Source organism: Miscanthus floridulus, chromosome 1, assembly GCF_019320115.1.
Source record: "Miscanthus floridulus cultivar M001 chromosome 1, ASM1932011v1, whole genome shotgun sequence".
NCBI classification, from domain to species: domain Eukaryota; kingdom Viridiplantae; phylum Streptophyta; class Magnoliopsida; order Poales; family Poaceae; genus Miscanthus; species Miscanthus floridulus.
This window is the reverse complement of record NC_089580.1, coordinates 14,500,922-14,572,327: the sequence shown is the minus strand read 5'-3', so window position 1 is coordinate 14,572,327 and position 71,406 is coordinate 14,500,922. Positions and strand designations below refer to the sequence as shown.

The following is a 71,406-nucleotide window of genomic DNA, read 5'->3' as shown; positions in this document are numbered from 1 at the left end:
TCGTGGATCCGGCTCTTTCCGGACCGACTGTTAGGGTTTGTTTTTGGTGGAGGAGGTCCTTGCACCGCACTGAGTCCGGGACTCAGGGGCGGGGGCTAGGAGTCCCAGTTTGGACGGGGACCTAAACACCCGGGACAGGAGAGTGATGGGTTGGTCCTGCTTGTGCCCGGGGTACAAGCGGGGCGTGTGTTTTCGGGGTACCTAGCTGGGGGCATTGATTCGCGAATCGCCGGACTATCCGGTACGGCTTGTCTACGGTTTAGCATCGTAGTAAGAACTAGAAGATGGAAGGTGGACAAAGGAAATCTGATTGCTTACCACCTGCTTGAAAGTAGCACATGTGCTTACATAGAATAGTTAGTTAATGAACCAATGCGGCTTTTAATAAAAAATCGAATATAAGGACGCACATTTAGTAATGCTTCCTGCAAATGCAATGAACCCACAAGCCAAATAGCTTTGCTAGAGCTGACCTTTGTGTGTGGATTCCTCCTGGTGGGCTCAGCGAGGATTTCCTTTACGCTGCGATCGTAGTTGTTATTTATAACTCTCACCAAATGCTTTTATAAATGGAAGTTTAATAATCTGTTGTCGTAGTTTATATATCAACACTTCATCATGTCATTAATAGAGGTTTATTTCTGCTGTAACTCTAATCACATGTTTATATTCCGCTGTTCAATTAAATTGTTTATAACTCTGATAATATGATTTCATTCCGCTGTCATATTAATAAATATTATACTCTGATGTTGTATTAAAAGTGATGTAAGAAATGGTTTAGAATGATGTAAGCTTTATTATCTCATTTGTGATCCTGATGGCAAAAATGTGGATTTTCGGGTTCTCCCCTGGGGTGTGCCCAACGGAACCGAGTAATTTAGTGTTCCCCCTTGAGTGCTTAGTGTCTAATGGAAGACAAGCACTCCTGTGAGGCATTCGATTAGGCGGTTCTACCACACTATCCCTCTCTCAACCGTTTATACCCCTTACTACGAACCTTTCAGTGCTAATAATACAAGCAGCAGCAAACTAGACGTAGGGACATTTTGCCTGAACCAGTATAACCCTTGTGTCTTTTAGCACACCATCCGAGTCCAACGCGCAACAAATATAAATTTACTAGTTGGTGTTTTTATTCGAAACACCGATAGTTGATGCGCCAGGTAGGGGACCTTTACGCGTTCCAATGTTAAACATCAGGCCACGGATGGCTAGCCACGGCATTAGCTGGGTCCTAGGAGATCACGTGCGTTTCGGGAACCTAGACTTTATCATCACGGTGGGAGGAGAGTTGGCATTAGCTCACGCCACCATCCAATCTCTCCTCTCCATCGGCCTCAACTACGAGAGGCTTGAGCGCCAGCTCAGTGTCTCCCTTGGACCCTAGCAGTCCAGGGAGGACCAGCGCCGCCTCACCCTTTTCGATGACAACGACATGGCGCGGTTCCCAGAGGAGTGTGGCAGAACCGCCCGAAATAGCATACTTACGGAGGAGCTCGTCTTCCACCAGACAATAAGCACCCCGAAAGCAATCTACAGCGAGCGGTGTCCGTCGAGCACACCCCAAGGGAGAACCCGAAAGATCCACATTTTTCCTAAGGATCCAATAATGAGAACGAGTTACAACACAAGTACATTTCATACATTATAGTTTCTTAAAAGGTACATTGTTACAATACCAAATACCAGAGTGCGGAATGATAAACAGTGGAATTTAAAAATAACATCTAGCGGTAGGGGCGAGGATTCCATCTGAGCCCACCAGAAGGATCCTCCACACAATGGTACTCTTTAAGCATTATCTGCAACAGGGGTAAATAAACTCTGAGTACACAATGTACTCGCAAGACTTACCCGACTAGTGGGAATACTTTACCAACTCCAAAGGATATGATAGGCTTTATGGGTTGCTGGTTTTTTTAGCAGAAAGCAATACTAATAGTGAGTCCTTATTTATGTATTATTATTATCAGCCGCATTAAGTTTTCATCTAGCCAATCTATATAAGCACATGTTCTACTTTCAAGCAAGGGTTGAGCAATCAGTTTTTGTTTCTTCTCCTTTTCCACTTTCAGTTCTTACTACGGTGCTAAACTGCAGACAAGCCGTACCGGATCGCCTGGTGATTCACGAATCAATGTGTCTAGCTGGGTGCCCAAAAACACACGCCCTGCTTGTACCCTAGGCATAAGCAGGACTAACCCACCACTCTCCTGTCCCGGGTGTCTAGGTCCCCATCCAAACTTGGACTTCAAGGCCCCACTCCTGAGTCCCGGACTCAGTGTGGTGCAAGGACCTCCACCACCTCATCTCCCCATCAGTCGATCTGGAAATAGTCGGATCCGTGACAAGATAGCAGCAAGCCTTCCCTGCGTCCATATCCAAGTATGCGCTCGAGATAATAATCTGTGACTTGTCTAGAGTCATATGCAACAACCGGTCCTTAATCGACATGGACAGGGAAAAAAGTGTAACCAAGTCATGTCCTATTGGTCGTAGGACACAACCCCTTACACCCACCAGTACCTAATCCATATCCCTGCCCGGTCACCATTTTCCTTTCCACCATTATATCATGATTGTTCATATTTTATTACCTATTTACGAGTAATGTCAGGTTACTCACGCTACCGATATCCTGAGCATAGCAGCTACTCGACCTGTACTAGTAGGACTCATGGGTAGGTATATTTATGCAGGTAGTTTTTATAAAATGCATATAACTTAAATGCACATCATATATATATATATATATTTAGAGATCATAAAAATATGGGTTATGCACCGGGGATTGCCTTGGGCAGGCGCCGGGTCAGCAGGGTCAGCACCAACAGGCTCCTGGGCTTCCTCCTGTGTGAAGATCTCCTCCCCGTACTCCTCGATCACCTCGTCGTACTCTGGCTTGCTGACGGGCATGAAGTCTACCAGTTCGTGATCTACATGAAATGATGATGCAATGTTTAATAATATAACAACAGCAGCTCTTAAAATAGAAGTACATCGATTTAACTACTAAGCTAGTGCTATCGACCATGGTGCTAAATTATCTATTGCTATCGACAACAAGTATAAAGTACGGCATTCATAATTATTATAGCCACTACCAGCATTTTTACTCCTAGCGCTGATTTACGCTATATACAAATAAACAAGGGTAATATCTACTCTATTTAACAACCCATTCTAAGACTACAAAATTTACAGCAAGTACGCAATAACCTAACGAGTCTACTGTAAAACTTTTGGGTCTATAGCTATCACCAATTACCCCCAAATATTTCTATAATTATTCACCTACCTAATATTCATTCTCTAGTTTTGAATTTATCACCCAATACTCGCCACAGCTAACTGTAACCCAACTGAACTATCCAGTAGATGGTATTTTTGTGAACCTAACAAAACTAGTCTCACTATTTTTGGACAACTACTCAATTTACTACGATTTATCGAAGTTCAATCCATAACTAAAACATTTCTTATTTACTGGAAATTGAAGAAACCAAACTCCAACTCGTGGCCCACACGGTTCGGCTCAGCCCAGCAAGCGGCGGCGCAGGCGCAGGCGCCAGCGTGGCCCGGCGCGGCAGTGCGGCCCAGCAGCGGGCGGACGCGAGCGCGTGGCGCGCGGGCACGGCCCAACGCGGTGCGGGCAGGCCGGCCCACGACGAGGCATGGCGCTGGCCCAGGCGGTAGCCCTGCAAGCGCGTGGTGCGGGTAGGCCATGGGTGCAAGCGGCGAGCGCGGGAAGCTAGCCCAGGCGGCTGCTGCGCGGACACAAGCTGAGCAGGCGTATTCCTAAGGTATTCGGGATTGTTTTCCTACACGAAAATGGCCATAAAACGGGTGTGACGTAGGGGTGACATCATGGTGATGTCAACAAGCTAATAACAGCAGTAACGCACCACCGGTCGCTTGCTTGCTCTGCTCAGGCGAGGTTCCACCGGCCGCGGAGAAGATGCAAAACAGCGGTGGAGCTTTGAATGAGGTGGGCAGTGCAATGAGCAGCTGGAGGATAGGCTAGCAGTGCGGCGAACTGAAATGGCAAGCTGTGGTTCAGTGGCTGGACGACGGCACGGGTCACCTCATTCTTATGGAGCAGGCGGAGCTGCGATTCCAAAATTGAAACACAGTGAGGCGCTACAATCGGCGAGGTGGTGTCAATCGAGCTGCTGGCTATCTAGGGAGCCGAGGATGCGACGAATTTGATTATAGCGCTACGGTCACGGCGAATTGAAAGCAAGAGGTCCCACCGGTCATGGCTATAGCGAGGATAGGGGTTCTGGCGTGGCATGGCTCAACGCAGCCGTGGTCGTCAACGCAATGTACTCGCGCACATGATGACGGGAATAGCGAGGCGTGCTCCAGGCGGCTGTCCGCACGGCAGAACTCGCAAGTCGACGAAGCTCGGACCTGCGTCCACAGATGGTGTTGGACAAGGAAAACCAAAACGCAACGCGACACTGAAGTGATGGTGGAGCAGGCGGCCGTCTAATGCGTGCAGCTGAGGATGGTCAACGGGAGCAGTGCCGTGTGGTGGCGATGGACGACGCGCAACGCGACCAAGTACCACACAACGTGACGATGAGGTAGAGCTGATAGGACCCATCCGTAGTGCGCATGCGTGTGGTGGTAGGCAGCCGAGGCAACAGTGGTTACCACGGCCAACCCAGCATAGTTTGAAACAGGTGACGTGCACGGTTTTTAAAACGGTCGCAAAACTCTCTCCGAAGATCCAAACGCCAAACAAATTCTTTTAAACACAAGATGGTACATAAGACTACCAACCCATGCCACGACACCATGTTACTTCTTAACCCGATTTCTCTACAAAAACTGCCAAACGTGGCTTCGTCGACCTGTTTTTAACTTACGCGAACGACGTCGATTCGAACAATTTCGCGTCGAATTCCAAATCCGACCTACGAGATGTACTAGCTAGTTATCCTTGTCCTCAACCGCACATGTTTTATCGCCGTTCACAAAATGTTCTATAGCCTTTTTGTTTTAACAAGAATTCGATTAGGATAATAAATAATGCTATGTGACACGAAACGTAACATTCGCTTTCTTGTTTCATATAAATGTTTCAAGGACCGAACATTGCTTTATAATGCGGGTAGTACACATATGCACACAGTTATGATGCTCATGCGATGTTTTGGCAAAACAGTACAATGTAACACCGATGGTGTTACAAGGAGGGTCCCTCTCTCTAGAACACCACATATGGAGCGCCCCGACAGCGCTTCCATTCAGTCTCCGCAATGCTGTGGCGACTGTTAGCCACCTTGTGGCACGACACATGGTCCTGCCATCCGTGAACAATGAGTTTGTGGGGTGATCGAACACGTCATGGAATCTCTCCACAACCTCCTCACAGAGGAGCCGGGGTCGTCCTCTGGCTCTGACTCTAGCAGGGGAGCCATCACCCCTCCCGGGAATGCTTCATGACGGGTACCCCTGAGAGACACATCGAAAGCATCCCCATGGAGGAGGCTACCCCGGCGGGCAACCTCAGCGATGAAATCGAAGGGGAGACAGTGGCCCCACCTCGCATGGGGGTGGAGCAGCTAAAAACCGGATAGCAGGAGACCGAGGAAGCATGACTCTAGCTTGTGCAGGAATGCACGGTGCTCGATCAGGAGATCGAGCGCCGTGGAGACGGTGACCGCGCATGCGCCATGGCCCGTGATGTAAACCGAAGGATCATCGCCGATGATGAAACCCTTCCTCACTTCGCCTAGGCAAGCCAGAACATCGCCACCACGACGGCCTTGCTCCATGGCCTTCTAGAGGCCATGACGCTCGAGTATCATTAGGCCCACAGTGAGATTCGCATGCTGCTCGAGCATGCAGTAGCGCAACAGGCAGAGAGCTCGCTGTCTCGATGACGCGAGCTCGAGGCCAGCCAGCGCACACCCTTGGCGCACCCCGCCAGGGACGCGTCAGTCCACCAGGCACCACAAGGCGGTAGGCAGCGCGTGCGTGGTCCCGATACATCAGCATCTTGGTCGCAACCGCAATGCCCGCAGCACCCTCGATGTCCGTAGATGTACCTGCGGTGATCCGAGAGAAGGAGCCCACCGCGGCTATCAACCTCATCGCGTTGGACGCTACGACAGCGACGAGGACCGGAGCCCAAGCCCCGACCTCTCGGGCCCTCAGGCCTTCGGCCGGTACATCCTCAACGCTGCCTTCCCGCCAAGGTACTAGCCACCAACCAATATCTCGAAGTACTCTGGGGAAACAAACCTTGGATTATGGCTTGAAGACTATCGGCTTGCCTGCCAAGCCAGGGGTACGGATAATGATGACTTCATTATCCACAATCTTCCACTGTTCTTAGCTGACTTGGTACGAGTGTGGTTGGAACACCTGCCGTCCAACGTGATCCAGAGTTGGGCGGATCTAATGGAGATATTTGTGGGGAACTTTCAAGGCACATACAAGCACCCTAGGAACCCATGGGACATCAAGAACTGCCATTAGAAGACCGGTGAGACCCTCTGTGGGTACATCCGGTGCTTCTCCCGGCAGTGTAATGAGCTCCCTAACATTACCGACACCGACATTATAGGAGCCTTCCTGTTTAGGACTACCTGCGAGTCTTTGGTTCATAAGCTGGGACACAAGGGTCCACAAACCACCAAGGAACTCTTGGATATCGCCACCAGCCATGCCTTAGGAGAAGAGGCGGTCGGAGTGATCTTCGATCGTCTCGAGGGAAAGGCAAGGCAGGACAAGGGTGCCAGCGAAGGTGCCTCCAATCGTTCTGCCAAAAGGAAAAACCAGAAGCAACGATGCGAGGACTCGCTCATGGCCGCTGCTGACCGCAAGGGTGGTCAAAAGCCCATAGAGGGCACTCCGAACCACTTCAAAAAAACTACTCGAGGGGCCATGCCCAAACCATGCCTTCTCGGTTAGGCATCTGCTCAAGTACTGTAGCCTCATGCGGCGGTTCTTGTCCAGAGGCTCCAACAAAGGGGAGCACAGAAAAGACCCTGCCCCCACCGCAGACGACGGCAAGGAGAAGGACGATGGCTTTCTGACACCGGACGACTGCCTTATGATCTTCGGAGGATCAGCGGCCTATGACTCCAAGCGTCGTCAGAAGGTCGTGCGCCGCAAGGTCTATACGGCCAAACCGGCCACACCTCCCGACCTCTAGTGGTTAGAGTCTGTCATAACCTTCAATCAGACCGACCATCCGAAGAGCATCCCACATCCGGGGAGATATCTGCTCGTGGTCGACCCGATCGTCAGCCCAAAGCGGCTCACCAAAGTACTGATGGATGGAGGCAACGGCCTCAACATCATGTATGCCAAGATGCTCAAAGAAATGGGCGTCGATTGGACATGTCTCCGCCTGCCGTCTGATACGAGGAACCCTTTGGTTTTATAGGGGCGACGGATACGAGGAACGCAACTGTCTGCCTAGATCTCTATGCCTGCTTTGATTCACCACCATGTCACCATGCGGGATATGCGCCCCCAATCCCTATCCTTTCCTGCCAAAGTCACACCGGACGTTTCACATTCTCGAACAGACTAGGACTCTTTTCCTGCAGAAGGGATACGGGTTAAAAAGCATTTTCTCCGGCCCGTCTAGGCCTAGGAGTTCGAGGGCTAGCCCAAAGATTTCAACGGCCGTCCCAATGAGGGATGGGCCCGCGAACAGCCAAAACTTAGGCACACGAGCCTCAAGGGAGTCTCGATCTGCGATAGAGTCTCAACCGGGCTGACCCGGCATGAATACCCGCGAACCGAGATACCGGGGTTCCCTTTAAACTATCCAGTTGTCAAAACACCAAAACTCACAGACATACCCGCGAAGGGTCCAAATTACCACTCGGGCGATTCTATCCAAATCACCCGGGGGCTCGGGGGCTACACCCGACGGGTGCGCTCGCGCGCACCCTCTGACGAATCGAAATACCCTCGGACGATTCTATCCGAATTATCCGAGGGCTTGGGGGCTACACCCATTAGGTGCGCTCGCGCGTACCCTCTAGCAAGTCAAAACACCCCCGGGCGATTCTATCCGAATCACCCGGGGCTCGAGGGCTATTGTCGGGGACCAAATACTAGAGTACCCAAAGACGTGGAGCTAATAACCATCAAACGTTGATGCTTCTAAACAGACAAGAATGCGACTACACTTCTTGCTCATACGACCGAAGGTTGGCTACGCCTCGCTCGGCCCCTAAGGGTTGGCTCCGCCTCGCTCGACCCCCGAGGGTTGGGCTCCGTCTCGCCCGATGTCTAGGTGCAGACTTCGCCTCGCCCAACGACTAAGGGCTGGCTCCGCCTCGCCTGATGTTTGAGGGTTGGCTCCTCCTCACCCGATGACCAAGGACTAGCTCCGCCTCGCCCGACCCCAGAGGGTTGGACTCCACCTCACCCGACGACCGGGGGCAGGCTCCGCCTCGCCCGATGACCAAGTGCTGGCTTCGCCTTGCCCGACGTCTAGGGGCAGGCTCCGCCTTGCTCAATGTCCAAGGGCTGGCTTCGCCCCGCCCGATGTCCTGGGGCTGGCTTCGCCTCGCTTTACGTCTACACCCTGCTCCTTCATAATGACGAGCACAGGGTAATACAGGACACTCAAGTCAACTATAGTACCGAGGACCATACCCTACACGTCTGTGGGTAAGTACCGTTAAGATATGACGGGACGGGCGCTTTAAACTCTTTCAGGCATGACAGAGCTCGAACTGTGTTGTAGGCGCCGACTTTTATCTAACAGTGTTGTGGGCGCCGCCATCAGCCCTCGAACGCGGATCCTGACACAAGCATACGACAACCACTACAATCCAGAAGGGAACTCACATCATATACTGTAACGGACGCATGATCACTTCCCCGTAGGGTCATGGCTCGGCACCCTGGCACATCACACCGTCAGCCGGAGTAGGATAGGACGTGACCACTTGCTGAACGAAGCCAGAGCACGGCCCTATTAGGATCAGCGAACGTGTTATCCCTGTCATCGTCTGCCATGTCAGTAGAACAGGCTCAAGGAAAAAGAAAGACCCGGCAACTTCGAAGGACCTTCTCTACCTAAGGCTAGATAACGAGCTGGCTCAGGCTCAGCTCGTTTTAGCTCGTTAAGATAACGAGCTAGCTCGTCTTGGCTCGTTATCCTAACGAGCTAGAAAGCCAGCTTGGCTCGGCTCGTTAAAAGCTCGAGCTGGCTCGTTAAACTCGCGAGCCAGGTATAAAAAATACATAAAATATAATATTTGCATTTATTTAAAGTTTGAGAATAATAATAATATAAAAGAAATACATCTAGATTAGTTATCAGTCAATTTATAGGGTCTAGACCAGTTACCAGTCAATTGTAAAGTGCAAGACATGAAGTAATACAAAAATTAATATAAGTTTTGATACTTTTTTTTTCTGAAAGCTTGGCTTGTTTAGCTCGCGAGCTGGCTCGAGTTGGCTCGTTATAGCTAACGAGCTAAAATCTTGGCTCGGCTTGGCTCGTTATCGTAACGAGCCGAGCCGAGCCGAGCTAGCCACGAGCCGAGCGAGCTAACAAGCTTCGAATTTTTCGTCCAGCCTTATCTCTACCTCAAGTTTTTCCTCTTTCTTCCATCTGTAATCCTTGCTCTCCCATGATCTATAAAAGGGAGGGCAGGGCACCCCACTAAAAAGGAGGATCGATTCCACACACATTACACACAGTTGAGCAGCAACCGAGCTCTCAGTACTCGTTCGACCTTTCTATCATAGACTCGGGACATGTCCCTCTCTCGACCGTTTGTACCCTCTACTATGAACCTTTCAGTGCTAATAATATAAGCAACATCAAACTGGACGTAGGGACATTATGCCCGAATCAGTATAGCCCTTGTGTCTTTTAGCACACCATCCGGACCCAACGCACAATAAATATAAATTTACTAGTTGGTGTTTATTCGAAACACCGACAGATATATTGCTGCAGTTGTTGCTTGTCGAAGTCTCATAGCAGAGACTGTGTCAATGTCCTAATAATGGGTTTATGTTTCCGTCTGCAGGAAGTAACTATAAAAAAAAACTTGCTAATTAACCACTTCTACTAGTAATGATTGCGTTGTACAGAGCTTCAGGCCACCGACTCCTAGTTGAAGCTTTCAGTTCCAAGTTGGGCAGTCAGACTTCAGACACTCACTGATGTGTGGATGCGTGGTTCATCCATGCTACCGAACCTTCAAATCAGGCGGCTCTCCTCCTCACATCACATATGCCAGTGTTGCAGGACAGAGCTTTCGTTCAGTTGCCGGGCCTGCATCCTCCCACATCTTGTCTTCGCAAGGCATAGCAGATTAGCAGCTTGTTTTCGCCTTTTGTTCTGCAACAAGATTCTCTGTGTATATATCCGTGGAACGATGCAGGGACATGGATGAGCTGGTCACTCAGGAACTTGCTCTAATCCAGGAAACATCGTCCATTATTGATCATGGAGCAACTTGCCGGTTAATCAAGTGGTGAACAAGAATTAGTTGTAGGAGTACATGTTATTCTGAGCTAGTAGGCCACAAAATAAAGAAAAACATTTTGTACCCACAGCCTGCAAGCAAAGTACTCCAAGTGCTATACCAGCAGGAGTCCACATCCACATCCAGCCCCCTCAGACAGAGAGACAGGGAAAGGAGCCCCATTTCCACATAGTTTGACCAAGGACACCTGAACAGCCCCATTTCCCCATATATATGCCTACAACATGCACAAAGAGAGCAATACTACAAGTAAGGACTACTGAATATATGTAGTGGGACACATAATCTATAGCAAGGAACTGTATATATCGTTCGTGGATCCTTCCATGGACCTCAACGAACCCATAAATTTGTGTATCTCGGATCGGTTGATGAGCAAATCAGGCAAAGCACTAGGCAAAGGCGCACTCAAGGAGGACGGATCATCGGCGCATCTTTAATGTGGTGTCCAATCCCTGGTCCAACCTGTTTCTACTATGCTATGCACACTGATGCACCCACACACACGCGCACCCCAAAAGGCGTCATCACTAAGTACATATACATATAGATAGATACATATATGCATATATGATATATATACGTACATCTTTTGTTGTAGACCCGGGCCCCAGCTGAATCTATCCATTCCATGCCATATTGCTATCCCGCGTCCTCGTCGTCGCGGTGCAGAACTGCAGATACACATGAACGAGTCTCCCTCTCATTCTCAATGGTGGCCCGGGTCCCCTTCCCTCGGTCGGTCCCCTTGTTTGGGGCGCTGGGCTGCCGCTTTACCAGCAGCTTGCAGCTAGCTCATCCTGATGCGGCGGCCCCCACGCCCACGCCCACGCCGCGGCGCCCGCTCGAAAGCGGCGATCATTGTTCGCGGTGGCGCCCCAGCAAAGCCGCGCGCAATCATGCCCTGCACCAAACCGAGCGTCCGAGCTGGTTGGGGAAACACAAAAGAAAAGAGACCGACGGGCCTCTCGCTCGCTCGGCGCGCGCGGCTCGGCGGGGGGCGGGGGAGTTCGGCGGTCGCCGTCCTTGCCGGCGCGCGCGGCGAATCAACTCCACGGGACCGGGACCGCGCGGAAGGTGTGGGTGGCCGCGGCGCGGTCCGCGCGCACCGCACTCATCGAACTCTCCTAGAGTCCCAGTCGCAGTCCGTCCCAGCTGCATGCATCTGGATGCACAGCGAGGAAGGAGGCCATGATGTGCATGCAACGACAACAATGCGGTGCGGCACGCACAAGCACAAGCACGACTGCACGAGCACGCCACCTAAATAAAAGCGCCATCAACTGATTTTTTTTTTCAAGCACCGTGCGTGCCGCGCGATGCGACTGTGCCGTGAGCCCGTGCTCGTACAGGCGGCGTACAGCTACTGAAATGACCGTCCGTTCCCAGCAGGGGATGCTTGCGGGCGTAGTAGGCCTGGGGCCTGGCGGCAGGGCCGGCCAGATGACCCGAAAGGCTGGGGCAGTGATGTAACGGCTTGCGACCCTTTTTGCTCGGCCTGTCCAGGGAGCGCTCGGCATGCCACCGGGCGTGGCCGGGCAGTGCATCGACACGGTGTGTGCCGGGAGGGAACACGGGCTACGCCGTAGGGGCCAGGTTACTTGGAGGATAGGGCGCATCTCAACACATTCCCCAGCCGGGGATCGACAGCCACAGGTGCCAGGAGCACGAGGCGTGTACGCTCGCTCTGTACACCCCTCTCGTCTCGCAGATTCTCTACAGCCTCGCTCGTAGGCCACTTCTGTATTTGGGTACGGACTCGCAGAGATTGGTCTGTTGCGAATTTGCTATCCCGACAACATGCCACTGTTGCTCCAGTCCAACCGCGACAGAGACACGGCCACGTCGATCTCTTTTCTCGATCGTCTACAGTCTACTACGTGAATGAATCTCCCGAAAAGCAGAGCCGTGCGCGAATCTCAAAGAGGGCAAAGATTTACTCCTACTTGTTGTTGCGCATCGAGTTTCGGTGAGAGCGCATTTGGGAGATCCGGAAAGCGGTAAAGCGCGCAAAAGAGGATCCTTCGGTTCTTTTTCATCCAAAACTCGACTATAATATTCATGAATCTTGATAGTATACTACTAGTAGTGAGGTCTATGACAACTAAAGCAGCAAATGGAAGTGGCGCCATGGTACTTGTGCACTCGTGCGCCCATGCAATTCACTACACCACCTAGTTTACATTTTGCAAAGAGAATATATTGCTCCATTGCTCGAGGTTTCTTTTTTGGCGGATTGTATGAAATTAAAAAAAAAGAGACCAGAAACCGTACCAAGGGGAAACAATACATTTTTTTTCATATACATATTCAATTCAAAGCTCCAAGTCATACAAGAAAACGCATATATTTGGCTGGTTCGGCTTCTTTTTTAGCTGAAACAGTGTTTTTTTCTCACAATAATTTAGTTAGAACAGTGTTTTCAGCCAGTTTCAGCTAAAATTATGCCGGCCGAACGGAGCATAACAGCTTGAAAAGTGCAAGGCTCCCTGTAATTTAGGGGACTGTGGGAGAAAAAAATAGAGGGGGTAGTAGTAGTAGCACTAAAATACTTAGCCCTTGTTTAGTTCCACCCCAATATCCCCAAAAGTGCTATAGTACCTGTCACATCGAATGTTTGCGGCCCATGCATGGAGCATTAAATGTAGACGAAAAAAAACTAATTGCACAGTTTGGTGGGAAATTACGAGACGAACGTTTTGAGCCTAATTAATCTATGTTTGAACACTATTTGCCAAATAAAAACGAACATGCTACAATGCCCCAAATTCCAACTTGCTGAAACTAAACACAGCCTTATAAGCAAGTAGTTAGTCGTACTATCCATGTTTTCAGAATCCATTGCTTGCTTTATGCGGACATGGATTCTTCTCCGTCGTTTTGCTTTCGTATGGTAGCACGGCGCACGGATTTTGATGCTGCCAAACCACATAGTACGAGTCAGTCTTGTGGTCAGAGACCCTCCAATATAATTAAACAAATAAACGGTGGTCTCGTCTTAGCACATAATTTCCCAATCATACAGGATTTTTGAAAGAAGAATTTGGAAACAACAAAAAAAATGTAGTAGGAAGCAAATGAACGAGGTTTTTGACGTCAAGTTTAGTCCTCCAAAATTCCTTTGGGATAAGCCCAATCCATATAAAATTTTGAAGGAATTTTCAAGAAGCATTTCTTTGTACACAAAATGCCTATGTTTTTTGCTTGGTTCCGAAGAGCCCCCTAAGAAAGGCATAAAAATAGTGATATTTTTCAAGAAAACAAGCCCATGTATAGAATAACATGAGCTGCTCTATGAATAACGTGATACTATTGAAAACATAATTAATAAGTACCAGCGATGCGGACCGGGCCTAGCTCGGGTGGCAGGCTTGCTTGGTTGGAGGCTGCCGGCCGGAATTCGGGAAGCGAATTCCCGGTCTCGCACCAAAAAAAAAAAATCTCTTCACTGTGCACGCGTTGGCTACGTTCGGCGAGAGGGCGGTTCTTCCCTCACTGGTCGAGTTTTTTTTATAAGTACCAGCGATTGGACAGAAAACTACATATCCTTAGGCCTTGTTTAGTTCCTCCGTTAAAGTTTAGTCCCTATCCCATCAGATGTTTGGACATATACATGGAGTATTAAATATAGACTAAAAAATAACTAATTACATCGATTACGACTAATTTGCGAGACGATTTTTTAAGCCTAATTAGTCCAGGATTTAGCAAGACGGTGCTACAGTAAATCTGCAGTAACCATGTGCTAATGACGGACTAATTAGGCTTAATAAATTCGTCTTGTGGAGTACTAATGGTTTTTGTAATTTATTTTATTGTTACTATCCGAACACTACAATGTGACGTCCCTATACTTTAGCTCGTGAATTTAAACAAAGGCTTAGTGGCATTTACTACTCCACTCGTGCAAACGTGACGGGGACAAGAGGATTACGAAGACATGCTGTTGATATAGCACCAGACGGATGGGACTACACTACACAGTGCCCCGTGTGGGTGGTGGTCAGCATGGCGCCGTTTGTAGGTTTGGAAAAAGGCGTTGCATGGACCATCGAAGAAATTGGAGAGATTCTAGTGATAATTATCGTGACGGTTGCGAGAAAAAGATTTATTTGACATGAAACCACATACATTGACAGATTAGACGCTTGCAAGAGAGGCATCTGAACCACTTTGTTTTTAGTATCTTGTAAGGCAAAGGCTTTCACCGCCATTTTCATCCATAATACAGAGTTACAGACAGTGCACTGCTGCTTCGACGAACTTCCGTCACAACGGATTCGCGTAAAGAATCCTTCGTCCCTTGTTAACCGCACTCAGGATTGGCCGCAGGTGGAGTGCTGAAAGGAAGGGAAACACAAACAAAGCTGAGCTGGTTCGGGTTGCATTGCGACGCTGGCCGGGACGCACAGATACGGACAGCGACGGTGGCATGGGTCTCCCTACACTTGTACTACTAGTCTAGCACACACACCTGCCCTACACCGATACTAGTACACGCGCGCACACACGTAGCGACACTATCCCAGATACTGCCTGTCCTTTCTTGGTTCTTGCAAGGCAGGGGGCAGGCAGACCGGCGCCAACACCGCGGCTGCGGCTGGCCCTGGCGCTGCCCGTTGCAGCAAGGCAGCACGGGAGGCGAACAGGAACAGTGCGAGTGCCATACAAGTCTGCCGTGGCACTGGCTCTCTGGGCTCTGGCTGCCCTGCCGGCGGCGGGCGGCCATCTGCTCCCGAGAAGAGGGCGGCCAGCGCTGCCAAGTGGGCTTACGCAGGACCCACATGCCATGGAGCAGTTCCTCGTGGCTATGGGCGACTGCGAGCTCCTGGGATTTTTACGAGGCCCAAGGATCCCAGTAGCAGTAGATGCCTGCCTCTGAGGACTGATCACTGATGAGTGCGCTCAAGTCTCGTTTGGCCACGTGCCCTTAAATCTGGGCCCAGTTTAGTTCCCAAAAATTTTGCAAAATTTTTCACATTCCCCGTCACATCGAATCTTTGGACGCATGCATGAAGCATTAAATATAAATAAAAAATAAAATTAATTACACAGTTTAGACGAAATCCACGAGACGAATCTTTTAAGCCTAATTAGACTATGATTGGACACTAATTGCCAAATAACAACGAAAATGCTACAGTGTCCATTTTGCCAAATTTTTTTCATCTAAACAAGGCCCTGGCTTGATCCACTTCTTTTTTCATCCAAAACAGTATTTTTCTCTCACAAATTTCTTCTAATTCATCCAGATTCCTCTATGTTCCTCGAAGCGAACGGGGCCTTGTCAAGGCGAGGCGAAGGCCGGAAATTTCAGCGTGTCTTTGGACGGATCCGGGGATCATCGTACTACGCTAGTATTGGTAGAAGCACGAGATATGACACGGTCAGTCGGTCACAGCAAATCAGAATACGGATTGTTGAGAAATTCGAGTACCGTCTTGTAGCGCTACACTGTACTACGTATGTTTTTTTTATTAGAGCAACGAAACACAGAGATCGTGATGAGTTTACTACTGGTTTGTACAATTTACATGACCTGCGATCTACTAGGGCCTCCACGGATCCTGAAAGTAGCACAGAAGCCAACTAACCGTCTCTACTTCCTCGGTTTTTTGGGTCCTATAGTTTTCCTGTGCTGTAAACGATGCGAGTGGCAACTCAACAAATGTTGTTGTAGCGATCGACAGCCCGATGGATCGAATTGGTAGGCTTCACCGAAAACAGAACTTGTACTAAAGTTACTATGATTATTTTGATATATTTTTGCTATGTAGAGCTAGCATAACTAAGGATTCGTGAGAAAATCTTTTTGCCCTATGCCTGTTTTGCCTCATCTTATTCATGTGATGGATCCCTTCAAATCACATGGTTTAACTGCCACCATCTAAATCATGTGTTAAATCACATGGTTACCAACTCTTTGACTCGCCTGAGTTTTGTATAGATGGCTGCAGTAATTGAACTCACGGTATTCATACCTCTGAAAAACAGCACCCAAGGTTAACGAACTAACTATGCAGCGAACTACTCCTTGCGTTCTAAATAATAAGATGTTTTAATATTTTTAGATTCATAACTTTTGTTACGTACGACTTTATTTTCGTTGTACATGACAGTGATGCTTTGTCCAAATATTCCCACCGAGTCATTGACCAACCAAACACCGTTTTTTCTCCCCCTCCAAGAGTACCGGTGTACTACCCTGCTGCTTAAAACGATCACTATCACCAGGTACTGTTAGCAAGGAACATTCTAGTGACAACTATTATAAACTTTAACTCGATATTTCTGTCGACTTGTTGAATTCAGTTGTTTGAAAGCGATTGAGTTGATTGGTCTTGAAAAAAAAAATACTGCATTCGTCCTGTAACACGATGAATCATGAGTTTGTCATAAGTAGTATAAGATTGATCAACTTTTAAAGAAGTAAAACAAAAACACTCCCGCTCACAAAATAAATCAACTCGTAGAATAATCACCCTAAGTCAATCTATCTTGAGCTCGACCAATTTATAGGGAAGAATGAAAATACTTATAACTCCCAATAAGTAGGCTATGAAATACATTTCTGGGTGTACCAAGTAATACTAATTTAATATAAAAAATGTTAGTGTTCTATTCTAAATTTTTTGATGAAATTTAAAATAGTTTGACTTAGAACAGTTTTAGAAGTTGGTTTATTTTATTACGAATGGAGTATGTCTCATAATGGATCTAAGGATGCTCACTTGATTTCGTATTTAAAAAGAAACATTGATAAAACTTAGAACATTTTCATTCGAAACAAACTCAGAATCACGTGTATTCAAAAACAGGGGATTAATCCATAACGTCAGTATACATTTGCTAACAGAAGCACTGTGTTTCATTCAATGCTGCAGTCGTTCAGGAGTACTGCTACTACCAAAATGTTTGATCAGCACCGAAGACTAAAAACTCTGGTGGGGTTTGACATGATTTATATGCCAATGATAGCACACACAACTGACACCTCTCCTAGTCTCAGTTTTTAAAACGGGCCGTAACGTATAAAGAGCTTCACAATCCGGCAATCTTAATAGGAAGAGAAACAGTTGAAGCGTTAAGAAAACAAAGGTCACATACCACAGATTACCTACTCACTTCGTCCCAAAATATCTATCGTTTTCGTTTCTAGATAAATAACTTTAATAAAATATATATTAAAAATATTAATATTTATGGTTCATAATTAGTATCAGTGGAAAGATCTTTGAATCTAGTTTTTTAATAAATTTATTTGGAGATACAAATGTTGCACGTATTTTCTACAAATCGAGTCAAAATTACAGCACGGAAATCAAAAGCGACAGATAATTTGGGACATAGGGCAGCAGATCAAATCCTAACCCAAATTTAGCAACGTGGTCAACAGTTGCTGAAGAAAAGCTCAATTAACCCCGGCCAAAACCTGCAGGGTTCGCCTTGGTTTTGGAGCTAAAGAGCAAAGGCTATTTTGTAGGAGTAGAACCGTAGAAGGGGAAAGAAAGGGCCCCAACGCTTTTGCCTTTATTCCGTTCATATTTCTCAGCTCCTTTGCTGTTTGCTCCCTCACTGCCCACTGCCGCTGGCCGCTGCTGCTCTCCCACTCCCCTACTCTCCCCTCTGCTTCTCTGCCGCCCATCCCAGCTCGTCTTCTCGAACAGCGCGAGCGCGCAGACGGGGGAGCAGCGTGTGCGTCCGTCCGTCCGTCCTTGCACTGTCTGCAGCCTCCCTCTCTCTTCCCGCCCCATCTGGCCAGGCCATCTCCCTCCCCAGGCCTTCAAATCCGCGGCCGTGCCACCCGCTGAGCTGCTGCCCCGGTCCTTGCATTGCTCGACAGCGCTGGTCGCCTCCGTGCCTTCCGCCGTGTTCCTGGGCGCCGCTGCTGGGCTCATTTACTTCCGCTCCTGTTCTGCCTCTGGTGGCGTTTTCTTTTATGGCCTGGAGCAGCGTTTAACTGCTTCCGCCATTGATCCGGCGACCTCAGCTCTGGGTTTGCTCTCGTGTGTGTGTGGAACTGGAAGCCTTTCTCAGCGCTCAAAATCCCGCAGTTGATCGAGGTTTTGCCCGTCTTTTCTCGCTTTCTTGCCTTCACCGGTAGCGATTTCTGGTGTTGGGGGGTGCCACCAACAGGTTGTTGCCGCACCGAGGGTGTCGTCCTGCTCTTGGTCTTGTTCCGGAATCGTGCGTTCTCATCGGCGACTGCTTCCCTTTTTCATCTTCCCTCCGTGATCTCTCTAACTGTATCCTTGGCCCCTTTGCTCCTTGCTTTCTTCTCTGCGCTGCCTTGGAGTGTTGCCAAATAGTAGTTCTTTGGGGGTTCACTGGTTCGTTAGCCGGCCCATAGTTTGTGGACAAACAAGGGCCAGTTCGGTCTATTTCATTTCACACAAAAGGGGAACAAACATTAGGTGGCCTTCCTGATTCCTTTTGGAGATACCGTTCGAGGGAAAGTAAAAAGCGGCCAAGCTTGGAGGTTCTGAGGAAGAACATATCCCTTGCAGCTGCATGAGGAAGCATTGAGACAATGAGAGATGACAATTCAAGCAAGAACAAGGTAAGCGTGTTTCCAGATTGGCACCTCCATCATTTTCGTACTGATGTTTCCGTGTTCGTCTCTGATCGTGTGTTTTTGGTTGTTATTGGTGCGCAAAAAAAGCTGTCCTGGTCCAAGACCCTTGTTAGGAAGTGGTTCAACATCAAAACAAAGGCGAAGGACTTCCATTCGGATTATGCAGCTGACGAAGGTACATTCATCTAGCAACACCACCACGTCTTTTCACTATCTGATCTAACAGCAAAGATTCTGCATGATTTCTGTTATTAAACATGTTTTTACCACAGTAGGTTGCAGTAGGATCAGAATGCTTGTTCTTTTCATGTGCAAATAAGCCTCATACTCCCTGTTCTCTTCAGTCAACCTCACACACACATACACACGCGGTTGCAGAAGCAAGCATAATATGCTAGCGACCCCTAATAAACTAGGATTCTCTTTTTTAGTTTTTACTGTATCTGTGCTAAAAATTTCTTCTGAAAATTTCAGTCGGGGTGCAGTGGAGGACCAGCTTCTCAGATAGAGATGCATGCAAATCCAAGAAAAGTAGGACAGGTACATTTTGCTTGCCCCCTGACAGTAACTATGGTATCTTCAGATTTCTTGTTCACCCCATTGTTTTGTTTCGTGCTAAACTGCAAATGTCATGATCTAGCTATCTTTATGTTTCGTGGTGAGTGTGACTGAGTTAACTTTATGTTTACATACATAGAGAGGTTGCCTAAGCGGAATGTGGAGCGAGATGGTAGAGTAGGAAATGGATTTGATGGTGCTTATATTACAAACACTCAGGACTACAGGTAAATAGATTGTTTGGTTTATAAGACTCGACCTATCCACTAATCATTGGTTTAAGGAAACTCCTGTGATATGACAATCCATATACTTGTGTGTATAGGGTCTTCGTTGGTACGTGGAATGTGGGCGGAAGGTCACCATCTAGTCATTTGAATCTGGAAGACTGGCTTCATACTTCTCCTGCTGCTGATATATATGTGATAGGGTATAATTCTGCATTTTACTAAATCAGATTACTTCTCTCGAAACTAAGAAGCATCTCTAAAAACTAAAAACTCAAATAAAAAAAGAACCTAATACAGGTTGTTATGCCAGGTTTCAGGAAATTGTTCCCTTGAATGCTGGTAATGTTCTATTGACTGAAGACAATGGTCCAGCGAAGAAATGGGTTTCTCTTGTTAGAAAAACTCTAAATAATCTTAACCAACAAGGCTCTGGTGTTTATAATTACCACACCCCCTCACCAGCTCCAGATCCAATTGTCGAGCTCAATGTTGACTTTGAGCGATCATCAAGAAGGCAAAGGAACTCGTCATTTTTCCATCGACATTCATTCCAATCCTTCAATCGTAGTTCAAGGATTGACATGATGGATCCACACTCGTTAGTGGACCGTCGTTTCAGTGTTTGTGACCGGATTAGCTTCGGGAGCAGGCCAAGTGATGTTGACACCAGTATGAGGTGTGGTGGGTCATCTGATGATGAGAATATTGACGAGGAATCACCTAGTGGTATATTCTTCCCACCAATGCCATGTGCATATGGTGCTCCACTATGCACTGATTCTAGGTAAGTATCTCAACTTAGGACACTTGAAGATAAATAGCTCATCTTTCCTCAAAGTTAATTTGCTTTCTGAGCTAATTGTATGCAATAATTCCCTGTTATAGAGTAGTATTTCACTGAAATTTTCATCATTGAATTCCCCTGAGCTGAAATTAAGACTTCAATGACAAATCAGGTATTGCTTAGTTGCCAGCAAGCAAATGGTTGGAATTTTCCTCATGGTGTGGGTACGAAGTGATATAAGGGAGCATGTGAAAAACTTGAAGGTTTCATGTGTTGGTAGAGGACTGATGGGCTACCTTGGAAACAAGGTACAATTTGTTATCTTCTTCATTTCTGTTAGGGGTTTGACATATAATATTTACACCAAACTCTGCATGTACAATGTAACTTTTTTCAACTATTGTTTAAGATCTTAGCTTTATATGCATCTGTTTTATTGAACTTTTTTTGTGTAAGCCCTATTCCTGATTTCAGACTTTTTTTTTTCAGGGATCCATATCAATCAGTATGTCTCTGCATCAGACAAGCTTCTGCTTTGTTTGCACTCACTTAACATCAGGCCAAAAAGATGGTGATCAACTTAGACGAAATGCAGATGTAGTGGAAATCTTGAGGAAGACCAGATTCCCACATGTTCATGGAGCAGGTGACAAAAAGTCACCAGAGACAATTCTGGATCATGAGTGAGTAGTGCACTAGTGCTTCTCGTTTTCTGCTATTTCCAGACCAGTTAAACTCTTCATAGCTAAAAATCGAAGAAAAAAGTTCTAAAGCAGCAAATCTTATTCTATCAATTTTATTTCTTTTCAGTCGTATTATTTGGCTTGGGGATCTGAATTACCGGATAGCTCTTTCCTATCGCTCAGTGAAGGCTTTAGTTGAGATGCACAACTGGAAACAGTTGTTGGAAAAGGACCAGGTTAGCGATTGTCATGCGGACTTATCACAGAGTTATGCCTCTTGTCATGGAGATGCCTTCGTTTGGTTATCTTATTCTCGAAATTTCTGTTACAGCTTCGCATAGAGCAAAGATTTGGTCGGGTCTTTGCAGGCTGGAAAGAAGGGAGGATTTACTTTCCTCCAACGTACAAATACTCATACAACTCTGATAGATATGCTGGCGATGACATGCATCCAAATGAGAAGCGAAGGACACCAGCATGGTAAAATCCTCCCCCACCCCCAAAAAGAACTGAACTTATTGTCATAATATTCACCTTTGATCGCTCGCCTGAAAAAGTATATGTTTATTGTGAGCAAGCACCTCTCTTCTGCAAGCACTCACCTCCTGATATATGTATTGCTTTCTGTAGGTGTGACCGGATTCTATGGTATGGACGAGGTCTAACCCAATTATGTTACGTGCGTGGCGAGTCTCGGTTCTCGGATCACAGGCCTGTGTATAGCATTTTCACAGCAGAGGTTCAGATTCCGAGCCAAGCTCAGTTTGGCGGCATCACTCGATCTGCGTCCCTCCTGGGGCTGGACGAGCTACCATACCCGACTTATCCACGCAGTTACATGGACATAAATTTTTACTGATTGTGCGTCTCGATGGAGGATGGATGGAGCCAAGCCAAGGTTTGTATTCTATACTGCTGGCACTGGCGGCATCCTAGTAGGAGTAGTATTGTTTAAGCCTCGTTGCTCTGACTGATGCTCTGAATTCCATGTGAAAGCATTCCTTCTACTCATCATAACCCCACATGTGGTGTTCACTGCAGAGTTCAGACAGACATTCCTCGTTACCTGTGTGGCAGGGCGCACCTTCTGATGACTGACTGACTGAAGTTCATTTCTCCTAAGGTTCCATCAGTCGGAATGTTTGCAGCTAACAGGTGACTGACTCCTGAGCTATCCCATGCCTTTTGCCATGTGTTTCTGTGCCCCTGGTGTCTGGAGTCTGCATGCGCAATGTTTTCTCAAATGATGTTTGGAAATTTTGCTGCGATTGACACCCCAATTCCTACCGTCTTCAACGTGCAGATACTCGAGGAGATGCTTTCTGATTGCAAGATTATTAGGTATGGTCTGCTGAAGCATGTCAAAGATCATTCTTGTTAGATTTCAATCAAGCAGTAATGCAGTATGACTAATAATACATTCTCTCTTTACCATGAATGAACAGGAATATTTGCACAGTTTTGAATCTAACCATCTGCGAGTCCCGGTTTACGGGAGAAAAAAAAGGAGTGTTTTGGTGTCAAGATAAAGCTGATCCCTAACATTCTGAAGGTAAATTGGTGTTGTGCTCCCGTTGGAGAATACCCCCTTCGTGACACGATTCTTCCTTTCCCCGGCCGTTCGAGCTAGGCCGGCCTGGTTTCTTCTTTTTGTTTGTTTTTTTTTGCTTTTGGTCTCCTGATGTAATGCAACACGAGCCGCGCCATGGGCTCAATCAAATATTTTGTTAAGTCGGAATGAAATGATGGCTTGTACAGCAAACTGTTCCCGTCAGGCCGTCACCTTTCCACAGACCATGGTAGAATATGCATGCAGCCTCTGTTCATGCTTGCGGCGAAATTATCACCTGAACAGCATGCATGCAGGCGTGTCATTCGATTTCTGAACGCTTGTGCACAAAGCAAACCGTGCTGAAAACGCAGAGGCTGCTGCTGCCTCAATCCTCTTTGTGCTGGCCTCTGCTGGGGGCCGCAAGTTGCAACTATAGGTTTTGCTTTGCTCCATCTCTTTTCCCTCTGGAGAAGAAGGAAATGTATATACTCCTATGCTAGGCGAAGAAAAAGCAAGAAGCGGTGTGGGCACGGGCAGCCGGCAGGGGACATGAAGGCAGCGGGGACCCAGGCCAAAGGAGGGCAAGGCTCTGATGGAGAATAGGGAGTACTCATCTCAGAGGGGTGCATGCCATGGCATGGCAATGCCGATGCCATGCCGAGCAGACAGGCATGTACCCCTGTAGTACTACTGGTCTACTACTTGTGGTAGCACCACCCTGGTTGCTTTATCAAAAGAATAGAAACAAAAAAAAAAAAAAACTGAGACGAGACGACGCGACGCTCGCCCGGTCCAAACTTCGAAGCCGCCCCCAAAGCGGGTGACACCGACTAGCATCTCGGTCTCGGTAGGCAGGAGAGGTCGAGAGGACCACTCTCCGTTCCTTTGTTTCGTTCACTTTTGCCCGTGGAGTACGAACCCTAGGCTGATTTCGCAAACAGTCCTGATACTACTGCTGCAATGCTGCCTCTGAGTACTTGAACGCCTGCAATTTTGGATCAGCTACTACGCCTCCAAGTCAGCAGTCAGTACCATGCCATATGCCAAGGCAAAGAATAGGCAGCAGCAGGCCATACCTGTACAACTAAAAGTGCTTGCAGACTGCAGAGGGCTTGAGACGTAGGAGTACGTACGTACAGTACGCAGTACATAACAAAGCGACGAGACAGTACCACAAATTCAGAGTTTAGCGTAAGCTAAGCTGGTTTTTGCTGCTGCCAGTGCCAAGCTTCGCATGGCTGGAGCTGGCCTGGAGCCGGACGGGGCGGTGGACTGGCGGGAGACTGGAGGAGATTTATTTTAGCCAAAATGAAGGTCAAAATGAAACACAACTTCTCGGGTCTTCGTGTCGGAGTCGGACGGACGTACCTGCACGGCCGCCTGGACAGCGCCGCAGCGAGCAGTCGTCTCGTTGCCACCACCGCCCCTCCAGGGCTCAGCCACCAGCGTACTTGTCGCTCCGTTCCTTCCTTGCAGGCCGGATAAGCAACCCTGATTTACGTCTCCGACGGCCCACAGCCCAGACACTTAACGACTACGGAGCCCAACAACGATGAGATCCATCAAACCAACCAAACCCGTTCGGAACTTGGGACTGACACCGGCTCACGGGCGCGGATGCGGATGCGGATGCGGGAACCGACACCGGCCGGCTCGAAGTCGAGCATCGCTCGTCGTCGTACCCGCAGTATATAGCTGCCGCCGCTGCTCGCGCATCCTCACCGACTTGCCGCCGCCTCTCCCCCACCTTCCGCGATCGTCGTCCCCCTGCCTCCGCCTCCAGCAGGCAGCCCGTCGAATCGCCCGCCTTTTGCACTCGCCCTAATGGCCGCCTGCGTAGAGGCAGCAGCCCCCGTCGCCGGCGCCGCGCGACCGACCCGCAAGAGGACGCGCATCGCCATGGGCAGCACCGACGACTACGAGGAGACCAGCCGCCTCGGCACGGGCGCCTTCGGCTCGGTGCACAAGGCGCGCCACCGCGGCACCGGCCGGACCGTCGCCATCAAGCGCCTCGCCGCGGCCGACGGCAGCCAGGTGGCGCTGCTGCGGGAGGCGTCCCTGCTCGAGGCGAGCGGCCGGGACAACCCGTACGTCGTCGGCTTCCACGGCCTCGCCCGCAGCCCGGCCACCATGGACCTCTGCCTGGTCATGGAGTGCGTCGGCCCGAGCCTCTACGACCTCCTCCACCAGCGCCGCTGCGACGGGATGCCGCCGCTGCCCGAGGCGACGATGCGCGCCGTCATGTGGCAGCTGCTCACGGGCGCCAAGAAGATGCACGACGCCCACGTCGTCCACCGGGACATCAAGCCCGACAATATCCTCGTCGCCGAGGACCGCACCACCGTCAAGATTCTGCGACTTTGGGCTCGCCAAGTACATGGCCGAGCCGCCGCTGTACGGGACCGCCGGCTCGCTGTGGTACATGGCGCCCGAGGTGCTGCTGGGGAAGCCCGACTACGACGCCCTCGTCGACACCTGGTCGCTCGGCTGCGTGATGGCGGAGCTCATCGACGGGTCCCCTCTGTCCATGGCTTCCAATGAAGCAGACCAGCGCGACGTGATCTTCAACGTCCTCGGAGTGCCAGATGAAACGACGTGGCCATGGTTCTCGTCCACGCCGTTCGCCACGCAGATGATGCCGGAGCTGAACACTACTGAAAACATAGACTCTGCCGAGTGTAAATTTCTTTGCCGAGTGTCAAAAATCGGACACTCGGCAAAGATCTTCTTTGCCGAGCGTTGCACTCGGCAAAGAATTGCACTCGGCAAAGATTTCTTTGCCGAGTGAGGCACTCGGCAAAGGACTTCTTTGCCGAGTGCCAGACTCTCGACAAAATCTCTACACTCGGCATAGGCCGCCCGTGAAATGGCGCCCTGCCACGGCCTTCTTTGCCGAGCGCCTACGGTTAGGCACTCGGCAAAGATTTGTTTTTTTTTTGTTTTTAATTTCTTTGCCGAGTGCCCCAGATTTGGCACTCGGCAAAGATTTATTTTTTTTTAAATTCTTTGCCGAGCGTCTCAGATCTGGCGCTCGGCAAAGAAATTTTTTTTATTTTTAAAATACTTTGCCGAGTGCTCCCTGGACGGCACTCGGCAAAGATTTAATTTTTTTTATTATTTCTTTGCCGAGTGCTCCTGTGTATGCACTCGGCAAAGAGGAAATTTTAAAAAAAAATTAAAACATTCTTTGTCGAGTGGCTGATGGCTGGCACTCGGCAAAGACACCCTTTGCCGAGTGCCATGCCCCGGCACTCGGCAAAGTTTTTTTGTTTTTTTTGTTTTTGGCCTCCAATTTTTTTGTGCAGCCTTTTTAAAGCACCAGGAACTCCTAGTTACAATTTGGCGATTTTTTGTGGCTTTTTGTTATATTTAGTTACTTTATTTCGTTTACTTGAATTTTTCTGGAAATTAGAAATTTGAACTGCACGTGGTACGAATAATGGAGTTTAATGATTCGAAAATTGATAGTCATGTTAGTGAGTGTTATGAGAGGCCGTATCCAGGAACGGACCCGAAATTTCAGACATCTCGTTCACGAAACATGTCCGCGAAATTGCGTGTGAAGTGTTTATAAATTCTATAAAAAGCAAACGAAGTCCGAAAATCATGAAACGTGTTGAGATGTCGTGATATCATATGTGGAGGCTATGATAAAAATTTCAGAAGATTTCGTGCACGTTGTCACGTACGATGCTTATAAACCAGGACATCTCCACATGTGAGGGTTGGCACTCGGCAAAGAAAATTCTCAAAAAAAAAAATAAAAGCTCTTTGCCGAGTGCCTCACGTGTTGGCACTCGGCAAAGAAAGTTTTAAAAAAAATTTAAAAAAATCTTTGCCGAGTGCCGGCAGGGTTGACACTCGGCAAAGTGACAGTCAACGGAACCGGCGCCGTGACGGTCGCTTTTCTTTGGCCGAGTGTTTCCGGGGCACTCGGCAAAGCCTTTGCCGAGTGCCCGATAAAATACACTCGGCAAAGAGTGCTTTGCCGATCAATTTTTTGCCGTGTGTGCTTTGCCGAGTGCCGCACTCGGCAAAGGCTTTGCCGAGTGCAATATAGCCTCAGGCACTCGATAAAAAACCTGAATCCAGTAGTGGAAGATGAAGCGGCGCAACCTACTGCGAGAGGAGTTTCCCATGCAAGGATTCCGGGTACTCAGCGGTCTCCTCACCTGCAACTGCAACCCCAACAAGTGGCTCACGGCAGCTGCCGCGCTCAAACACCCATGGTTCGCTAAGATGAACAACGCACCGGAGCTGCACCTGCAAAAGAAAGAAGAAGTAACATCAACGTTGCCCAAGATCAAGAGAATAAGGGTGCTATGTCCGTGACTTCGAAGTGTGCTTCCACCCTTGTGTGTTGTGTTGTGTGCGTGTAAAACTAACTTGTTCTTTAGAAAACAGATTGTAACGCCTGTGGTATTATTGCTGTGAATATTGTGATATACTGATATAGATTGCATCCTTTGTGCCCCTCTTTTGAATGAATTTGATCCGTCTTGCCATAAATAAAGCACTAAACCCTGAAGTTATCTTCTCTCTAATATTGGTATTGCAGCAAATGGAGTAGTATGTATACATGCTAGAATCGAATATGGATATTAGTTCAAGCACATGCGTTCGGCCGAGACTGATCTTCAGTCTCACACTGCAGACCTATTAATGTTATGCCAGGGTTTTCGTACGCTTGAATGCTGTGGGATTGCTAACTGTAGCAATAAAGGATCACACTCGGGTTCAGTGGTTCTGTTGATCTTCAGTTATCTGTTAGACAAGCAGTTTACACAGTATAGAGTACATAGAGTAAAATGATTGGTGCAGCACTAAACTTGCACCAAATTCTGAACTGGGTGACTCCGACTAAACTTGCACCCAAGTTGAAAACAAAACGAAGTGCATCATCAAACTTGCCACATGGTTCACCCAAGGTCCTTTAATTTAATTTCTGAATACGTAAGCACTAGTCATTCCACGTAAACAGGTTTAATCCATCGTGGCAGTAAAGATTAATTGTAGGGGGCACGTGCGTCGCCCGCAGAAGACAGGTGACCCTGTGGAGCTGGGCAAATTTTCACAAAAAAAAGAAAAAAAAAACTATAAAGAATTAGGCAACGCAATTGTTCCGTTTTTGCCCAACAAATGAGTGGCGCGGAGCATTTTTATTTATTTTCCCAAGTGTGATACTTTGCTGAATAATGCTTGGGAAGTGTTCAACAAGTGGATGTTTACATTTGTAGCAACTAAGTGTTACCTCTACTGTGATTTTTTTTTATGTTAGTAACCAATTGTGTCTTTTCATCACTAAGTGCAGTGGCGAATCTATGATTTTAACTTTAGATATGCCGCCAAAAAAAATTCATATACAATTTGATAAATTCATTTTAGCAATTCAGTAACAATTGTAAATTTTACAACGTGATTTGGTATACATGCACTAAGTAACATGATAAGGCTTAAATTCAAGGATTAAGTTGAAACCATCTACTAAATACAATATAAATAGTTCAAAAGCTATACCAATAGTTTAAATATAGGCATAAAAGAGTACCAGAGGCTTACAATGCTATTTTTTCATACTGTTTTATTCGACGCTTTCCAAGGAATATGAATGTCTTACTATATCTTCTTCGTCAACCAGATCAACCACCGGTCTTCCACCACTAGTTCAACCTGATCAGGTGGAGGATTAGAAGGTTCAACTGGCTATGAATGTTACCAAATAGCTATGAATGTAGAAAATAATTTTCTAAAAAACATGAAGAGCAAAGATTAAAATTTACCTAACCAAAATAGCGAATCAAGACGATAAGTCCTGACTGGCGCAACCGTATATTCTCTAGACAGGACGTGGGAATTAGACGGCGATCCTCCGATCCAGCATTCAGAGCATGGCGGAGGACGGCATGGCACCAGGGGCCGCGGCCGGCCAGGGCGTCACAGACTCACCTGTCAGGCGGCGACGCACGTGTTCCTCCGTGGCTCCCGTCTGATCGAGATTAGATTAGAAAATTCGAAGAGTCGTATATGGAGCGCACATACCGGACGTTTGGACTTTGGAGAATTAGAGTTCCCTTGCCACATGGGCCGCGTCAGTGCATCATATGGGCCTCCCGTCATCACGTGATGGTGTTCACGTATGTTTTTTTTCTTTTTAACAAATACAGTGTATATACAGTATAATAGTATATATACTACTGCTGTCTAGGTTTGCAGGGTATGCCGGTGCATACCCGGCATACCCTGTGGCTACGCCACTGACTAAGTGCATATTTACATATGTATATAGGTACATTCTTGATGATACAAGAGAATTGTCTATCTTAAAAAAGCATGCTAGAAAAGATCATGTCCCAATTAATGAACATATTCTACACAAAATAAAGGGAAAGGAGGCATTGGAGAAGTGGATAGGAACCCTCTGACCAAAGATAGTAAAGGAGGTATCGCATAATGCATATTGGTCTGGTAATTTGACTCCTCATCTGCTGGCCATAGCCATTGGGTGTACCACTTTATGGATAATGAGGTGAGTTACGTCGTTGAGATGAAAATGAGGGCTTGTTAACGTGGAAGATGGCAGTTGACGGGCATTACTTGCAACCATGTATTGGCATGTGCTAGAGATGAAAGGGTGAAACCAGATACATTGTTCTCTCCATGTTACTATCTCAAAAATTATATATGGAGGCACATGCGCAAAACATTTGGAATGTCAGAGATAAGAAAGAATGGAAGAAGACAAGTGGTCGAGAAGTGAAGCCTCCTAATTAAGTATGACACGAAAGTTGGCATAAGGGCAAATATAGAAGAAAGCATCCAATGGAGCTTGACGATGGAACAAGGATAAGCAAGCATGGTGCGCAGATGCACTGCAACCATTGTAGTTCAGCGAAGCACAACAAGGCAGGTTGTGAGATTTTGAAAAGTTCTACTGTAGAAGCTGCTAATGAGGATTCACTTCAACTTCGTTGCCCAACAGGTCACCCAGCAGCCGAGCCAGCTAGAGAGCTTGAGTGGTAGCGGAGGTGGCGGCGATGTACTATGCTTCACAGTAGGAGAGCGCCACCACTTGTTGCTTGATCGATTGCCAGCCGATCAAGCACTTGCCGAGGAAGAAGAGTGTCCCACTTTGTGCTCTTGCTCGTGTCGTTGTAGCTGATGAAGTGCGCCACGCCGGGGCTCCTTGGGTAGTGCAGACCTAGTAAGAGGTGCCCGCGACGTAGCGTAGGATCCTCTTCACGGCTTGTAGGTGCTCCACCGTCGGCCGCCGTATGAATCGGCTGACATAGCCGACGACGAATGCCAGGTCCGGCTGGGTGTGGACAAGGTAACTCAGACTCCCGATGATCAATCGGTACTACGTTGCGTCCACCTCCTCAGCCGTGCTGTCCCAGCTCAGCTTCAACCTCTCCTTCATTAGAGTGTGGGTTGGGTTGCAGCTGGTGAGGCTGCCCAGGTCGACGATGCATATGCGTGGACACCCTCGACCGGAGCCCTCACACCCGCCCCCCGTGCGTGGCCACGCCCTGGAACCCTATGCTTGATTCTCCTCTTCCTCCTTCGCTCATGTGCTCGTAGGGCCAAACCTAGAGGTCACGCGACAACGGCAAGCTAGATCCAGAGCTTGCGCGACGCTCTTCTTCCTCAACGGCCACCCCTCACCTTCTCTTCTTCGTCCGACCACGTGCGTGTGCACTTGAGCGGCAACAGCCGTCCCACTTTGCATGGCTCTGTCCGCCCAATTTCTGGGGGCAAAGTCATCCCTAATCTGCACTGAGTATGCTCTAGTGGGATTGTCCCACCCCTCTCTGACTCTGAACCAAACAGCTCCAAAAGAGAGACCATCCCACCAGCCAAACACTACCATAGTGGCTCCGTAGCCGTGTCTCGTGTAGTCGGTCCTCAGCGGCTCCGTGATCGTGTCCCGTGTAGCTGGCCAAGTGACCATCGCCCACATGAGCGCGCGGTCACTCAGAGAGAGTAGAAGCGGTTCGTGCCCCCACAACCCGTTAATTGATCTTCATACAATTTACATGTTGATTCTTTTTCAGCTTTTTGTATTTTGCAATGTTTTATAAATGGATCAACTCATCAAAAACTATTAGTGTATTCTTCAAATTTTAGATAACATCATGTTGCTTATCCACTTTTTTGTCATAATTGTGTGATAATAGTATGTGATTGCGGTGCGGTTTATAGCATAAACCTTTTGATTTATTTTTCTGTTAGAAAGAACTCGTTCCACCTATATTTGTTTTTCTGAGCTTCGCTACTGGACACATCTTAAAACATATGAAACTAGATGAATTGTAATTGTTTTTTTAAATCCGCGAGCGAAAGTTGCAATGGCACCCATCAATTAACCCAATTTCCTTCTCTCGGCAAGACAGGAGACACAGGAAAACGATCCTCTCCTATCCGTGGGTCCCACCCCGGCCCCTCCTTCCCCGTCCCGTTTCCGTAGTTCTTGTCCGCGAGCCGCGCCACCGGCCTGCCGTCTGCAGCCGCCGACGCGGGCCCATCCACATCCGCCGCCATACCCCCGTCCGCCCACCACCACGCCGCCATCTGCGGCCGAAGGCGCGCCCCCGTCCGCCCGCCACCACGCCACCGTTCGCAGCCACCGCCTCGCCCCTGTCTGCTGCCGCGCTGCCGTCAACTCGGCCTCGTCCGCAGCCGCGGCCCCATCCACATCCGTCGTCACACCTCCGCCCGTCACCACCACGCCGCCATCCGTCCCCTTCCGAAGCAGTGAAGTAAGCCTGCGCATCCTCTACCTCTCTTTGATAAAACTGGGCTTGGGCCCGCTCTACCCCGAAGGAACAAGGGAAGGGAAAGGACACAGCAAGCGCTCCGCCGCCCTCCCCGGTCGCCGCACCGCTTCCCTCCCACGTCGCAACACCAGACGCCGCGCCCGTCGCCCGACTCGGAAGAACGGTCCTGGCCCGGCGCTGGCCCTCCCGCCGTTTGCCTGTACCCCTCCTGCTCGGATCCGTGAGGGATTCCGGTATCCACGGTGTCGGCGTTCTTCCTGCTGTCGCTGGCGCGATTCGATTCGTGCGTCTCGGTTTGTAACTGGAAAAGCAGCCGCATCATATTCTTTTTTTACTTTTAGCTATTTCTGATTTTCCTCATCTTGTTTTGGGGCCTGCCCTTCCTCATCTTGTTTTGGGGCCTGTTCCCGGGGTTCTTGAGTTGTTAATGTCAAGTGAGAAACCGACTATACCCAGACATTGTTTTAATCCCCCACCTTTTTTTTTGCACATGCTGTTAATTCAATAGTTGGCCTTCCCTCTGACACCCCAGAGGAAAATAAAAGGAAAGGAAAAATAAGTGTTTTGGTAGTGAAGGGTAAAAAAGATCAAATTTACATTTAGCGAAGGTTGAGTGTTAGGAGAATTTGTAATTCCTGTGGAATGTCGAAGGCGAAGAACAATAATGGTTATCTTGGAGTCACTGAGCCAATCTCGCTGAGTGGACCGACTGAGAAGGACCTTATGCAGACAACTGAGGTTGAAAAGGTTGGGCATTTGTATATCAGATGAACCAAAAGCCCTTCCACATTTGTTTTATTTTCCTTAGATTCATGACATTTTTTTAATAGCATGGTTTTGTTTGTGTTGATCAGTACCTTTCAGATGCAGGACTCTATGAGAGCCAAGATGAGGCTGTCTTGCGAGAAGAGGTTTTAGGCAAGCTAGACCAGGTTGAACAATATCCATGGATGCTCTTCCATTTTTTATTATCATTCCCCTAGGCCTATACTGATTTGAAGATGTTGGATGCTGTCGCAGACTGTGAAAGCTTGGATTAAGAAGGCTACTAGGATCAGCGGGTTTGGGGAGCAATTTGTGCATGAAGCAAATGCAAAGATCTTTACATTTGGTTCATACCGTCTTGGGGTAATCCACCTTACTGTTTCTTAAATGTCTTTTTATATATTTTTTATAAAAACTATAAACTGTTATTGTGCACTATGGGTGCGTTTGGTTGCTGCCTTTCTGTGCTCTGCCAAATAGTTGGCCAGCCAAATTTAGGCAGCCCAGGAATCGGCCGGGCATCAGCCTGAAATGAACTGCGCATTGGCCACGCGATGTTGGGCAAACCAAAACGTGGCTTGGATCCAAGCTCCTATTCTGCCTATGGTCAATGACCAATTTTTGATTGGGCACGCACGGGCGTCAATCCAAACGCACACGATGATTTTCATTATCTCATTCTAGGTTACTTATTAGGTTATATGTATATGCAGCCTCTGAATGAGGCAAGTGTGTTACACATTGTGTGTATGGATTTTCTATTTCATTTTCCCCACGTACGATCTTAAAGTTTCAGTTAGGTACAGATATTTGATTATTGCTTCTATCATGCTGTTCATCACAGTGGCTTAAATTAATTGCTCTGAATTTGTTGTGTAATCTGTTGTACAGGTACATGGCCCTGGTGCCGACATTGACACCCTATGTGTTGGTCCAAGACATGCAACTCGTAACGTAAGAGGGGCTCCTTTTGAAATCCCAGAGTTATTGTATCACTATGATGCCGGATGAACCTTTCACCTTTTCCCTCCACAGGAGTACTTCTTCAGATGGCTTCACGATATGTTAGCTGAGATGCCAGAAGTTTCCGAGTTACATCCAGTACCAGATGCTCATGTGCCTGTTCTGGGGTTCAAAATTAATGGGGTCTCTATTGACCTTCTGTATGCTAATCTTGCTCATGCAGTGATTCCCGAGGTAAGTTTGTCTTACTGCATTGCTGTTTGAACAATCTTTCTATATTGCATACCATACTTCTCTTATACTAATTGTGATAAACAAGTAAATATTTGTACATTTTGGGGTAATTAATTAAAGAGTTGCTTGAGTGCAACTTAATATTTAACGTATTTGTTTTTGTTGGCATGTGCTTTATCTTGTGAATGATGCCTTTGTGTTGGTTGGTAAGTGAATTATTCCATTTTTTATGGCATTTGATATACTCGTAACTATTGTACATTATTTGATATCAGGACCTAGATCTTTCTCAAGACTCCATACTGCAAAATGTCGATGAACAGACTGTTCGTAGTCTAAATGGGTGTCGGGTTACTGATCAAATTCTAAGATTAGTTCCAAACATTCTGGTTTGTATTCTTGCAATACCTATTTTGAAGTAAATGTTCATAGTGATTTCGTTGTTGGATTAATACCATTTGTTTTCTCAATCCAGAGTTTTCGCACAACCTTAAGATTCATAAGATATTGGGGCAAGCGCCGTGGGGTTTACTCAAATGTATGTTTCTCTTCTGTTTGTTCTTGTTGCAGGAGTATGCTTTACAGTGTTAACATGATACGTTCATAAATTGTGTAAACAAATGCTTTGTGATCCTGTTCAGGTTATGGGATTTCTGGGTGGTATAAACTGGGCAATCCTTGTTGGTCGCATCTGTCAACTGTACCCAAATGCATCACCGAGCATGTTGATATATCGTTTTTTCCGAGTCTACAGCAAATGGAAGTGGCCTAATCCTGTCATGCTTTGCCATATTGAGGAGGGTTATCTTGCTCTCCCTGTGTGGGATCCAAGAAGAAATTACAGAGACAGGGGCCACCAAATGCCTATTATTACACCTGCTTACCCATGCATGAATTCCAGCTACAATGTATCTGTTAGTACTAGGTATGTGATGACCCAAGAATTCACGCGAGCGTTTGAGATTTGTCAGGTACATATTCTTTCAGATCTTTTTTATTTCAATCCTCGGACCACAAATAGAAAAAAATATAGCTAGAGTTTAGGTTAGCTATAAGTTTTTGTTTAATCATATGTAGGAACTCTGTGAGTGTAACTCAGTGCAAACATTAGGTTAAATGATAGTTGCTAGTGTAGGGTACCTTTTGTTATCTTGATTTGGTCGGGTGCATATTGCTCATGTTTCAAAATTGGTTCATTTGCTAACTTTATTATGTCATACAGTAACACATTACTTATGCAGCACTTTTGAAATAATTGTCAACTTCAACATTTCCCCAGCATCGTATCTTCACCATCCATATCTTCATCACTTCACAGTTAGATGCCATAATATTTGGTGGTTGGCCGATTTTTGTCACTTATTACCTAGATCAGCTCACTTGACTCTATGGTATCTCATTATGTCAGGAATGATTTGTTCCCTTTAAGTAATTGGCAATGGAGGCATTTTCTTATATTTAGTATATACATTCAGTGTTGTGTAGAGTTAAGGGGGGAAGTTGTCATATAACTGTATCAACTAACAATGTCCTGTTATTGGTCTGCGCTGTACTCTGCACCAAATTTACTTCAAAACTAATTGTAGGCCATAGATGAAGGAAAAGCAGACTGGGATGCATTGTTTGAGCCATATCCATTTTTTGAATCATATAAAAATTATCTAGAAGTTAATATCACAGCGAGAAATGAAGATGACCTCAGGAGTTGGAAAGGCTGGGTGGAATCTCGCCTTCGCACTCTTGTATTAAAGGTGAATAATAGATACATTTCATTATTTTCATGAATGTGCACTGTCTCCTAAAATGCACCTTTTGCTTCTGATGCAGATTGAGCGATATTCACATGAGATGATCCTTGCACACCCGTATCCCAAAGATTTCTCAGACAAATCCAGGCCCTTACATTGCTTTTATTTCATGGGTCTTTGGAGAAAACAAACCACCCAAACTCAAGAAGCTGAGCAATTTGACATCAGGGGAATTGTAAATGAGTTTAAGAATACTATTTGTGCATATCAACAGTGGAAAGAAGGAATGGACATTGAAGTGTCCCATGTAAAAAGAAAAGAAATCCCTTTGTTTGTTTTTCCTGGTGGAGTGCGTCCTTCTCGTTCTTCTAGAACAGCGCACAAGAACAGCCGTACCATTCCAACATGTGATGTTTCAGCTGATGATCAGGTGGGAAACCTATTGGGCGTTGCCAATTGTAGTGATGCTCAACCTATACCATGTAAAGGCAGCTATATGAAGCAACCAGAACCAGATTGTGCTGGAGGCTTTCAGTTGCCGGGAAGTACGTCTGTGTTGCCCCCTAGCTTACCCAATAAAGTAGCTTTGAATGGGTCTGCTTTTCATGCAGAATCTGTTGAGCGTGAACATCCAGAACGCTATCAGGAAAGCAAGTTTGCGACTGTGCAGAATGTTGTTTGCCATGTAGTCAAGCAACCTAACAGTTTGCTGCCAAATTCAAACAACGGTTGGCAATTGTATGGATCTGATTCCTCTCTTAACAGTGCACAAAGAGAATGTGGAGGCAGTGCTGCAAACAACTTGCTGAACTTATCCCCAGCTATTCCAGCCACACCTGATGAACTTGATGAGCTGGTATCCCATCATCAAGTTAATGCTAATCAGAAAGATGTAAATGCTGAATGGAGGCCATCTTTGGAGATAGGTTCTGAAAATAACTTGGAACAAATATGCAGTCTGAGGCCCCAAGATTCTAATAATAATCTGAAGCGCAAAGCCAATCAAGAGCTCGAGGTATGATATTCTCTCTTGCATCATTAGTCTTTTAAGTATATATTTCAGAATTGCTCAGGATGCTATTATGACCTTGACAACCAATACCTGATTTTTCTCTGCCCTTCCCTGTGAGCTATGACCTTGCATTTTTCTATAGTTTCAGTTAGGATGCCCTGTTACTGTGATATAGTGGCAATCAATAAAATGTAAAGGCATGCCAAATGTAAATACAATCTATTTACCTTGTTTCATTTTCAATTACATGGGATATACCTACATATGCTATTACAGCTCTAAAGAACATTTTGTTTTTGCATAATTGCAGCAGATACTTTTGTTGAAGTAGTCATCTAATTCCTAATAGTTCTGCAAATACTACTGTGTTTGTGAATCTAGCCGTTGGAACTTCCTCACGGTGCTTCATAGCTTTGTGGACCAAATGTCTAGTTTACTACTTTATGGACCCAAATCAACCCAATTCGCAAGTTGGTGTAATTGTTGCAATTAACTCTTTTCTGGAAAACAAAACAGAAAACTTTCATTTATATTTTCTGGTATTATTTCCTTTGTATTTTGTTATTAACGGTGTGTTTGACCATTTGTTTTGGTGCTCTCAAAAGCCACTTGAGCTTACCGCCCCATCCACTGTTGCTGCGCCGCAGTCGACAGCAACTGCCCCAAGAAAACCACTCAGGTACTTAGTGCACCATCTGAATTATCACTTGTTGTAGCCTGCTGTTTGTTAGTGTGATATTACACGTTAAAATGGAATTCCTTGTTGATTTCTTTTGAAGATTGAGGTTGACGACTTTGGGCAAACCGAAGCCAGCTGAAGGAACTTCCTGAATCGAATTGCCCAGGAGCCAACATACATAGAGTTCGCTTTTCCTTGTATTGAAGCAAGGATCTGTGGAAACGTCGGGCACATAGCCTGCTTTTGCACTGCGAGTTCAAATGAAAGGGAAAGGGAAAAAACGGAGGCCACCTGAGTAAATGAGTGCAATTGTAATAAATGTATAGTTCATAGCTGAGTTGGCATAAATGTATGCAGTGGTACATTGTAACACCCTCGGTGTTACATTGTACAGTTTCTGCTAAAACACTGCATGAGCATCATATTTATGTGTAAATGTGTGTAATATAGAGTATAAATCAATTTACGGCATTTGAAATGTTCATTTGAAACAAGAAACAAATGTTACATTTCATGTCGTTTTATATCGTTCAGTATTCTAAGTGAATTTTTATCAAACAAAAATGCTATAGAACGCTTATGCGAGACTTTGATAAAGTAGTAGTACGAAGTTCATAGGTGACGATAAAATATGTGCGGTCGAGGACGGGGTTCGCTAGTTAGTGTATCAAGTAGCTTGGAAAAGAAATTCGACGCGAAACAGTTTGAAGCTCAGTTGTTTCGCATAAGTTTGAAAATAGGTCGACGAAGTCATGTTCGACAATTTTTGTAGAATGACCGGGTTAAGAAGTGGCAAGGTGTCTTGGCTTAGTTTGATAGCCCTATGTATCCGCTTGAGGATAGAATGACTGGTTTGGCTTTCGGATCCTCGAATTGGTTGTTGTAGCAGCTTTAAAAAGCGTGCACGACACGTGTTCCACCTCTGGGCACGGTCACCGCCTCTGCTCGGCCTGGCACCGCTGCTGGCCTGCCCAGCGCGCGCTGCCGCGCCTGTGCAAGCATGCCCGCACGCGTGGCCCTTGCGCCGTTGGCCACGGCCACCTGCCACCACGCGCTGGCGCGCAGCTTGCACCGTCGCTGCTGTCGTTGCCGCGTCCTGGCCGCCTACCCGTGCCCTGGCCTCGTACTGGCTGGACTTGCCGTCGGGCCCCACGCTGTAGCTCGCGCTGTCGTTGCTGCGCCTGGCACGCCACACACACGCACGCGCGCACACTGTGCCGGTAGACCTGGCTGCTCTGCCTCACCGTCGCGTCGCACTGCACCCCGGTCGCGCTGCGCGCCGTCCGTCGCTACCGCGCGGCACTGCCCCCGTTGACCCACCATGGCTGCACGCGCATGGGCCAGCCGCCTAACTTCATCGTCACGCCGTGTTCGCTGCCACACTACACCGTTGTTTGTCCCGGGCCTGCCCGCCTCTGCGGCGCACGCCAAGCTGCCATCGGCTCGCGTTCTTGGCAGGGTGACCAAGCATCTTGAGCACGTCCCAATGTTCCCCATCGCCGTGCGCGCTTGTACGGTGAGTTTACGGCCGCGTTCCTCAATGACAGCGTCGAGCCTAACCCCGCCTACCTCCCCTGTCTTCGCTGTCGCCATGGCCGACGGGCCCGCCCTTTTGATTTACCGTGATGGCAGCACCATGGTCCAATTAGTCGTGTCCTTGGCTCCGCTGTGTAGCCAGCCACCCAACCGACCCCACCTTGCAGCGAACCTCGCCTTGCCGTGCTTCAATTTGGAGCTGCCGCTCCGCCGGGTCCTTAAGACCGGGTTGGCATGCGCCGTCGGCAAGCCACGTATCCAGAGCATCTCGTGGCAATTCCTTGCACGGATAGACTTGCCTCCATCTGCTACTCGTCCTGCGCACCTCGGTCCAAGCGCTACCGCCACCTAGACTTTCTTGACGCCGCCGTGCCATCGCCGTGCACCGCCGCACTGGCCGTGCGCACACGGCCAGCTCGGCTCGGGCCATCTCCGATTGAACCACCACCTCAAGGGGTTCCATGGTGAGTCACAGCTACCCCTTTTGCTTCGGCTTTGGTGTCATTCACCGGAATGCCACCGCCGTGGCTGTAGGGTCTCCGCCACCGTGGTCCGACCTCGCTGCTATGTCCCGGCTCACGCTTCCTTCGCCCGACGCTTTGTGTTCGCTCTTAGGTAAGCATTGATCCCGTAGTTAGGGTGGGTAAGGGCGGTGCTCACCGGTGTAGCCACCTAGTGCCAGCGCCGCCGCGCGGGTGCGCGCGCGGGTGCCTAGGGGGTGTCGCTATCATGAAGGTAGGAAGTTCTGGGGGCGTAGCTGTAAGATGGTAGACTAGCGGAACAGTGCGCTTAGCGCTCGCGGGATTATAGAGTAGTCCGAGGGTGCTTTTGCATATTGATCGGCGCGCGCGGGTCCTCCCCACCGCGAGCCGTCGTCCGGCTAGGCCGCGCCCCCACGTGGGCCACGTCGTGCGCGCGCGCACGTTGCGCCAGGTTGGGCCAAGCCGCTCGTGTTGGGCCGCGAGATAGGAATCAATTTTCATTTTTCCAGTAAATTCTTGAATGTTTATTCAATGTTAGTTTGAGCTAAACTTTGATAAATCGTCGTAAATCTTGTAGATGCCCAAAAATAGTAAAACCAAGTTTGTTAGATTCACAAAAATACCATCCACCTGTTAGTGTAGTTAGATTACAGTTAGCTGTGATAATGGTAGGTTCATAAATTCAAACTAGATAGCTTAGTATTATGTAGATTAATATTTGTAGGAATTTTTGTGGTAAATTAGTGTTAGCTATAGCTATGAAAATTTTACAGTAGGCTCACTAGATTATTATGTACTTACTGTAAATTTTGTAGCCCTAGAGTAGGTTGATAAATAGAGTAGCTGTTATCCTTGTTTATCATATATAGCGTAAATCAGTATTAGGAGTAAGAATACCTGTAGTTGCTATAACAATGTATGGCATACTTCATACTTGTTATTGGTAACAATAGATAACTTAGTACCTTGGTCTGTAGCACTAGCTTAGTTGTTAGATAGATTTACGTTTATTTTAAGAGTTGTTGTTGCTATATTACTAAGTATTGCATCATCATTTCATGCATATAGATCACGAGTTGGTAGAGTTCGTGCCCGTCGACGAACAGGAGTACGAGGAAGTCATTGAGGAGTACGAGGAGGAGATCCTCGTGTAGGAGGGAGCCCCGGAGCCTTTTGGTGCTGACCTTATTGACCCGTCGCCTGCCTGTGCATTTAAGTTACAGACATTTGATGGACGCTACATGCATAAATATATCTACCTATGAGTCTTACTAGTATAGTTCGAGTAGTTGCTATGCTCAGGATATCGGTAGCGTGAGTAACCTGCCGTTACTCGTAAATATGTGATAAAATATGATCACTCATGATAAAATGGTGGAAAGGAAAATGGTGACCGGGTAGGGATATGGTTTGGGTACTGGTGGGTGTAAGGGTTGTGTCCTACGGCCAATAGGGCATAGCTCGGTTACACATTTTCCCTGTCTGTGTCAATTAAGGACTGGTCGTTGCATATGGCTCTAGGCAAGTCACAGACTTATTATCCCGAGCACATACTTGTGTATGGGCACAGAGAAGACTCATTGCTCTCTTGTCGTGGATCCGGCTCTTTCCGAACCGACTGATTGGAGGCAGGGTGGTGGAGGTCCTTGCACCGCATTGAGTCCGAGACTCAGGAGTGGGAGCTTGGAGTCCAAGTTTGGACAGGGACCTGGACACCTAGGATAGGAGGGTGATGGGTTAGTCCTGCTTGTGCCTAGGGTGCAAGCGGGGCGTGTGTTTTCAGGGTACCCAGCTGAGGGCATTGATTCGCGAATCGCCGGGAAATCCGGTACGGCTTGTATGCGGTTTAGCACCGTAGTAAGAACTGAAATATGGAAGATGAGAAAATGAAACTGATTGCTCAAGTCTTGCTTGAAAGTAGAACATGTGCTTATATAGATTGGATAGATAATAACTTAATACGACTGATAATAATAACATAAATAAGGACTCACTATTAGTATTGCTTTCTGCCAAAAGAAAATCAGCAAGCCATAAAGCTTATCATATTCCTTAGAGTCAGAAAATTATTCCCACTAGTCGGATAAGTCTTGCGAGTACTCAGGGTTTATTTACCCCTGTTACAGATAATGCATGAGAAGTATCCTTGTGTGGAGGATTCTTCTGGTGGGCTCAGACAGATCCTCATTTCCTATCGCTAGATGTTTATTTCTAAATTCCATTGTTTATTATTCCGCACTCTGACATTTGGTAATGTAATAATGAAAATTTTAAGCACTTCTGATGTATGAAATGGACAAGTATTGTAACTCGTTCTTATTATTGGATCCTTGGAAAAATGTGGATCTTTTGGGTTCTCCCTTGGGGTGTGCCCGACGGATACCGCTGTTGTAGCTTGCTTTTGGGGTGTTTAGTGTCTGGTGGAAGATGAGCACCTCCGTAAGTGTGCTATTTCGGACGGTTCTGCCACGTACATTTTCTTGATGACTTAGCTATGCTTGTAATGCAATGGATCTGGTAAATGATGTTAAACGGCAATGGATATTATCTTTGAAGCATGTGATCTTCTCATGTGTGTCACTTGTTTGTGAGTGGGCGCTCTTGTGTATGGCTTTCTTGACAAACGTAAAATTCACTCATTTTTGTATTGCTGCCACTTTGTTTAACAACTTGTCGAGGCAAGCTTCACCAAAGGCCTATCTTCGGTCACTTGATGACGCCTAATTATTATTTTAGGAACTATTTGAGATGCTCTTAGCTATCAAATTTTTAGCATAACACAAGGCCTAATAGTTAATTGTTAATGATGAGCTAATACTCCCTCCGTTTCAAACTAAGTGATGTTCTAGGTTTGTCCTAAGTCAAACTATTTTAACTTCGATCAAATTTATAGGAAAGAGAAAGAACATCAATATTTATGACACTGAATAGTTAGAATATGAAAATATATTTTAGAATAAATCCAATACTTCATCCGTTCCATATTATAAGTCGCTTTGACTTTTTTACATCCATTTTGATATGTATCTAGATGAAAGGATCAAGATGCCCAAGAGGGGGAGGGGTGAATTGGGCTAATTCGAAATTTCTTTGCAATAATTAAATCCTACGGTTAGCCCAATTAACCCCTTGTGCCAAGAAAGTGTTTCTATTGATCTACCGCACAAAAGTTTAGCAACCTATGTTCCAATCCTACTCTAGCATGGCAATTCTATGAATGTAAATGACAAGAATTGAATTGCTCAAAGTAAATGCACAAAGTAAAGAGAGAAGGAGGAACACGGTAATGTTTTGTCGAGGTATCAGAGAGTCACCACTCCCCACTGGTCCTCGTTGGAGCACCCGCGCAAGGGTGTAGCTCCCCCTTGATCCGCGCAAGGATCAAGTGCTCTCTACGGGTTGATTCTTTAACACTCCATCGCGGTGAATCACCCACAACCGCTCACAACTTGAGTTGGGTCATCCTCAAGCTCCGCCGGATGATCACCAAACTCCCAATCACCACCAAGCCATCTAGGTGATGGCGATCACCAAGAGTACCAAACACGAACTCTCACTTGACCACGACAAGCCTAATGAGAAGGGTGGATGCACACTTTGCTACTCTTGCTTTTACTAATGAGGGCTCTCTTTGGGATTCTCAAATCTCAATCACCTCACTAGGACCTTGCTCTTCTTGGCACTCTCAAAGGTGTTTCTCAGCTGTTGGAATGAGCAAAAGTACCCCCCCCACAAGTGGAGGAAGTATTTATAAACCCGGCTAAAAAACAAACCGTTATGTGCCTCTGCGGGGTGACCGGACGCTCCGGTCAGTTCTCCCCGAACTCTAGTAATTAAGTTGTGACCAGACGCTGGATAGTGTCTAGTCAACACTGACCGGACACGTCCGGTCATGATTTTCCCTCTCTGGAACCTTACTGGAATTGACCGGACGCTGGGACTCAGCGTCCGGTCACTTCACCTCTCAGCGTCTGGTCGCACCAGACAATTTCACCTTGATCAAATGAACTAACCGGACTCTGCGCCAGCGTCCGGTCACCCCAGAGCCAGCGTCCGGTCAGTATTTGACCCTCCATTCACTTCCAACTCTCGATCATATGTGAATGAAGTTTGCTCCTATGGATCTAAGGGCTTCTTAGGAGCTACCTAGTGCTAGATTTAGCAAGTGTGCACCACAACTAACTCACTAGACTCACCTAGGTCAAGCTACCCGTCCATACCCCCCTGAATAGTATGGCCAAAGGAAAAACAAAGTCCTAAACTACTCTAAGTGTCTCTTCAACTCCAATCGACACTTAGAACTAGTCCATCCTTAACCTTGTCGTCTATCCTTTAAAAACCAAAACGATTTCCATCGTAGGGGCATGACCACCATGATAGCCCAATCGATCTCCATTACCATGATCTAACTTAATTGCCTCTGCAAAACACACATTAGTCATAGTAATCACGTATTGTCATTAATCACCAAAACCCAACTAGGGGCCTAGATGCTTTCAATCTCCCCCTTTTTGGTGATTGATGATAATACCACCTCGAGTATGTGAAATAGTTTAGGTTTTTAACATGCTTGGATCATATAAGCTTTTGTCAATAAGAACAAAAGAGTTAGTCAAGCTTATATGACCCAAGCCAAGATAATGTACTCCAAAGGAATGAAATAAGCATGAGTACAAGTAAAAAAGCTCATCTGCATTGGAGTAAAATGCGAAAGCAAAGCAAATGGGCATAACACAAGTGATATGGCATTTAAATGATTCAAAGTAGAGAGCACACATGTCACATATCACATAAATATCACGATCACATTAATACCACGATTACGATCACACTTAAGTAGATCAATGCATAATAGTAAACATGAATGCATAATGTATCACACATAAAACTCAAAATGTAATAGATAAGCTAAGCTCTCCCTAGATAAGTAGTCGCTCTCCCTAAGTCTAACATACTCGATCCCTCTCCCCCTTTGGCGTCAAACACCAAAACCTAAGGGTCGGTCAGCGGGGCCACAACGGACGAGTCGGGTGCTGAGGTACGAGGAGCGAGCTAGAACTATGTGCCATCATCATTTGATCCTAAGCTCTGAGCTGTCTGACCCTCTATAGCTGGAAGTGATGCTGAAGCGGTCTGGGTCGGATCTAGAACTGGCGCTGCCTGCTCTGATGATGCAACAGACAAAGGGAGTGTCTTTGTAGTCCTGGTAACAGGTGCAACTATGGAAGGACCTAGGACATGTAGCTCTAGTGGAGTAGACTGCCTTATTAACTCACTAAATGAAGCACCAAGGCTCCTGGAAACTAAGGTGAGCACTGACGAACTCTGAGGTGGAGTAAAGCCCGTATGAAGAGCAGTGAACTGCAGGGCTGGCACTAGCGAAGCAAACCACTAGGACACCTGCTCTGTAGGTGAAGGAAACTATGGCGCTGGTGGTCCCTGACTCTGAAGCCCACTAGGCTGTAAAGCTAAAGTCATAGAAGTGGTGGCAGGCTGACCAAGCTGGGGTGAAGGCTGTGGCATTGGAGCCCCAATAGCTGTCATAACATGCTGCATAAACCCAAGTAGTTGCTGCTGCATGAGAAGCTACTGCTGATGCATGGCCTGCTGCTGCTGCTGGATCGCTTGCTGCTGTCGCTGGAACTCATCCTACCGAGTCTAAAACTATGCAAATGTAGCGGTGGCCTCCTGTGCTTGGCGAGCCTGATCCTGCCTCATCCGCTCAAGTATGGCAAGTAGAGCAGGGTTTGTCTGTGGTGCAGGTGGAGCTGAACTAGAGCTACCAGCCTTATGGTCATGTTGTCGTGGAGGCATCTGAGGGATATCACGGTAGTCCTCATCTGAGCTATCGCTGGGGCCACTCTCGACCATCCCCTCCTGCTGAGCATCAAGCTACTCCTCCTCTATAGCTGCTATGCCCTTGATGGTCTCATCCTACTGAGCTACAGTCTCTGGCACCTCTAGACATTGGCTCGGCTGGCTGGGTGTCCTCAGTGCACTATGACAGATCATCTGAGTCATGTTGTATGCAGGGAACTCTGTAGTAGCACCACTATACTCTGCCAGCATCTCAGGTGGCCTCACAATAACTACCCTGTGGATCAAGAATATAATCTAGTGAGCATATGACAGCTACCTGTGACCCCTGAACCCCTCTGCAATAGTATCCTCTATCTCAGAAAGAAGGAGATCCCAAATGTCAAACATAGTCTGCTGCATCAGAGAGTTCAGTAGCCATAGCCCTATACGAGTCAAGCCCTCGTGATACCCCATCCTCGGAAGTAGGGTCCTCTTCATAATAGCATCCGGCACTCTAGTTGTAGGAGTGAGATCACTGGGTGTCCTGCTCGACCCCTCGCCAAATGGCTCTGTAAAGCAATGGCGGACTAGATCTGTAGGGGGCACCATACCGCCATGAGGGCGTCTAGAGGGCGCTGTCTGTCCATAGCAAACCTCATGAAGCTGGACTGGCTGCTCCTAAAGCATGAGAATCTCTCTGACCCTAGACCTCATCAGCCTATAATCTCTGCCTCTGAAAGCAAAGTGAATGAATCTGTGCTATGGGTTAATCCAGAGTGAAGCATAGAACTGACGGACCCAAGATGGAATATATAAGCCTGTCCATCCAAGTAAATCTATCAGCCTTGGCAGGTAAGCTAGGTAAGGGTGAATATACTCTCCATCTGCTGCTATAATAGACTCAATGTTGCACACCCTCTGAGATCTGAATACAGTCCCACTGTTAAGATATGCATTATAAAAATCTTCCTGCAGTGGTGTGTAGAAGTCCTCTGAAGCTCGGTCATCTCTCCTCAGTGGAAACCACTACTCAAAGTCCACAAATCTGAGTTGCTGAACCTACTTGGCCATGGCGGCCCTCAAATCCAAGTGAGTCACTAGAGGCAGACCCTATGGTCTAGGCGGTGGATGTGAACCTCTCCGCTGTGTCTCTAACCTCAGTGTGACTAGAGCACGGGTACGGCTAGAGCGACAAAGCTGTGGCTGAGGTGCCTGCTCTGTCTCCTCGGCCTGCTCTGTTGGCTGTGGCTGTTGCTGTGACTCCCTCTGAGGCTGACTCTCATCAATAGCCACACGCCGTCCTCCAACCATGATAGTCCTAGCTGGACCACCATGACGGCGCTCAACCTGCTCAAGTGCAGCCCTCGTAGATGGAGAAAGCTGATCTGCAATAACAACACCACTCCGATGTGGCAGAACCTCCTAAGTTATAGGGCCCACATACACCTGTCACTGTCCGACGACCTTTGACATTTATGCATATGTTTCCATTAACTTAAAAAGACTGTCGGGTGTCCTCGGGGAACCCCGAATCATCCACAATTTCCGAGCAGGATCACGTTACAGAGTCATTACAGTATTACAACATTTATTCAAATATCTACACCAGAGTAAAAACAGCGGAAGTCTTACGATAACATAGTTTACAAACCAGTTGTTTCAAACCTTACAAATTAAGTTCGATAATTAATACAAACCATAGTAGTAGTGGAGTGGCATTATAATATAATACAAAACACACAAGGAGATTGCCCTGCCCAAGGGCCACACATTTACTTCTCATCGTCATCACAAGGTACAACTGTCATGCAGCATGATCCAAAACAGATCTGCTCATGAGGCTCACCTGCAACAAGGGGTCAACGAACCCTGAGTACAAAAGTACTCAACAAGACTTAACCGAAATAAAACTGATAGAACTCAGGAATGTAGGTTCAGGGATTCAAGGTATGGTTTTAGCAATAATCAAAGTTATTTTTGCGTAAAAGCTCTTTAACAAAATTCTTTATTTCAACAATTGAAACTTCATAAAATCATATACAAAGATGACACGATCCGTAATGAGATCATGAAACTTCATATCCAATACCTTCATCAACCATTCTTAAGTTCCAGTTATTAATACTACGATGATGAACAGTGAGTTGAGTCTCCATAACCGAGGAGCAACGACGATTCGAACCGATTAAACCCAGCTGGGGATTCCAGACCACACGACATATGCAGGTCCCCGACCTACATATACCAACCTACCCTTGGATCCTCTAAAACAAGAACGGGTCCGCGCCACCCAAGAATACAGTACTCCACCAATCCGGCCCATTGCCACGTGGGTACACGCTATTCCCGCCATCTCTCCACTCCCAGTGCGCGAGTAGCCATTCTCGTAATAGAATCGCCAAGTTCAGGCTTACCGGAGTATGTGGTTAGTACTACAAATTCTCACCTCATGCAATTCAACAACGGACGTGCCTTAATCGACACAGGCAGAAAGAACCCGCTCACAAGACCTCCATGTCTTGTGGCTCACACACACCGAGTCCGCCCGGTCTAGATTTATTACTCCACATTCCCATATCACATGCTAACATAATTAACCAATGTTCCATTTAAAACTTGCAGGTGGCAGGTAATCACCCGACTTTCATCGTTCTACGCATAGCTAAGCAAAACTAGGCATATACGAGTTTAAAAACTGGTAATATGGTAAGTATGGAATAACAAGGATGGTAATGCACCAATTAGGCTCTTACTTAACTCCTAATCACTTAATGCAGTAACGGAAAGCAAAAGCAAAATTAATTTGTAAAACACAAGGTAGGGTTGTATGCATCCGGGGCTTGCCTTCGTTGACGGAAAAGTCCGACTCCTGCGACGTTACACAAGTATTCGATCCGACCTCAACAGACGGATTAAGCTCCTCAACAGCTTGATTAACTACCGCGTGTTCACCTTCGTTCACTACACGTAATAACAATGCCATGTTTAACATGATGCGAAATTACGAAACATGATGCTCGATGATGGATACAAAAATTAAGAATTTGAATACAACTTTCCTTCGCGGTATAGTTGCAAGTCAAACAAACTAAATCTTTTTCGTAACACATACATCAACTGCCAAGGATCATTATCAACAAATGACCCAAGGTCATCACTCAATCCAAAATTACAAACAAAACCTAAATCACTAAAGGTTACTATTTGCTTTTATGAATTAATTATTTAATTAAAATTATGAAATAAATCAACTTATTCTAATTGAGCTCAAAATTTTATTAAATGTTCATTACATGATAACTAAGTGGCAAAACAAATTTCATAATTTTTGGACAAGTAAATAAGCCTAGAAAAATCATGGAAAGTCATTTATTAATTAATTGAGCAATTTTTATCATACCCCAAAAATACTGGAAATCAATATTTCAAATTTTTGTTATATAATATACATCATAGAGAATTCACACAAAAATTTTCATAATTTTTGGAGCTCTAAATAATTCTACACAAAAATAACAAATTACAGCACTATTCATTTAATTCTAAAAAATAGAAAATCCACTTAGAACGCTGAGTCACTGACACCCGGGTCCCACATGTCATCTTCAACCTCCGACGTTGACCACGGCAGCGACGGCTCTGACCGGCGATTTCTCGCCGACGGTGAGATCACCGGCGACGACCAACGTACCAAAATGATCACCAAGTCTAGGCGCATCGATTTATGGCACTAACGCGACCAATTACGGACTGAACCGAGCACTACGTCGACCATGGCGGCCACGACGGCGCTGCTGCACTACGCCGGCGATGTGAGACCTGTAAAGCTTAAACAGATGGCTCAGAAAGCACCAGCAGCTCACCCCGAACGCGTTGAAGCAAGGAGCGAGGTCGGAGAAGCAACGGAGAGGCGTGACGACGATCACGGTGATCACGGCGGAGTAAAATGTCGTCGGCGATGGTGTACCGGTGACTGCAGTGGTCAAAATGAACAACCAACTATGGAGTAAGCACCATAGTATCGAGACGAAACAGAATCAGCCAAAACCAGGGACGAAGATGCACCGTGGAGCTCTGGCCGCGGCGAATCGCGCTCGGCGGAGGAGTTGCCGGCCGCGAGGAAGAAGACGATGCAACTCGAGTTCCTGACTTAGACTAGCTGAATTGGTGGGTTGGCTGGATGCGCAAGGATATGGCGGAGCTGGAGCACGCTTTGCCGAGACGGCAACGGCGCTAAGTCGACGGCGAGAGCTCGACGGAGCTACGGCGGTGGCGACGGGAAAAACAGAGGAAGAAGAAAAAAACGACGACGACGGCGCCTCGGTTCAAATAACACGGCTCAGAAGCTCAAGGAAGCTGCGCTGTGGCCTTCACCGCGCCAGCGCGACACCAAAGACGGCCACGACCGCGCCTGGAAGCAAACCGAAGATCGCCGGCCATGTAGCTTCGGCGGTGGACACTGTTCATCCAAATTACAGAATTGTCATTCGCCAAAATTCACAAATTACTCTCAAATTTTCATAACAACTCAAAAATCTCCAAAAACAAAAGTTGTTCAAAATCAAAAGTTCTACAACTTTGCTTTTATAACCATCTTCTAATTCGGTCTAGATTTTGAAATGATCTTTTAAATTCAAATAGGGGATATTTAACGAATTACGCCTTTTTGAATTACTCAAAATTTTTCTAAACAACTTGAAAAACTCCAAAAATAAACTTTGCTTAACTTGCCAAGCTCTACACTTTTGCTTTTGGGATCAACCCCAAAATATGCTTAGATTTTGAAATGGATTTTCAGGGTAGGATTTAAATGCTAAAAATCGGGGTTTTCTTGAAAAATTCAAAATCCAAACAAACTTTGAACTTGAGCCAAACAATACAATTCAACACATACCACATGAATATAAACTTGTTTTAGTGTATGCATCTCAAAGTTTTTACCAAATGCCAAATGCCTTGCAATGCATATGATGATATGACAGTTTTAGTATTTTAAACACCCGGGGTGTTACATCCGAGCACCTCCTCTCTCTGCATGCTCTGTGGCCTCTGCAACTGCGGCTGCTCTCGTTGTATCTGCATCAGGATACTTGTGCTTCCTCATTGCTAGCCTCTTTGTCGCCTTGCCTTTTGCATCTGTAGGCTGGCAAGGCGGGGGCCTTGGATCCTCACCACCAGGACCTCCTCCGACATTCTTGACATGAGCCATCTGATGAAGCTAAAAAGAACAACTACCCTTACAAGAATCAACTGCCAACTATCACTTCCGAGGCTTGGTCTCGATCCGTACTCGTGAGCTTGGCCCTAAGTTAACTGTCAATTGCCAAAGGGACCACAACGACACCAACTCGCTGCACGATAGAATAGATAGGATATACAAATAAATACGATATATCTAGAGATACAAAACCCTAAGAAAGCAAGCAATAGATATGAAATCGGAAATGAGGGCTTGCTACCTTACGAATCGGCGAATCGACGAGAAGAGGAACGAATCGGGGAACCACCGGGTCAGCAACTGGACGTCTAGGGTTAGGATTATGGCTAAGTTCAGCGGCGGAGATCCAATGTGGGCACTAGAGCAATGCTGCATGGCAAGGAGGAAAGCTAGGGTTCTGGTGAGTCTGGTGGCGGTGCTGGCGCGTGGATGGCGGAGCAGAGCGGCGCTAGGGCACGATGCGAAAGGGCTGCTGGCGGCGTGAGCTCGACGCCGTTGCTAGAGCACGGGTGCGTGGAGCAAAGGTGCGGGCAGACGGAGCAACTCGGGCATGGAGGCATGGGAGCAAGGCGCGCGGGGCAAGCGGCAGCGCGGGCGTGGTGGCGCAGGTTAGTGCTATGATCGGACGGCACTACTGCGGTGGCGTGGAGCTAGGGCGTGGGCACACGGTGGCTCAGGAGGCGGTGGCTAGGGCATAGGTACGGGCAAGGGCGAGCTCGAGGCGAGGCAGCGATGTCAGCGCGGGCACGAGTGGATTAGGTCAGGTCACGGCTCAATCTTGGTTTTATGGTGGCCCCCCATGACGGAATAGATAAGGAAACAGAGAAGAAACCAGATCCCGTATGTTTTCTACTGACCGGACACTCTGGTGGCAGCGACCGAACACTGTCACCCAGCGTCCAATCGATTCCAGAGAGGTCCAAAACCCTTGGAATCGCGACCGGACGTGTTCGATCACCACTGACCGTACATAGGCAGAGTTCGTTCGATCCTGACTTTGTCTTCTTTGCTTGATCGGACGCTAGATCGCCATCTGACCAGACGCTGGGAAAGCACTGTATCAGCGTCCGGTCACTCCTTCTCAGCAGCAGTGCGCCTCCTATGAACTGATCGGATGCTGGACTTCTGAGTCCGGTGCAGCGTCCGATCACTCTTTTTCCAGCAAATCTTCAAAGTCCTTCGTGCTGCCTGTTCCCAATCAAGTCCCAACTTCAATAAGATCCAAATAAACCTCAATTGGGACTGATGTGAGTGACCTCTCTCAAACCCTCAAAATTTTCAAAAATATTTTGCCTTAGGCTGTAATTCTTTTTAAGAAAATAGGCATTAAGAGGGCAATTGAAGATAAACGACAAAGCAACATTCATGCATGTACAATGCAATACTTGAAAGTAAATCTAGTTGCTTATCAAGTTTGATCCAAGGTTAAGCTTCTTCACACGCTTTACGGCGGTTATCTTAACCATGTTAGACAAGCCCTATATGCATTACCAAAAATTAAATATGTTGTATGTTACAATGCAATGCAAGGGACAACACAAGCTCATCTTTTAGTGAAGTTACTAAAATTAAGCACATTGAGCTCATTCCGCAATCGATAAAAAGTCACCTCATCTAGCGGTTTAGTGAAGATATCCGCCAATTGATCCTCGGTCCTTACATCTTCTAATGAAATATCATTCTTTGTAACATGATCTCTAAGAAAGTGATGGTGGATATCTATGTGCTTGGTGCGAGAGTGTTGAACCAGATTATTTGCAAGTTTTACCGCACTTTCATTGTCGCACAAAAATGTACTTTTTCTAGAACTACACCATAGTCTAGCAAGGTTTGTTTCATGTAAAGTATTTGTGCATAACAAGCACCCGCGGCAATGTATTCCACTTTGGTGGTAGACAAAGCCACACTATTTTGTTTCTTGGAGGACCAAGACACAAGTGATCTACCAAGCAAATGGCACCCTCCGGATGTGCTTTTTCTATCCACTTTGCAACCGGCAAAATCCGAATTCGAATAGCCAGTTAATTCAAATATAGCTTCTTTGGGATACCAAAGGCCAATGCTTGGTGTGTGCTTAAGATACCTAAGGATTCTTTTAACGGTAATTAAATGAGTTTTCTTAGGATTAGCTTGAAATCTAGCACACACACACACACACACTAAATATAATGTTGGGCCTAGATGCGGTTAAATATAACAAGCTACCAATCATAGAGCGGTAGAGAGTTTGATCAACCGTGTTACCTCCCTCATCTAGGTCGAGATGTCCATTAGTTGGCATTGATGTCTTAATTGGTTTACATTTATTCATTTTGAATCTTTTGAGAAGATCCTTAGTATACTTCTCTTGAGAGATGAAAATCTCTTCTCTCATTTGCTTGACTTGAAAACCAAGAAAGAATATAAGCTCTCCAATCATTGACATCTCGAACTCTTTCGACATCAATTCACCAAACTCTTTGCAAGAATCTTCATTTGATGGTCCAAAGATGATATCATCAACATACACTTGACAAATGAAGATATGTCCATCAAGCTTCTTGGTGAATAGTGTGGTGTCGACCTTCCCAATGGTGAAGCCCTTCTCAATAAGGAAGTCCCGAAGGCGCTCATACCAAGCTCTTGGGGCTTGCTTAAGCCCATATAACGCCTTGTACAACCTATAAACATGATTAGGATATCTAGGGTCTTCAAACCCGGGAGGTTGATCAACATAGACTAGTTCATTAATAAAGACATTTAAAAATGCACTTTTCATATCCATTTGATATAGTTTCATGTCATGATGTGATGCATATGCAAGGAGGATACGAATGGCTTCTAGTCTTGCAACCGGTGCAAAGGTCTCTCCAAAATCTAAACCTTCAACTTGAGAGAACCCCTTTGCAACTAGTCTTGCCTTGTTCCTCACAACTATGCCTTGATCATCTTGCTTGTTACGGAACACCCACTTTATTCCAATGACTCTTGCACCTTTTGGCCGCTCTTCAAGAGTCCAAACTTCATTGCGGATGAAGTTGTTCAACTCTTCATGCATGGCATTTATCCAATCTAGATCTTGAAGAGCTTCTTCTACCTTAGTAGGCTCAAAGCAAGAGACAAAATAGTGATGTGCAATAAATGAAGCAAGTTTTTATGAGCGAGTCATTACACCCTTTGATGGACTTCTTATGATGAGATCTTGTGTATGATCTTGTAGTAGAGGTGTGTTTCTTCTATTGACCACTTGAGGAGGAGGTTGTCGAGCATCAACATCTTGTGCTTGTACCACCATTTGATCATGGGAGACACGAGTGTCTTCATTTTTTACTCTCCTATTTTTATCACCATCTTGTGGCACATTTGATGAAGAAGGTGGATCAATTACTTGTACATCATCTTTAGGCTTGATGTCTCTAACCAGAATGTTCTTCATAGCCTCCCTCAATGGTTCATCACCTACATTATCAAGATTCTCATGTGCTCCTTGGGAGCTGTTAGATTCATCAAATTCCACATCATATATTTCTTCAACCAAGCCGGTGACATGATTAAATACTTTATATGCTTTGGACTTTGATGAGTAACCAACAAGAAAACCAATATCACAATGTCTTTGAAACTTCTCTAGGTGTTGCCGCTTCTTGTAGATGTAGCATTTGCAACTAAACACTTTAAAGAAGGAGATGTCCGGCTTCTTTCCATTGAGCAACTCATAAGGTATCTTGCTAAGAAACTTTTGAAGAAATAGGCGGTTTGATGCATAGCATGCGGTGTTGATTGCTTCCGCCCATAGAGCTTCGGGGGTGTTATACTCATCTAGCATTGTTCTTGTAAGAGTGATCAATGTCCGGTTCTTTCTCTCAACTACACCATTTTGTTGAGGAGTATATGTGGCGGAGACCTTATGCTTGATCCCAACTTTATCACAATAGGCTTCTATGTTTGTGTTGTCAAATTCTTTACCGTTGTCACTTCTAATCTTTTTGAGCTTCACTTCAAATTCATTTTGTGCTCTCTTGGCAAACTTCTTGAAGCATGATGCAACTTTGGATTTATCATGAAGGAAGAATACCCATGTGTACCTTAAATAGTCATCAACAATCACAAGACAATAAAGATTTTCTCCCAAACTCTTGTATGTTGTTGGTCTAAATAAGTCCATGTGAAGGAGTTCTAGCACTCTTATGGTTGACATGAAAGCTTTGGTTGGATGAGTATTTGCAACTTGCTTGCTGGCTTGACATGCACTACAAAGCTTGTCTTTCTCAAACTTCACATCCTTTAACCCTCTCACCAAATTATTCTTCATTAGTTTCTTGAGTGAGCTCATCCCAACATGAATAAGTCTTCTATGACATAGCCACCCAAGTGTTGTTTTGGTGAATACGCATGTCTTCAAGTTAGCATCTTCGGAGGTGAAATCCACTAGATATAGGTTGTTGTATCTAAATTCTTTGAATATTACTTGATCATCATCCTTCTTAGATACAACAACTTCCTTCTCGGTAAACAAGCATTGGAAGCCAAGATCACACAATTATCCAACGGATAGCAAGTTGAAGCTCAATGAAGCAACATATAGCACATTTGAGATAGAATGTTCATTTGATATTGCCACTTTGCCCAATCCTTTAACCTTGCCCTTAGAATTATCTCCAAATGTGATTCTCTCTTGTCCATCTACTTCTTCATCTAGTAAGGTGAACATACGAGGATCACCAGTCATATGTTGTGTGCAATCACTATCAATAACCCAATGACTTCCACCGGTCTTGTAGTTCACCTACACACAAGAGATCAAGCTTTAGGAACCCAAACTTGTTGAGGGCCCTTCACCTTCTCAACAAGTGACTTTGTAACCTAAATTTTCTTAGGCCTATTCTTGTTTAGAGGTCCTAAAAACATGACTTTCATCTTTCCACTAGAATCCTTTCTAAGCATGTAATGAGCATTGAAGGCAAAAGGTCTAGCATGCTTGGGCAAGGGTTGTGGTGGTGGAGTTTGGCACTCATGGGCAAAGTGGCCTTCTTGTCCACACTCAAAACATCTCTTTGGCTTTGGCTTTGACTTGTGTTGTTGTTGAGCTTGAACCTTCTTCTCTTGGTTTGCCAAGTACCCAATGCCACTTCTATCCATCTTCATGACGATGTTTATTAGTAGCTCACTTGGAAGATGCTTGCCTCTTGTGAACTTGCTCAATCCAATGTTGAGATGCTCTTTCTCCAACTTGAGCTTCTTGTTCTCTTCCTTGAGAGCATAATTATTTTTCTCTTCCTTGAGCTTCTTGTTCTCTTCTTTGAGCTTCTCATTCTCAAGAGTCAAATCACTATCATGATCAAGAGTTTCTAGCACAATAGTGTTGTGGCTTTTGATCTCTTCAAGATCTTTCTTGAGCTTTTCATTGTCATTCTTGAGCTTGACAAACTCATCATAATCATCGGCCTCAACCACTTGCTTGCCTTTGCTACTAGAACTTTTCTCAATGCTCTCAATGATCAAATCATCACATGATGTAGCTATATCAATCTTAACAATATTGTTAGTAGCATCATGTGGCTCATTGGATAGAAATTCTTGAGCAATGACAAGATTATCATGATTAATCTTAAGAGTAGTATATTCTTCTTTTAGCTTGTTGTGGCTAGTGATGAGCTCATTGTGTATCCTCTCAAGTTTATTATGTTTATCTTTAAGCTCTTTCTTAGAAGATTTGAGCTCCTTGAGTTTGGATGATATAGCATCATTTGTTTCTCTAAGCTCAACACTAGCCTTTTCGGCTACATCACATTTAGCTAAAAGAGAATCATTCTTAGCTTTTAGTTTTTCATTTTTAGCTCTACTCTTTCTAATGATCTTAGTGTATTGATTTAATAATTTAACAAGATCATCATAAGCAGGTGATTCATATTCATCATCATCACTATCGCTATCATCATTGCTAGCATGTTCATCACCACTACTATCATCATTTGATACCTTGCGATCACCCTTGGCCATAAGGCATAGGCGTGTAGAGGATGATGGTGGTGGTGGCGGTGAAGATGATGAAGAGTCAATAACAATGGCGGCCACCTTCTCGTTGTCACTATCATTATCGGATGAGCCACTAGATGAATCAATGTCCGTGAGCCAATCACCGACGATGTATGCCTTTCCACTTTTCTTCTTCTTGTGGAAGTCCTTCTTGCCATCTCTCTTCTTGTATGGCTTGTTTTTCTTCTTCTTATCGTCTTCTTCATTGCTTGAGTCATCTTTCTTACCCTTGTACTTGTCTTTCTTGGGCTTTGTGCATTGATGTGCTAGATGACCAAGTTTTCCACAATTATAGCAATCCATCTCCGAGATTAGCTTCCTTCTAGAGCTTGTGAAGAACTTCTTCTTCTTGCCATCGAACTTGATGCCACTCTTGTTGAGCTTCTTTAGCATCTTGGCGGTTCTTTTCAACATGAGAGCAAGGCTTGCATCATCAACTTCATCATCACTTGAGCTCTCATACTCAAGCCTTGCTTTGTCCTTCTCTTGGCTAGCTTTGAATGCTAAGTCTTTTTCTTTATTCTTAGTGGAGGATGAGCCATCTTGTGGTGTGATGTACATGTACATCTCATGAGCATTGATCTTTCCTAAGATTTGTGTCGGTGTAGCGGTGGAAAGATCACCTTGATGAAGCACGGTCACAATATGCCCATATTTGTCAATAGGAAGGACACTTAAGATCTTTCTTACAACATCGGATGGTTGCATTTGAGTGAGTCTAAGCCCATTGACTTTCTCTATAAGAACATTCAAGTGTGAGTACATTTCATTAGCACATTCTTTAGGAATCATCTCAAAAGAGTTAAGCTTTTTCATGACAAGATGATAGCGTTCCTCACGCTCACTCTTTATTCCCTCATGGAGCGTACAAACGTCTGACCATAGTGCATGGGTGTCTTTGTGGTTCCTCACCCGGTTGAACACATCTTTGCAAAGGCCTCTAAAGATGGTGTTTTGAGCCTTTGCATTCCATTTTTCGTAATTCACCTCATCGCCTTGTAGGTGTGTAGCATCCCGAGGTTTTGGGAAGCCTTGAGAGGAGGCTCTAAGTATTCCAACATCTAGAGCTTCTAGATACGCCTCCATGCGGATTTTCCAATATAGAAAATTATCCCCCTCAAAGATAGGAGGAGGTCCATCTCCATGAGACATCTTTCTCTTGGCGGTTAAGCCTAAAAACGTGAGCATGAGGCTCTGATACCAATTGAAAGGATCAAGATGCCCAAGAGGGGGGTGAATTGGGCTAATTCAAAATTTCTTTACAATAATTAAATTCTACAGTTAGCCTAATTAACCCCTTGTGCATAGGAAGTGTTTCTATTGATCTACCACACAAAAGTTTAGCAACCTATGTTTCAATCCTACTCTAGCATGGCAATTCTATGAATGTAAATGACAAGAATTGAATTGCTCAAAGTAAATGCACAAAGTAAAGAGAGAAGGAGGAATGCGGCGATGTTTTGCCGAGGTATCGGAGAGTCGCCACTCCCCACTAGTCCTTGTTGGAGCACCCATGCAAGGGTGTAGCTCTCCCTTGATCCGTGCAAGGATCAAGTGCTCTCTACAGGTTGATTCTTTGACACTCCGTCGTGGTGAATCACCCACAACCGCTCACAACTTGAGTTGGGTCATCCACAAGCTCCGCCGAATGATCACCAAACTGCCAATCACCACCAAGTTGTCTAGGTGATCGCGATCACCAAGAGTAACAAGCATGAACTCTCACTTGACCACAACAAGCCTAATGAGAAGGGTGGATGCACACTTTGCTACTCTTGCTTTTACTAATGAGGGCTCTCTTTGGAATTCTCAAATCTCAATCACCTCACTAGAACCTTGCTCTTCTTAGCACTCTCAAAGGTGTTTCTCAGCTGTTGGAATGAGCAAAAGTACCCCCACACACAAGTGGAGGAAGTATTTATAAACCCGGCTGAAAAATGAACCGTTATGTGCCTCTATGGGGTGACCAGACGCTACGGTTATGTTGACCGAACGCTCCGGTCAGTTCTCCCCAAACTCCAGTGATTAAGTTGTGATCGGACTGAAAGTGCATCTAGCCCTTTAGTGGGTTCTGGATGATTGAATGACAACATGATTAAATGACTAACCCGTTTGCTAAGTGTGAACAGGAAATAGGTTATCTCATAGGTAATTAATGAAAGCCAAAAATGATGTGTTGTTGTGTAAACAATCTAGTTCAAGCACAAGACAACAATGCAAATGGAATTCATGCAAAGGCTTAATTATTGTGGGATTTTCATGTACTATGTGAAAGCAAGCTTGTGAGAATTAATTAATGAGACATAAGGGATTGCATATGGATTAGTCTCATATTTGAAGCTTGCTAAAATTGAAATGAAAAAGATAACAATACATGAATGGATGATTCAACACAAGATGTGAATTGATGGCTTGAGATGGTGAAGATAGCAAGGAAAGCCTTCGAGGTACTAAGCAAAGGTGAAGGGCAAGCGACGGCTTGGCGGCCGAAGAACCTAGCTAGGGTGAAGAAGGAAGTACTTGCATTTAGTTGAGGTACTAATCAAGCTATGATGTTCATGTTTATGTGGAGGATCAAATCACTATTGGAGTGTTTGATGGAAGTGACTTGATACATTTGGGATTATTCAAATTTGACGAATGGAATCAAGTCACATGCTCAAGATGGCTATGCTCAAGTGAAAAGATCAATATCAACATGTTAGCACCCTTACTTGATGAAGATTGAAAGGGACGGCATCAATTCAAAAGAGATCAACTCAAGTGGTATAAATTCTTTTCTCCTTTTATCTTGAGTATTAATAGGTATGCCGTACTATTAAGAGGGATGCATCATGCTGATAGATAATGTTTCATAAGTGCTCAAGCCAACCCATGTGAGTTTTGAGTATTTGAGCGACAAAATAGCTAACTTTATCTTTGCTGGTCTGGCAATACCGGACGTGTCCGGTATTTACCCAGCAGTGCTAAAACTTTTGTTCTCAGGTTGGTTCGTCGGGAGTTCCGACGTAAGTCGGGAGTTCCGACGGTCGGGAGTCCCGGCATGGGTCGGGAGTTCTAACGTCTCGCACTTCAACTAACTTGGAGGGTTCTCTGTCCTGGTCATACCGGACGTGTCCGGTATGGATGACCAGAGGCCAACGACTAGTTTTCAAAAGTCTTGAGGGTCAGGAGTTCCGACGGTCGGGAGTTCCGGCATGCGTCGGGAGTTCCGACACCTCACTAACTTCAACTCAGTTACATGGTTTTCAAAATCACTGAGGGTCGGGAGTCCCGGCATTCATCGGGAGTTCTGACGCCTCACAACTTCACTGTAACTTAGTTACCGTTGGCGCAGTGTACGTCATACCGGACGTGTCCGGTATGGCAACGGCTATAAAACGGCTAGTTTTTCTAATGGGGCTATAAATACCCCCAAGCCTCCACCTTTGGAGGCTACTAATTCTGCTGATACACACACACATTTTTGAGCCTTGCCAACTCTCCCAACCCTCTCTTAGTGAGTGATTGATCAAATTTGCCAAATCAAATTGTGGGTTGAGTGAAATTCAAAAAGAGAGCAATCCAACCACTTGAGCACTTGTGCATATTGTCAATCTCGTGATTCGCATTTGTTACTCTTGGACTCTTCGGTCCTAGACGGTTAGGCGTCGCCGGAGAGCACCCGATAGATTGTGGTGTGCCTCAGAAAGTTTGTAACGGTCGATTCCGCCGCCTCGGAATCATCTAGTGGAAGGAGGAAAAGGAGTTGGAAAAGACTCCAACTAGAGTGACCTTCATGGTACCCTCTAGGGCTGACCTTCGCTGGGTCGCCCGCAGCCCCTCAATGGAGAGTAGGACTCAAACGAGTCCGAACTTCGGTAAAACAAATATCATTTCTCAATTTGCATTTCATTCGATATTTGTGTTGCTCTAGCTCTTATGTAGGTTCTCTGTGTTTATTGATATCTCTAGTAGGTACCTGCAGTTTGGTTTGAAGATAGAAATCGAAAGGAGCAAGTCCGGAGCTATTCTGCAGAAACCGTGCATACCGGACACGTCCGGTATTCATACCAGACACGTCCGGTATTAGAGCTCTATGCTAAAAATATTTATTCGCAGTTCTAACTTTGTGTTGCAGGGTTGTAGCTTCTAGATATATTCTTCATACCTTGTATACTCTGTGGCTAACTTGTGAGGGGTGGTACTACTCTTTATTTGGAGTTTCCATTTTGGAAACTCCCTTTACTAATCATTTCCGCATTTAAAGGTGTTAATTTTCAAAAACTCCTATTCATCCCCCCTCTAGGTGGCATCCTAGGTCCTTTCAATTGGTATCATAGCAAGGTTCTCACCTAAAGCTTCACCGCCATGAGAAAAGGATGTCGACGCCTATCGAGTTGGAGCCGGTGCTTCTCCAAAATGATGGTTCAAACTTTCTAACTTGGTCAATACATGTACTCAATGCTTTTAGAGATATTAGTCCTCTTGTTGAGCATATTGTGGATGCAAGCATACCTCTTTCTATAGTTGATTGGAGCAACTACAAAAATTTGTCAAAAGAGGAAGAGATATGCGTGCAACTCAATGCTCAAGCTATTAATATTATTTTAAGTACATTGAGTATAGAGGTTCAAGATGAGGCAATCTTCAATGGACAACCACCTCCGGAGAGTGCTTATCTCATTTGGACTAGACTTTTTGATCTATATGGAAAATCCAAATGTGATGATGCACTTGAGATCGAGTCAATGGAAAGTATGTCCATTGTGTCATCATGCAGCGAAGAAGCCTCACAAGACCTCAAGAGCACCGAGCCAGAGCAAGAAGTGCAAGCAGCGCATAACCTGCTATCTGCCTGCATGTACCGGACGTGTCCGGTATGCCTATCGAACGTGTCCGGTATGGCCGAGGCAGCAGACTAGCAAGCAGCTGTTTGCAACGATGCTCAAGCCCGGTGGCGACCAAGTGATGAGTCAACCTCAGTATCTCATGATACTCATCACTTGTGTCTCATGGCCAAGAAAAGCAAGAAGAAGAGTAGCAAGAAAGATCAAGAAAAGGAGAAAGCACAAGTAGATGATCAAGATGAGAGTGATGTTGAAGTTGAAGACAACTACAACCTTGATCATCTCAACCGCAAAGACAAGTTCATTATCATGAAGATAGTTGAAAAGAATGATGAGCTTGAAGAAGAGATTGAGAAGCAAGAGCAATCACTTCAAAAGCAAGAATTGTTTCTCATCTCCAAGATGGAAGAACTAAAGGCTCTAAGCGAAAGGTATGAAAAATTGTCAATTGAGCATGCTTTAATTACTAACTCCTCTTCTAGTGTTTCACAATTAGAGAAAGAAAACTTTGAGCTCAAGGCAAGGCTAGATGAACTATCAAGCAAGTATAATGTGCTACAAGCAAACTATGTTCATCAAAAGTGCTCTCATGAGGAAGTAGTAGAATCAAGCTTCATGCTTGAGGTAGCTCATGAGGTTATGATCACCTCGGTAAAATTTTCTCAACCTCTTACACATTCACTTACTAATACACCATCTCAATTAAATATTTCTTGTACTAATGAGTGTGCTCCTCAAGCAAGCCAATCTTCGATTGAGCTAAATCTTATAGAAAACATAGAGCTTAAAGAAGAAGTGCAAAGATTAAAGAAAGATGTGATTCAGTTGAAGGGTAAGGAGAAAGCACAACCTTCTCAAGATAACCGTGATTACATGGTGAAGAAGCTTGAGAAGGGTTCAAACCTTGCTTCCTCCAAAGCCCAACAAAAGAATCACATCTCAAGCAAGGCCAACACAACCAAGAGCAAGAAACATGGAAAAAGGATGTGCTATGGTTGTGGATTGTATGGACATGAGTGGGCTATGTGTCCACACAAGAGTTGGGCCGACATGGTTGAAGCCGCCAATCAAAAGGCTTCTACCAAGGAGGCCAAGCAAATGAAGAGTGATGGACAAAGTGCTTGTCTCATGAGCAAGAAATTGGGGCATCCTACCAAGAAATGCCCAATGTACAAAGAGGCAAGAAAGGATGCCCAAGTTGCAACAAGAAGATGCTATGGATGCAATGAGATGGGCCATAAGGTTGATAAATGTCCATACAAGCAAAGCAAGCATAGAGCAAACAAAGGCCGCATATGTTATGCTTGTAGAAGAAAGGGGCATCTAAGCTATGAATGCCCAAATGGTAAAGCTCCTAAGCCAAACACATATGTTTATAATGATAAGCTTAGGAAGACCACAAATGGAGCTAGCACTAGCAAGGTGATGTGTTCACCACAAACTAGTGCTAGAGCCATTTGGGTGCCTAAGCACTTGTTGACTAACTCAAAAGGACCCAACAAGAGTTGGGTACCAAAGTGTGCTTAGGTTAATGATGTAGGTACTTGGTGATGATATGAAGTCTTCGGGGTGGTTGAGCAAGCAATTTGACAATATTCACTCAATCTATCAACCAATTCTTATCATAATCCCTTACACGGTTGACCCAAAGATAATTCAATGAACATATCATATATTTCATTCTCACCATTGGTAACAAGTACCTAAACCTTTTAGGATAGTCACTTTGTTTGTTTCGTGTTCTATAGTTCACAAATAGGTACATTTGTGAAATAATGAAAGTGGCTAATTAGATTCAATTAAAAAGAATTTTACTTTGCCATATGATGCTTTTAACGGCTCTCTAGTAAACCAATTCATTTGTTGAGATGTAAGTTTACAATAAATACTAGAGTCAAACAAAGAATCACAAGCAGCGAATTAATTAGTTCTGTCCTGCACCTATCGGACGTGTCCGGTATTACTATCGGACGTGTCCGGTATGGTCAGGGACAGAAAGTAAGTGTTTTTGTTATGAGTATTCCGGACATGTCCGGTATACCTACCGGACGTGTCCGGTATTGTAGCAACCAGAACACAATTTGAATTACAACTGAGTCTTTGATCCGTATATTTTCATATATCCTTAACTTACTCAGAAGCTTGTGTTTTATCAAAACTAAGTGGATTGTGAGCATCTCTTGAACTCAATTGTAAATATGGCAAATTATTTGGTTGTGGTTCAAAATAGAAAATTGACTCCCAAATCCTTAATAGAATAAAGTGCTTGATAAAAGTCATTCAAATCACTTGAGGCACTTATTTAGGGGGAGCTAAGTTTCTATTTTTCACCATTGTGGACTAACAAATTTATCTAGCATTCTTTGTAGTTCTTTGGATGAAAATGTATCTAGCATGATTATTTGGCAATTGAGGTCAACATAAAGATCATCATGCTATTTATCTTCTTAGTGGTATTCTTGTGGGCTCAAGGCAAAGGTATGTGTTTACATACATACATTGTAAGTGCATCTAAGGCCCTTTATATGTTAGAATGTGCATTTGTGTGACATAGGAGAGATGGTTTTCAAAACCCATAACTAGCATGTGTAGGTGGTGTGAATTAAAAAAAACTATTTGAATCTTGGTCTTTGTGACCTAGCCTTGTCATGTGATGATTATAGCTCTCCTTGATTGTTTGATTGGCTAATCACACATGACATGGCTTTCTTAAGTCCACAATCTACTATGTCTCACTCTATCTCTCTCAAGTAAGCGAAATCTTGTTTATGCCAAATATTTGGAAAAAGGATAAATCATTTCATGGCATTGGATAAGGAAAGTGATGATACTCGGTTTGGATCAAGATTATATACCTTTTTGGACTGAGAAATAACAGAAAAGGGGATTGGAAGAGAGAAAACAATTTTTGGAATTATTTGGGCCAGCCCACGTATACCGAACGTGTCTAGTATGCTACCGGACGTGTCTGGTATGAGCGGGGCTATAAAACCGAGCGTACCCCTTCGGCCTAGACAGGCTTGTCTCCTTCCAACCAAACTAGCCGCTGACTTCTTCCTCTCCTAGGGCGATCGAGGACTCCACCAAGAAAAAGGAGAGAAGGAGATCGCATTGGAGAAGGCTTGCATCAAGATTGAAGGCCTGGGGACTTGGATTTCTCATTGCCTTCTCATCTCTCCTCTCAAGGTACCCTAATCACGGACCTCATCCGATCTACATGGTCAATGCATGATTTTGAAATTCCTTCAGTCAATATGCTACATTGGTGATATAGAAGCAATGTCCAAAGTTTGGAATTGATCCGTGATGGTTTGAATCGAGGAACCCTAGTTAGGGTTGCTGGTCGCCCATATCGGACGTGTCCGGTATGCTACCGGATGTGTCCGGTATGGCCCAGCAGAGCAGGCTCTCTGCTCTCCTTTGATTCAATCCTATCCTAGAATTGTTTGTTAGGCTTAGCTTCTTTTGTATCTTCGTTTTGCAAACCTATTGACAGTTGTGTGTCAAAGATGGATGTAAAACCATGGATCAAAGACTCTACGTCTAAATTGCAATTCAAGATTAAATTTTGGGCATGTATCTAAAATTTCTTGCAAATCTTTGGATACAGGACAACAGCTATGAGTGGACGACAGGAGCCGAGGTCCAAACACAGGCATGATCCAGCACTTGAAAAGTACAAGAAGGTGAGACTGGAAATGCATCCTGGATTCAAGCCGACCAGCATGAGGTCTACCAGGGCTGCCTCTAGTGCAGCAGCTCAGTATGCAGAGGGGTCAGGGAGCTGTTCTTCTGACACTGACACTGATGAGTTCAGAGTGGAGTCTAGAGAAGAAAGAAAGACGAAGAGCACTGACAGAGGATCAGATAGTGATAGCTCAGATGAGGAGCAGGAGATTGAGGAGGAGGAGCCAGTTCCTCCTGTTCAGCACCAGCCTGGTCAGGGTATGCATTATGGTCTCCTTGAGACACGTTTGCCCAATGTGCCCTCTTATGTTCCTAGAGTTGACTATAGGGGAAAGGGTATGACTAGGAAAGCTAGAGATGAGCGAAGGGTTGATCCGAGAGGCTTACCTAAGGTTCAGTATGATCACCGCTTCTAGACAGCTTTTCACCTAGACTTCTACTCTAGTGTGATTCTCACCAGGAACCCAGTTATTGCCAGGTCTTAGTAGATTAACTGGCAGTACGTTAGAGAGTTGCAAAAGGTCTCAGTTGATCATGCCATTGCTATTTGCCAGCGCACTGGGGTTTATGAGATCATGGAGTTCCATCATGACTGGAACACAGAGGTAGTAGCTCAGTTCTATGCTACTCTGTTCGTTGAGGAGGATGAGAGGTGGATGCACTGGATGCTTGAGGGCCAGTGGTATAGTGTTGACTATGATGTATTTGCCGCCCAGCTTGGCTTCTCAGAGGATGATCTCTAGAGGGATAGGATCCACACCGAGCAGGTGTTACCTCCTGAGCAGCTCGCCTACATGTACCCTCTAGGTGATGAGAGAGGAGCTGTGGGGAAGGTTCTAGGTCTTCACCCCACTTACAGATACCTGGATAGAATGTTTAGGAAGACTATTGACTGCAAGGGTGGAGACAAGGGCAATATTGCAGATTACTCCAGGAACCTACTCCACAGGATGGCACCTGATGTTCGGCCTTTCAGCGTATTTGACTTCATTTGGTCAGAGATCGGGAGTGTGGGAGAGAGACCACTTAAGGGATGTGGATTTGCTCCCTATATCATGTATATGATTGAGCAGGTGATAGGGCACACATTCGAGTATGACAAGATTCATAAGGCCCTGAAGATTGTTGTAGATCTGCCTGAGATAGGGTTACCTCTAGTAGGACCAGGAGGAGCAGCTGCAGCACTAGAGGCAGATGCACCTAGGAGTGGTGCACCAGCAGGAGCTTCACCTCCACCACGTGCTCCTTCTCGCTCTTCTTCATGTCGTGGCAGTCCTCCCTCGCCTATCCATAGGCTCTTCAGCTCCATATTTGGGATGTGCCGAGACATCTAGACCAGGCAGCAGAAGGAGAGGGAGGCTAGGAGGAAGGACACTCGAACCTTGAAGCAAATTGCTTCTAGGCTTGAGCTTGATCCTCCTAGGTCTCCTCTATCAGATGAGGCAGCTAGTGAGCCTGAGACTGAGGAGCAGCAGTAGGCCAGATATGATAGAGAGTATGTTGAGTTCATTCAGCGACAGCAGCAGCAGGCACCTAAGCACCCTAACACTCTACCACTTCAGGCTCATATGCCTACTCACTCTCAGCCATGTCCCAGCACTGCAGACGACCTTGCTTCAGATTGGTGGAGTGACCTGACAGGTGGTGGTGGCTACTATGGGTCGGGTGGCTATGACCCGTCTAGTGCGGGTGGTTCTCGTCTAGCTGGTGTTGCATGCTCAGACGACGAGGATGCTGGTAGGGATGATGATGATGATGATGATGAGTGATCTCAGCTTTCAGTGACAGCTTGTAGCCCCTTTGTCCTTAGTATGTCATTGTTGGACCTTTGTGGTGATAGATGACAAAGGGGGAGAGAGACTAATTAAAGCTTCAGGATAGTTTCATTTGTTTATCTTTGTACCTGAAGATATGTACTGCAGGCTGTAGTTTCTTTTTTTTGAGCTTCATTGATGTATCTTGGATTTGAGATAGATTGTATCATGTGAGAGATGAGACTTACTTATGCTTTATTTATGTATCTCTTGAGACATGATCTTTATTTATATATCAGTGGTTTCTGGACTTGAGAAAATTTATAATGAGTGCTATGTGTGAATTACATGTGTTATATTTATTTTCATAAGGACCATGCATGCTAGAATGAAAATATTTGATGTGATGCCTTTATATTTATTCTTGTGTGATATATCTTGACATATGCATCACTGTTTCACTTTGTCACACACACATGCACCCCACGGATGCAATGATTTAGGGGGAGTTTCCTATATGTTTTAGTATGTGCAATTGACATTTGAGGTCATTTTGTGAATTCTACTCATAAGCACATATTAAGGTGGAGCCTCTCATAAATCATTAAACCCAAAAGCTTAAATATTTATATCCTTGTGTAAGCTTTAATCAAGTTGTCATCAATCACCAAAAAGGGGGAGATTGAAAGTGCATCTAGCCCTTTAGTGGGTTTTGGATGATTGAATGATAACGTGATTAAAGGACTAACCCGTTTGCTAAGTGTGAACAAGAAATAGGTTATCTCACAGGTAATTAATGAAAGCCAAAAATGATGTGTTGTTGTGTAAACAATCTAGTTCAAGCACAAGACAACAATACAAATGGAATTCATGCAAATGCTTAATTATTGTGGGATTTCCATGTACTATGTGAAAGCAAGCTTGTAAGAATTAATTAATGAGACGTAAGGGATTGCATATGCATTGGTCTCATATTTGAAGCTTGCTAAAATTGAAATGAAAAAGATAACAATACATGAAAGGATGATTCAACACAAGATGTGAATTGATGGCTTGAGATGGTGAAGATAGCAAGGAAAGGCTTCGAGGTACTAAGCAAAGGTGAAGGGCAAGCGACAGCTTGACGGACGAAGAACCTAGCTAGTGTGAAGAAGGAAGTACTTGCATTTAGTTGAGGTACTAATCAAGCTATGATGTTCGTGTTTATGTGGAGGATCAAATCACTATTGGAGTGTTTGATGGAAGTGACTTGATACATTTGGGATTATTCAAATTTGATGAATGGAATCAAGTCACATGCTCAAGATGGCTATGCTCAAGTGAAAAGATCAATATCAACATGTTAGCACCCTTACTTGATGAAGATTGAAAGGGACGGCATCAATTCAAAAGAGATCAACTCAAGTGGTATAAATTCTTTTCTCCTTTTATCTTGAGTGTTAATAGGTATGCCGTACTATTAAGAGGGATGCATCATGTTGATAGATAATGTTTCATAAGTGCTCAAGCCAACCCATGTGAGTTTTGAGTATTTGAGCGACAAAATAGCTAACTTTATCTTTGCTGGTCTGGCAATACCGGACGTGTCCGGTATTGATGCCGGACGTGTCCGGTATTTACCCAGCAGTGCTAAAACTTTTGTTCTCGGGTTGGTTCGTCGGGAGTCCCGACATGGGTCGGGAGTTCCAACGTCTCGCACTTCAACTGACTTGGAGGGTTCTCTGTCCTGGTCATACCGGACGTGTCCGGTATGGATGACCAGAGGCCAACGGCTAGTTTTCAAAAGTCTTGAGGGTCGGGAGTTCCGACGTAAGTCGGGAGTTCCGACGGTCGGGAGTTCTGGCATGCGTCGGGAGTTCCGACACCTCACTAACTTCAACTCAGTTACATGGTTTTCAAAATTACTGAGGGTCGGGAGTTCCGATGTGAGTCGGGAGTTCCGACGCATGACTTACACTGCGCCAACGGTAACTAAGTTACAGTGAAGTTGTGAGGCGGCAGAACTCCCGATGAATGCCGAGACTCCCGACCATCGGAACTCACGGCTATAAAACGGCTAGTTTTTCCAAGGGGGCTATAAATACCCCCAAGCCTCCACCTTTGGAGGCTGCTGATTCTACTGATACATACACACGTTTTTGAGCCTTGCCAACTCTCCCAACCCTCTCTTAGTGAGTGATTGATCAAATTTGCCAAATCAAATTGTGGGTTGAGTGAAATTCAAAAAGAGAGCAATCCAACCACTTGAGCACTTGTGCATATTGTCAATCTCGTGATTCACATTTGTTACTCTTGGACTCTTCGGTCCTAGACGGTTAGGCGTCGCCGGAGAGCACCCGAGAGATTGTGGTGTGCCTCGGAAAGTTTGTAACGGTCGATTCCGCCGCCTCAGAATCATCTAGTGGAAGGAGAAAAATGAGTTGGAAAAGACTCCGGCTAGAGTGACCTTCATGGTACCCTCTAGGGCTAACCTTTGCTAGGTCGCCCGCAGCCCCCTCAACGGAGAGTAGGACTCGAACGAGTCTGAACTTCGGTAAAACAAATATCGTGTCTCAATTTGTATTTCATTCGATATTTGTGTTGCTCTAGCTCTTGTGCAGGTTCTCTGTGTTTATTGATATCTCTAGTAGGTACCTACAGTTTGGTTTGAAGATAGAAATCGAAAGGAGCAAGTCCGGGGCTATTCTGCAGAAACCGTGCATACCGGACACGTCCGGTATTAGAGCTATGTGCTGAAAATATTTATTCGCAGTTCTAACTTTGTGTTGCAGGGTTATATCTTCTAGATATATTCTTCATACCTTGTATACTCTGTGGCTAACTTGTGAGGGGTGGTACTACTCTTTATTTGGAGTTTCCGTTTTAGAAACTCCCTTTACTAATCATTTCCGCATTTAAAGGTGTTAATTTTCAGAAACGCCTATTCACCCTCCTCTAGGTGGCATCCTAGGTCCTTTCACGGACGCTGGACAGCGTCCGGTCGTGATTTTCCCTCTCTAGAACCTTACTGGAGTTGACCGGACGCTGGGACTCAGCGTCCGGTCACTTCATCTCTCAGCGTCCGGTCGCACCAGACGATTTCACCTTGATCAAATGAACTGACCGGACTCTACGCCAGCGTTCGGTCACCCTGGAGCCAGCGTCCGGTCAGTATTTGACCCTCCATTCACTTCTAACTCTCGATCATATGTGAATGAAGTTTGCTCCAATGGATCTAAGGGCTTCTTAGGAGCTACCCAGTGCTAGATTTAGCAAGTGTGCACCACACCTAACTCACTAGACTCACCTAGGTCAAGCTACCCGTCCATACCCCCTTAATAGTACGGCCAAAGAAAAAACAAAGTCATAAACTACTCTAAGTGTCTCTTTAACTCCAATCGACACTTAGAACTAGTCCATCTTTAACCTTATCGTCCATCCTTTAAAAACCGAAACGATTTTTATCATAGGGGCATGACCACCATGATAGCCCAATCGATCTCTATTACCATGACCTAATTTAATTACCTCTGCAAAACACACGTTAGTCATAGTAATCACGTATTGTCATTAATCATCGAAACCTAACTAGGGGCCTAGATGTTTTCACTAGACATATATTATATCTAGATACTTAGCAAAATAGATGTACCAAAGAAGTCAAAATGACTTATAATTTGGAACAGTGATGCTTATTTGATATCATAAACATTAGTACCTTTTTATAAATTTGGTCAAACTTGAAATATTTTGACTTATTTCGGGACTATCATTGCTAGGGACTATTGGAGACGCTCTTAGCTACCAAACTTAAAGCATAGCACAAGGGCTAATAGTTACTCCTAATTGTTAAGGTGAGCTAATAGTTCATTGCTAGGGATGTATACACCTACTAGTACTGGCTATGGATCGAACATGTAAGGTTAACAGTTACTCCCTCGTCCACGTAAGAACGTAATTCTCGTTTTTCAAGTCAAATAATTTAAACTTTGACTAAATTTATATAAAAATATACTAACATTCATAATTAAAAAATAAGTATCATTAGATTAGTTATAGAATATATTTTTATAATAAATTTATTTGAAGACATAAATATTAATATTATTTACTATAAACTTAATCAAACTTAGACTGTTTGATCGGCACGGTTACTATCATTGTATTCTTTTGCGGAGGGAGGGAGTAGACGACTAATTTGCTGTGTTTGTTCGGCGCTATTTAAACGTAGCGATAAAGGATCAGAGTTCAGACACGAGTTCAGTGGTTCTGCTATGTCTGTTCTCAGAGTAACGGCATCAACGAATGTCCAGCTTACTGCCGTGCTGAACTCCGCAAGGGAACACTGAAGAAGCGAAGAGATTATAGAACGTGTCATTATTTATTTATGGACATGGCCTTGCCTTGCCTCAGTAGCTTACATCATCGTACACGTACGTACATACATACGGAGCCACACTTATTGCACTGCCTGCCGCTTACATACATACTGTACTGTACATACATACACGTCGAACGTCTCCACTCAGGCTCCCTCGTACTACGTACGCACGTCTCCCCCAAGCGCGTCATCATCCTCGTTCGGTCGCTGATCAGGGCGGCGGCCTCACATCCTGGCGGTCGCCATCCTTAGGAGTGTCTCCACCACCTCCTCGCGGCGCCCGCGCCCTCCGTGGCGTCCTTCGCGTTCCTCCTGCTCCCTCTCCTCACGGCCGCCGTGGCGTCCGTGGCGTTCCTCCTCTTTCTCCCTCTCCTCACGGCCTCCGTGGCGGCGTTCGCGTTCCTCCTCTTGCTCCCTCTCCTCACGGCCGCCGTGGCGTCCTCCGCGCTCCTCCTCTTGCTCCTCCTCCGGGCCAGGAAGAAATCCCTTCTCGCGCCGGGCGCCGAGCACCTCGTCCACCTCCTCCGCCTTGGCCGCGAACGACAGCGCCTTGGCCACGCGGTCCAGCTTCTTGAGCACGTTGTCGGCGCCGGCCAGGAACACCTTCTCGTTCTTCTCGGCGTGGATCTCGAAGCACACGAGCTCGAGGTTGCTGTCCCGGGACGCCACCGCGACAAAC

The 71,406-nt window shown here is 45.8% G+C and overlaps 3 protein-coding genes and 1 pseudogene across 3 annotated transcripts in view; 3 read left to right on the top strand and 1 right to left on the bottom strand.

The window, feature by feature from the left end:
• Window positions 1–18,086: 18,086 nt before the first annotated feature.
• Window positions 18,087–23,062, top strand: LOC136473659 (type IV inositol polyphosphate 5-phosphatase 7-like). Its single transcript, XM_066471313.1, has 14 exons — window positions 18,087–19,050; window positions 19,153–19,240; window positions 19,540–19,605; window positions 19,763–19,850; window positions 19,949–20,053; window positions 20,164–20,637; window positions 20,810–20,945; window positions 21,127–21,320; window positions 21,448–21,556; window positions 21,652–21,800; window positions 21,951–22,218; window positions 22,362–22,475; window positions 22,624–22,661; window positions 22,766–23,062. Exons 1-11 carry the CDS (start codon window positions 19,021–19,023, stop codon window positions 22,177–22,179), a joined length of 1,668 nt encoding a protein of 555 aa, XP_066327410.1. The 5' UTR covers window positions 18,087–19,020; the 3' UTR covers window positions 22,180–22,218; window positions 22,362–22,475; window positions 22,624–22,661; window positions 22,766–23,062.
• A 1,634-nt stretch (window positions 23,063–24,696) lies between these two features.
• LOC136452340 (putative cyclin-dependent kinase F-2) lies at window positions 24,697–27,204 on the top strand (annotated as a pseudogene).
• Window positions 27,205–31,301: 4,097 nt separating this feature from the next.
• On the top strand, window positions 31,302–37,531 carry LOC136547413 (nuclear poly(A) polymerase 1-like). Its single transcript, XM_066539392.1, has 12 exons — window positions 31,302–32,393; window positions 32,501–32,578; window positions 32,667–32,774; window positions 33,303–33,365; window positions 33,447–33,608; window positions 33,884–33,997; window positions 34,084–34,146; window positions 34,250–34,579; window positions 35,195–35,359; window positions 35,436–36,371; window positions 36,974–37,047; window positions 37,148–37,531. Exons 1-12 carry the CDS (start codon window positions 32,289–32,291, stop codon window positions 37,197–37,199), a joined length of 2,250 nt encoding a protein of 749 aa, XP_066395489.1. The 5' UTR covers window positions 31,302–32,288; the 3' UTR covers window positions 37,200–37,531.
• Window positions 37,532–70,731: 33,200 nt separating this feature from the next.
• Window positions 70,732–71,406, bottom strand: part of LOC136473648 (globulin-1 S allele-like) — a 2,389-nt gene continuing 1,714 nt past the window's right edge. Inside the window, exon 5 of the mRNA XM_066471306.1 lies at window positions 70,732–71,406. This exon is cut by the window's right edge and continues 254 nt beyond it. Coding sequence (XP_066327403.1) covers window positions 70,953–71,406 — 454 coding nt within the window. The 3' untranslated portion in view covers window positions 70,732–70,952.

Bases quoted from the DNA above. Each gene is read 5' to 3' on its own strand.
- LOC136473659 (XM_066471313.1), top strand. From the start codon at position 19,021: ATGAGAGATGACAATTCAAGCAAGAACAAG. The intron at 20,054-20,163 runs GTATAATTCTGC...TTGTTATGCCAG, and splicing joins GCTGATATATATGTGATAGG to GTTTCAGGAAATTGTTCCCT. The intron at 21,321-21,447 runs GTGAGTAGTGCA...ATTTCTTTTCAG, and splicing joins GAGACAATTCTGGATCATGA to TCGTATTATTTGGCTTGGGG.
- LOC136547413 (XM_066539392.1), top strand. From the start codon at position 32,289: ATGTCGAAGGCGAAGAACAATAATGGTTATCTTGGAGTCACTGAGCCA. The intron at 32,579-32,666 runs GTTGAACAATAT...ATGCTGTCGCAG, and splicing joins TTTTAGGCAAGCTAGACCAG to ACTGTGAAAGCTTGGATTAA. The intron at 34,580-35,194 runs GTACATATTCTT...AACTAATTGTAG, and splicing joins GAGCGTTTGAGATTTGTCAG to GCCATAGATGAAGGAAAAGC.